General features: G+C 41.4%; 3 protein-coding genes across 3 annotated transcripts; 1 reads left to right on the forward strand and 2 right to left on the reverse strand.

The window, feature by feature from the left end:
• Positions 1–12,280: 12,280 nt before the first annotated feature.
• Positions 12,281–13,956, reverse strand: LOC122644027 (LOB domain-containing protein 41-like). Its single transcript, XM_043837657.1, has 3 exons — positions 13,952–13,956; positions 12,742–12,945; positions 12,281–12,666 (listed from the first exon to the last, which is right to left on the reverse strand). The coding sequence occupies exons 2-3, from the start codon at positions 12,929–12,931 to the stop codon at positions 12,281–12,283; spliced, it is 576 nt and encodes a 191-aa protein (XP_043693592.1). The 5' UTR covers positions 12,932–12,945; positions 13,952–13,956.
• Positions 13,957–20,170: 6,214 nt separating this feature from the next.
• Positions 20,171–20,935, reverse strand: LOC122660016 (ethylene-responsive transcription factor 1B-like). The gene has a single exon (XM_043855193.1). The coding sequence runs from the start codon at positions 20,874–20,876 to the stop codon at positions 20,196–20,198; it is 681 nt and encodes a 226-aa protein (XP_043711128.1). The 5' UTR covers positions 20,877–20,935; the 3' UTR covers positions 20,171–20,195.
• Positions 20,936–50,728: 29,793 nt separating this feature from the next.
• Positions 50,729–51,133, forward strand: LOC122644122 (ethylene-responsive transcription factor ERF098-like). Its single transcript, XM_043837765.1, has one exon. The coding sequence runs from the start codon at positions 50,750–50,752 to the stop codon at positions 51,131–51,133; it is 384 nt and encodes a 127-aa protein (XP_043693700.1). The 5' UTR covers positions 50,729–50,749.
• The last annotated feature ends 20,956 nt before the right edge of the window (positions 51,134–72,089 follow it).

Raw genomic sequence — 72,089 nt, forward strand, 5'->3', positions numbered from 1 at the left:
GAAAAGACCCATGCCCCTCTCATGCCTACATCCTCATTGATCCAACCGCCCACGTGCAAGTAAAAGGGCGGCGTGCCCATACCTTGCTCTACAAAATATTATTTTTAAGAATATTTTTTTATAATTGAATCGAATAATACAGTTTCTGAATGGATTTGAATAATTTACGGATACCATTTTTTTGAGTACAAATACCCCAAAATAGATACGAACACGAATCAAATACAGATTTCTGACCATCTATTTACATCCTTAATTCTCGTCAGAGATGAGATTGACTTCCAACAAACAATGAAGCATCACGAAACACGATAGGTGACAAAGGACCAAACACTTTCTACCACATGTCTACATGTGGCATCTATAATTTTTGAGAAAAAAATCCAAAAAAAATACAACAATAAATTGGAGAAGTACTGATTGTGTTCCACCAAGTCTGGAAATGGATGTTGAAGTGTCCGACATTCAAAAGCTGAAGTTTCGCCTCTACCATTATTGCCCATGGGGGATAAGCAACATAGAAAAAGTAGGCATATGCAAGTCTTTCCTGCGCAGGCTTGTGTCCAACAATCAGACCTTCTGAACTGTCCAAGACGATCAAAACATGGTTTTTCTTATTCTGTTAAGGACCGAGTTTTTCTTAAGCCAGGGTGAATGTTAGAATGTATTCATTCACCGCCGGGCTTTAGATGTGTGTGGGAGGGTATCAAGAGGGTATTTTGGACAACATACTAAAACCCTATAGGGGTTTCTGAACCCTAGGATGGTGTGGTGAAGGAAAACTTTCAACTTCTGTTTATATTTTTGCCCATTTTCTCCTTTATGAGCTTATGGCAATAAAGCTAAAGACATCTTATGAAAGTAGAACAGGCTTGGGTTTTTGGCCTAGCCCAATTACATATGATTTTGGGCTTTGCTTCCTCTGAAGGCCTTCCTATCTATTGCTTTGAAGAAGTAATCTCCCTATCTTAATGTATAACGATGGGCCTCCAGTTGGTCATCTAATTTGGTTACTAGTATATATACCATCTCATCACCTAGATTAGCCTCTGCTTGACAATTGAGGCATTTACATGGGCCTACCAAGATTTGGGCTTGTGGAGCTACAGCTCTGGGTTCGCCCGTTAGGGTTTTACCTAAGCTTTGGAGTAAGGTGAGAGTTTGCAAAAATGTTAATGTCCAAATGGTTTGTGTTATTGGTTATTTGGAAAGATTTTGGGCTGAGCTTCATCCTTTGGACCGACTATAACGACTGAACCTTCCTTGAGATGAACGCCCTCTTATGGCAGGAATATCCTCGAGCTCAGATAAACCCTTAGCCCCTTCAATATGAAATGCAATTCGTCATATTTTGCACTATTTAATTTTCATTGTATTTCTGCTCAAATGCTAGGTCACCATCGAGATAGAAGTTACCAAAGCAATTGATGAGTTGTTATTAAAGCAGATAGTCACCATTAAGAGTTCATACTAACTCAGCAATTGATGATTTGTTATTAATTCTAAGGGAGAGGATTCTCTGAACAAGCAACAAGCAACAAGCAATATAGAGGAATGCACCAATAAGGTGCAACAAAATGGTATTGTACATTAGAAGGCAGTAAGGTCATTTCATATGAGGTGGAGGAGAGAGATAGACACAAAAGTGCAAGTGCACCCTACCCTTGTAGCCATGGTTTTAATGCACGGTATCAGAACGAGTATCGATAATCTGCAAAACCAATATGATACTGATGTGATATCGATCTGGATCGGAAAAAATTACCCCTGAATCTCCTTAAAAATGAGTTTTCTGACCAATTTACCCTTTGTCCATACCATGCTACCGTTACAATATCAACACAGTATCAATATCGGTGACTAGCAAAACCGTTACATATCGCCTATACGATATCGATACTTAGAACCATGCTTGTGGCTCAAAGAACTTTTTTCCTAACTCTAATTATAGGATAAATTTTAAAAAATTATGAACAAATCACATGTCAAATTAGATGACCAATCTCAACCGCACCACTTACTATATATGGTGCTTTATCCTTATGTTTTAAAAACAGTCCTCACTAGTCAAACAATCCCAAATTCTTAACCAAGTTTGAAAGTCTTGTAATGATATGTGGAGAAGTTAGACTGGAATTTGAGACATAACTATGTAAATGCACGGACAACCCTTAAAATTTGACTAGTGACGTAGTTGCCATGTGGCAATTTGAGAGTTCCTTCAATAGGTGTGTAAGAACTCCCCTTAAAATAGGTGTGTAAGAGGCAAATCCCTGTCAAAATGACAAACAATTTTGAAAGCATTGTAATGACATGGGGAGATTAGAATGGAAGTTGAAACATAACTAGGTGAATGTAGACAACCTATTAACAAACATATGGATGAGAGTTCTCTCAATGTCTGTGTAAGAACTTCCAACCCAACCCCCCCCTCAAAAAAAACAAAAAATTTGTGTAAGAGGCAAATCCCCATCAAAATAACATAAATAATTAATTTCTTAATGCTTTGTTTCCAAGTAAAAAATGTGTTGCAAGTTAGATATTGTTTATGTGGCATTGAAAGGCATTTTGAACAAAGCTTTTGAGGAAATTTTTTTTTTCTTGCCCAATTTGTATGGAAATTTTAGTTAACTCAAAATCTCGAAAATAAATAGGCCCTACATAAAATTTTCCACCATATGTCTTTTTAATATAAGAAAAAATAATAAATTTAAAAACAAATTTTACAATGACAGTTTCATTTTAAATTATTATACATAGAAACATATGGAACTTGATTACTTTAATAAGAATTGGGAAGAGGGTTTGAATTGGGACCAGTACTAGGGCTTTTATTTATGAGGTCCAAATTAATTTGGTATGAATATGATAATTTAAAGTCCATGTAGAAATATATATATATATATATATATATTTTTTTTTGGTAAAAGAGAATTCATTCAAGAGGAGACCGTGAACAACAAGTTCATGAAGCAAAGAAACATTTTAATTTAGTTATGTATCTTTATTATATTGTCACAACAAATATTTTCAGATCATTTATTCAATTAAGACTTTTATATATTGACCACGAGGGCAATTATGCTTAGTATACAAGGTCATATAACTTGCTCTGAACATGATATTTTTTTTTTTGGTAACTGAACATGATAATTTTGAAGTCAATAGGAACGTGCCCATGGCAGTTTTAAACCATTTTTGTATCATTATTATTATGAGAATCAAATTCTCATATCTTGGTCATGGGTTTGAGTCTAAAAACAACATTTCTACAAAAGTAGGGATAAGGTTGCATACATTATGACCCTCTCCCGACCCCGCAGTGGCGGGAGTCTCATGCATTGGGTACGCTCATTTATGATCCCATATCATAATTTCTTTAAAAATATCATTCAGTCAAGACACAGGCTGTACCCAAACACGTATGAGTGGACAAATATATATAATTAGCAGTCAATGCTGACTAAGTTTATCGTCATGCACTTAGGTTACGTACTTCAAATGAGACCGTATCCCATTTTGGAATTCCAAAGTATTATAAGCAAGCAAGAGGCATGCTTCAAAAATAGATGGATCGATTGATACACTACGTACCCAGATGCTCTTGAGGAATATCCATTTCTATATTGATCATGTAATTTGGTTTGCTCTCCACTTATCTAATCTCATCTTGGAATTCCATAATTTTATTATGAGAGAGGGTTAGGTATGCCGTCAGCTTTTGAAAAGTTAGCGGAATACATCAAACTAATGGGTCTTTTCCAAAAGCAGAGGAGAAAAGATGACACACCCAATCATTTTTTTTTTACTAGGAATTCTCTAGTATTTGAAGGCAAGAGGCATGCTACGAGATGTTGCTATCATTTTTACTCCCTCTCTCTCTCTCTCAAAGATGACACACCCAATCATTTTTTTTTTACTAGGAATTCTCTAGTATTTGAAGGCAAGAGGCATGCTACGAGATGTTGCAATCATTTTTACTCTCTCTCTCTCTCTCTCTCTCTCTCTCTAGGTTTATTGGTATACGGTTGATACGCATTAATACCAATACTAACTAGTATAGATCGATTATTATAGTGTAGATGTGAGTTATTATTGATAGACCTATTTTAGCATGTGCTTACTTGTGTAAGGCAATGTTATAAGCCCAACAATCTTTATTATTGTAAGAGGTATTCAGTGGGTGCTGAATACTGGGAGTGAGTGCCCCCTGATAGTGGGTGTTATCCTTGTATTGGTATTTTTAATGCTCTTTCAATTCTATGCTTAGTAAACCTGGGTTTAACTACTCCCCGTTGTAGGTGCAGCGAAAGTTAAGTATTGAGCAAATACGAAGCCCCCAATGGCATTGCTCCGTGGACGTATGTAGGCAACTTGCTTAATCACGTATAATTTATGTTGTGAGTGTAGATTTTTGCATTATATTTGTATCAACATTTGAAGTGTGTGGGCAGTAGGATGAGTGTACACACTTGGTAGAGCCTTTGACAGTCAGACTGGGGTGTGTACGACTGTATAACATCAGTTAGACTCCAACAGAAAAATTGAAAGAAATTCAATCACTGATTCACCCCCTCTCAATGACAGTCATCAAACAACAATATTAATTAAACAATGTCGAATATGGTTCTGATACCGTGAATTGAACCGAATACGATTCTGATACCATGAATTGAATCCCTACTCTCTTCCATTGAAATATCTCCATTTTCTCTTCATATGGCATCAGATTTTTTCTAGTTTATTAATATGATAATTTTAAAATTGTTCAAGAAATTAACACGCGAGGAATATCTAGACGTTAAGATTGCGACGTTGTAGTCAGTAGGCAAAAATCATGAATAAATTTGTTCATTTCAACTTTGACTAAAGCAGTAAGACTGAGCCCAACTTAATGTATTTGCACATCAATAAGCACGGTGAATAGATAAATTGAAAGAAATTCAATCACTGATTCACCCCCTCTCAATGACAGTCATCAAACAATAATATTAATTAAACAATGTCGAATACGGTTCTGATACCGTGAATTGAATCCCTACTCTCTTCCATTGAAATATCTCCATTTTCTCTTCATATGGCATCAGATTTTTTCTAGTTTATTAATATGATAATTTTAAAATTGTTCAAGAAATTAACACGCGAGGAATATCTAGACGTTAAGATTGCGACGTTGTAGTCAGTAGGCAAAAATCATGAATAAATTTGTTCATTTCAACTTTGACTAAAGTAGTAAGACTGAGCCCAACTTAATGTATTTGCACATCAATAAGCACGGTGAATAGATAAATTTTGGACAAGATTGAATAGTCTTGAAAAAGGTTAATATTTGGCAAATTGTATGTTTTGAGTTTGACTTTGAAATTTGACTAATTATCAGTCTAATGGTCCCAATCTGAGCCCCCCAACCCAAACCCCACATCTATTAAAGAGCTAGATTTTCACATAAGCCCTCAATTTGTTCAGGGATATTTAAGAAAAAAAAATCGAGTTTTAGCCAAAAAAAAATTGAAGGGAGAAATAGTCCAAAAGGTTCTATTTTTATTCAATGGCTAGATTAGCCATATCAGCCCTGGCCCAGTAAAGTTCAATTGGAAAGAACAAATGGATCGGTCTTGCGCTCAAAGCTTCAAACCACATGGTTCCATCCATATATTGCGAGTTTTTTTATTCATTCTCATAACCTTGATGTCTTGATTCTTTGGTGGAAATGATGCCAAATAAATTGAGAAGTGAGAATTTATTTTATAATGAATTAATTAGCAATTGAAATAATGGCAATTATGTATTGAATCTCTCTATCTCTATCCCTATCTCTTTAAAGCAATATGGGTTATTGTGAATCAACTTCCAAGAGGGAACAATCCCTTAGGCCTTCTAATAGTTGGTTTTTTTTTTTTTTTTGGGTAAAGGCCTTCTAATAATTGTTGCGCTCACCTAATCACGTCAAAACACACTTATGTTATACTCAATAACAAAAGGAATAGATCTCACAAAAAAGTCAAAACAATATTAACAAAAGAGAGAGAGAGAGAGAGAATCATATATTTGTAGTATTAAGGAAATCTTCTATTTATAGAGAATAGGTATCCCTTGGAAACACATGGCTAAGAGGGTTCAAATGATGCATCTCTTGGAAAGAGAACACACATAAAAATTAGCCATTATCGTCTAACAAATTTTGAACAATGCGCAACAAAACATCATCGACATGAATGTTAATTTTTAATCGATGTCATTAAAACTTCCTTGCATATCAGCCAAAATTTAAAATGAAAAAGAGTTCTCTGAACAAGCAAGGTACTCTAAACCCTCTCACATTTATATTCATTTTTTTTTTTCACTTAAAAAAATAATATAATAACACATGTGAGGAGGTGCACGTAGTGTACACCTTAGACTATCTCAAATTTGTTTTATAAGATCATAGTTCTCTCTTCTCATAAAAAAGAAAAAAAAAAAAAAAAACTCTCAGACAGCTGTTCCTTTATAATGAAAAGCTATAATTGTTTTTTCTTGATTCTGTATTTGGTGGATATTATTTTGTACCATAGTTAGCCCCTTCTTTCTTCTAACCTTCTCAATAAAATCTTTAAAAACTAAATTTTTTTTGGATTAATTTAAAAAATAAATTCAAAGACCACATTTTTTGTGGCGTCTCTCTCTCTCTCTCTCTCTCACTCTCAGACCATAAACTGATGGAAATTTTTAAAGAATGGGGTCCAAAGTCTTGTCACCGCCTTTAATTGTGATTAAAAAGTGGTAATCCCGTATTCGTCGGGTAACTGTCTGCATCAAATCCTCTATCACCCATAACAGCTAGGCTTAAATGTCGCAATGCGTGCGGAAGAATAACTTCACAGCACGTTGGATCGTTTTTATCCGATGATTTAACTATGCTAAATCTCAGCCGTTAAACATGTTTTATCTCATACCTGAGACCGTGACAGCAGGTCACTGAAGTTACTATCTTCTCCACCTCATCCTTCTGTGAAACCGTTCTGTTTTCACCCGAAACTAGGGGTGTCAATACCCAATCCGAGCCGATGAAACCGGCCCGAACTAGCCCGAACGAGCCCGGACCACACTGGATCGAACTCTTAATGGTTCGGTTTGATTTGTGGATCCAGAAAGGCAAACGGTTTGGTTTGGTTTGGACTAGTTCGATGGTGCACCGGTAGCCCAAACCGTTAGGCCCGGACCCAAACCGAACCGACCTAACTCGATAAATGAGTAAATCAATAAATGCCTAATGCCCCATTGCCCCCTAAATGTGTTGTGATAGTTTCTCACTTTATCTCATATCCTTTGTCAGTGATTACCCAACCAATTGTATCCATAGGCCATAGGACATAGGATACGAAGATGCATTGTATTTGAAATATTTTATCTACTTAAAAGAGAAAGAGAAGAAAAATTAGCACTAACCGGACCTTACTAGTTATATAAAACCGGTACCAAACCGAATCCAAACCGATATCAACCCGTTATCATAAATCGAAACCGACACGAAACCAAACCGCACCGAAACCGAATATTTCTTAATGTTTTGGTTTCGGTTTCTATAAAAGTCACACCGAAATCGAAAAACCCGAACCAAAATCGACCCGAACCGGCCTGTTGACACCCCTACCCGAAACTATCAAAATGCCATCCTCTCACACCCAATCTCTCTACGGAAGCGTTCTTTTTCAATCGAACCATTTTTTTTTTTTTTTTAAAAATCTCTTCATGATAGGAAGAATTAGGGAAAACCTATTCTAGCAAAACTCCACCATCCCTTTAGTTTGCCCCATTTAACAAATTCTCCAGAACATTAATTGAAAAACTTGTAAATCGTTCTTGATAATCAGAGTCCAAATCTCTAAACATAAATACGGGACCAAAGCTTTAGATAAGGGAAGAAGGAAAAACACGAAGATAGCAGGATGATCTACTAATTGTAGCAAAGATAAAATAAATCTAAATTGTATATCTGAACATTTACATGAGAAAAATTCTCTCTGCCTCAAAAACCCATTCCTCCTCTGCCTACCTAGATATCTAAGTACAAAACCCTCCAAATCCTCGTCTTTCCCGGTTTCACCTTCACCTTTCCCTCTCCGGAATATACCACCTTGAATGAGTTCAATCTTGGTGTTAAGTTTCCGTATCCGTTCATCATTGTTCTCGTCCTCGCACCAACTGCAATCTTGGAGTCTCTCTTACCTTCACTTCTACCTTTTCTTCTTCTGACTCATGGAAAGCACAGACCAAAGCGGTGGTGCCCTCTCTCTCGGCTGAGACAAGAAGAGTTGCTGCTCGGCTCAAATTTCCGATGGAAAAAGCACAGGCCACTTAATCTAAAAACTTTTGACCAAAAAAAATATTATCTAGAAATTGAACCCACTTCATAGAAACTGTCACAGCCAGTAATAGGTGACCAGATGTACATTCATTGAACGGTTGAGATTAATGTTGTAGTTAATCAACGATTAATATTTACATACGTGGAAATAAGTTTGCAGAACGTACGTCCTGCTACCACCTACCCTAAAAGCTATCTCAATAAGCATTTAATATATGAAAACGTAATAAGACAATAATAGTAAAAAAAAAAAAAAAACTGTAGAATAAGATTAGGGTAAAGGTTTTGTACACGTCCGTGTAAACCGTATACGAAACTTTTCCCCCCTTTACTTTTTTTTTAATTTATGAAAACCCCCCCTCCTCTTTCTTCTCCATTTCCTTCCACCATTCTTCTCGGTCACCGGCTCCCATCGCCCTCCAGCTCCCTCTTCCCTCCCCTCCCTCTCTCTCTCTCTTCCACATACGGCTCCTACCCTCCTACCCCCTCATCTTCCACAACCCTCCATGCCAGGATTAGATGTACGGAGCTCTGTTAACATTGCACAGAATGTAGAGGGTTCATGTTTTGCACTCGACAAGCTCAATTGTCAATTTGAGAATCAAACAAGTGAAGCAACTAGATTTGGACACCTAGATCATGTTTCCAAAGTTAGTTTGTCAAATGATATTGGCATTCAAGCAAAGAAGGATGATGCAAATATTTCTGAAAAGAATCAAACTGAGAGATTTGAGTATGAATTTGGCAAGCTTCTTCTATCCTTGCATAAACTGCATGAAAATTCATCTAGCACTGGTGGAGGAGCTTCATCCGTCCAAAAGATGAAATTAAAGGATGTTTCTGAATATGTGATCAGTGCGGCACAAGACCCAGAATTTGCCCAGAAACTTCATGCTGTCTTTCTGGAGAGCGGTGCATCTCCTCCAGTAGATTTATTTTCTGATCTAACTCCCCAGTTCTTGAAAGGACATACCTTGCTTGGTCAAAGCCAGTCTGTGGATTTGAATAAGATTGATAATGGGGAAGAATTTTGTCATGATAAGTTTTGCTTCAACATGGACCCAGTAACTCAAGATAGACAACAAACTTCAACAGGGGAGATGACAGGAAAAAAGAAACAGAATGCATCTGATTCAGCTAATTTTAAAGATGAGAAACCAATTTTGAATTCAATCACAGATAAACCAGGTTTTACTTTTGCCGGCTCAGATCTTCATAATGTTGTTGGCAAAACCACTATCAGCCATGGTGTTTATTCACCTCCCATGGCTTGAGGTGAGGGGTTTATGTTGGTTAATGATGAAAGTAATGACATGGCCCAGGATGGTTCCACAGTTGTAGGCTTGCTTTTGTTCTTGTTTCATCTCTGGTTAGAACTGCATGTGAAGAAAAAATTCAGAAGTTTCCAGCACCATGTGCAGTTGGCTCTTATCCAAAGCAACTTGAAAATGTTTTTTCTGGGGGTGAGATGAGTTATCAAGGAAATGCAGGAGTCGGAAATAATGTGGAAACTGGACGAATCAATTCTTTGGAAGAGCGTCAATTAAGTGCCAAAGAATTAAATGAATCAACCAATGACAACCCACTTTTTATCAGTGGTTTTCAGAGAGAGAAAATTAATCCAATGCTTGATGAAGTAGCAGAGATTCCATGGGAGGATCTTCAAATTGGTGAACGAATTGGTCTTGGTTAGTAAGAAGCAGTAATTTACTGGCATGGAGGGTTGTGGAAGATGAGGGGACGGGAGGGTAGGAGCCGTATGTGGAAGAGAGAGAGAGAGGGAGGGAAGGGAAGAGGGAGCTGGAGCTGGAGGAGGAGGGGGATGGGAGCCGGTGACGGAGAAGAATGGTAGAAGGAAACGAAGAGAAAAGAGGAGGGGGGTTTTCATAAAAAAAAAAAGTAAAGCGGGGGGGAGTTTCGTACACGGTTTACACGACCGTGTACAAAACCTTTCCCCATAAGATTATGAATAACATTTTCATATCAAAAGAATAGGACCCACGAATCCATTAGGGGGATTAAGTGTGTGGAGCCAACGTTGCTTTTAGATTTCTCAGTACAAGGCATGTAATTTCAAGATCCCTTCTTGAATTTGACTTGGTCTCTCTCTTCACTCTTGACATAAAAAAATGGATTATCTTTTAATCATAAACGATTAATTAATTCATTCTGTAATAAGGCAATGGGGTCAAGTTTTTAGGACAACTCATCATGTTTCAAGTGAAAGGCAGACCTAAGTTCGATTAACCAGTTGAAAGTTTCACCTTTTTTTTGTTTTTGTTTTTTAATGATCCTAATTAATTCATCTGTTTAGTGTTAGGTGTTAACCTTAGCTACGCATCTGATAGATCACAAGGACTGTCCAACAAAGTGACTGGACTTGGTAACCCATAACAAGATAACATCAAAGTAGGACAGAAATAAGAGTTTCACCAATTACCTGAGTGAACTGACTCAAACGGTGGTTTTTTTTTTTTTTTTTTTGGGTAAACACTCAAACGGTGGTTAATAGGACCTTGATCTTCTATGGCACGCTGCCCGAAGCAGCCTGCACGATGCAAATTGTGTCGTGCATGCAATGACCACCTTATCCCTGCTCGGGCAAGGCACTAGGCAGGGGGTAAGGCAATCATTGTGCGTACAACACAGTCTGCGCCACGCAGACTACTCCGGGCAGCACGCCATGGAAGATCTCGATTGTGGTTAATAACCCATATAGAACACTCATGGTACGATTGGATTGGACTAATCGGACAGAAATAAGAGTTTCCTAGGGAAAAAGATCCTCTCCAATTCCAATTACTCATTCAATGGCAGGCGGACTTTGACACACATCCCCAAGTGTTGGGATGTGTGTCTAAGTCCTTTTAGTTGTTGGATGGGTGATTGAAAAGGACTTGGACACCCAAGTAATTGGAGAGGATCTAGATCCGTTTTGTGGGTGTTTTTTTTTGTTTTTGTTTTTAGAGAGGCAATAAACTAACCGACAACAACGATATAGGTTGCAAAATAGAGTATCACACAGGAGGGGCAATGTTGAATATTTTGACCTTTGATGTGTGTCTATCAAACCTAATTTAATGAAATAAAAATAATTAATAATTTTATTATGTGCTTAATTATTATAATTGTTATTTTGTGCAATTACCCAATCATAACGTTATTTGTTCTCAAGACAAACTTGAACATTTGTTTTAGGTTTGTCATACTATATACTTTTCCAATGGGGATTGGTTTGAAAATATAAATATGGGCACTACACTGTGGCGAACAATGATCCATAGAAATTCCTAAATGGTTCACTATCAATTGTGTTTGATAACAGGAATTTTCGATAGTCGTTATTCTTTGTATCTGAAGGGCGCTTACTATTGCATTTGTATTTTGTGCATGGTTGATGTTTACTAGACAGGATTGACTACATTCTAGCCGTTCGACGTACACGATATGAATGATAATCCGTTTAGGAAGAACATCCAAGTGAGAGAGTTGTTAAACTTTAACTGGTCAAAATCCGAGATCAGGTAATTGTTTTGTAAAGAATTTGTAAAATATGTTAAATTATTTATATTAAATTAATATTATTTAAAATGATTTTCAAATGTTTTTGGGTCTAGGTTTTGGTCTTGGCACTCTCATATTGGTGTCCAATGGAGTTAATTTCATGATAGTGATTTCAACCATGTTTCCGAAGTCCATTGTGGATATTAATAAAGGCCAAAAGGTAGCAGCGCTCGAGCACTGCCATTCTAAAATAGTACTAGCAGTGCAACATTTAATATCAGCCATTGATCTACATCAAGGCTAATCCTAATCGTTGATTACTTTACAAGCCTTGAGAGAGAGAAACAAAGAAAGAAGTGAAGAGTTTCTCTCCGACCGATCCAAATCTAACCTAAGTAATTTTTCCCAATCTTTACTCTTCACGAGGCACTACAAATTCCGGCGACGTTGCAGGTAGTGCAAGACCAAAAGGAAATTGAAGAGAGAGTGCAGACTTGAGGGCGAGAGAGAAAGGAGAAGAAGACGAAGGGAGGGAAGAGAACGCTTGAACCGGTTCCGGGTCTTGACCTTGTGAAGCTCTTGAGAAGCCGCAGATTTCTCATCCTTGGAGACATGCCGTATATCGGAAGCTTTCAAGGGAGGGCATGGGTTTACCGTAGGTTCAGAGGAGATTTGAACCACCGAAGCACCTTTCAGAACAGCTTCAACGGCGGATTGACAAAGTTGCCAGCTTCCAGACCATAGCAACCCAACTGAACCATAGATTGGATTCACTATTCTCCCACAAGCTTTGTAGAGAAGTGACCTGAATATCGCTGCAATTAATCAATGGCAAAACAGTTTAGCAAATCAAAATCGAAATCAGAGAAAAACAGAGAGGGGGTAGTTACCAGGATGGAGATGTTCAGGTCCGGCATTAATGAGATTCATGAGCCCAACACGGCCATAGAACTTGGCAAGGAAGACAGTGGCATGTGCTTGGGATTCTGGGTTTTTGATCCATTGCAAGCAAGGTCTGATGCTGTAGTTCTCGCTGCAACCTTTGCGGAGAACTCGACATCCATTACAACTCATCCTCATCTTTGTTGCTTCTGCTTTTGCAACTATTGCTAGAACTTATCTTTGCTGACTTCGATCGATTGAGAAATGGAGAAGAAAGAAAGAGATTTGAATGAGAAAGGAGAAGAAGACGAAGAGAGTTCATTCTGCTTTGACCTGCACACATTTGCGAGAGAAAGAAAAAGTTTCACCGTAACAGCCGGTTATAGGTTAATGGTAGAAAAACAATGGACGGCTTAGGTTAATCTATATTCATCAAAGGTTAAGATTAATATATGAATAGCAGTGCTCGCAATGCTCAAGCGCTGCTACCACTCACCCATTAATAAAAGTATGCTGAAAGTTTATACCACTGATGATTTTCTGGTTATGCTTTTTGTAGTATCGTTCTTTAGTATAATTAAGGATAATTTAAAGATTACCATTTAGGATCACACCCATTTGGCATGACCCAATTAGCCTCCCAAAAAAAAAAATAATAATAATAATACTCGATGAGTTTCACATGATTCAAACAAAAACACCGAATCAATAACAACTCGAACTGACCAGATTTCATCTTTTATTTATTGACTCTCCGAAATTAAAAACTAATTTTTTACCTATGATTAAGACTTGCATCAATTTATTACCGATAAGAAAAACATCTGAGTCAGTTTATTCCCTATTGGAGGCTGAATTGGGAAAAAAATTTCACAGTATTCAGCTTACCTCCTTTAATGGTCAAAGCCATTCATCTTTCCAAGAGATGCTGTGGGCAACTCAGATTAATATCTGAATTTCTACCCCCAAAAAAAAAAAATTTAATGTCTAAATGGAATTGAGGCATCAAATGCATGACGACTTTAAGAGTGTCTCTTATAGGGAGCTTTGACAGGTAAACACATTCGAAAATAACATTCAGGTTTTTTTAGTATTTCATTTTCATTAAAATATGACCAAAAAATTTTTTCATTAAAATATTTTCTTTAAAAAAAGATCTGAAAAATATTTTCTTTGTTTCAAATTATTATATAATTTTGTATTGATTTTCAATAAAACCTGATAGAAAAGCATAAACTAGAAGAATCCGTTGATGTGTGAATTATATCACTTGAGTTATTTCCGTAGTTATTGTGTAAAATATATATAGAGAATACAAATGGAGAAAATCTCTCCAAGATAAAATCTCAAAAACAATCTTCCTATAATGGGGAAGGGAGATATGAAGGAAAGAATAAATTAGAGGGAGGATTAGTGGGAGAGAATCCGTGGAGGATATACAAGGGAAGATTTTCTTGGTGGGGTTGGTGAGATGAGCTGGGCGTGCTGGATGTGCGCCAATAAAACCTGAAAAAAAATTTATAACAAAATAATTGTAACGTTCAAATATAAAAAAATAAATATTATATATATATCATTTAGAATTGAGTCTTATCCCCTAGATCTAACCTTGCCCCATAAGTTGAAATATGACTCCTTTCTCTTTCTGTTTGTTTTTTATTTTTTTGTTTTTGTTTTTCTATCGTTGTTTGTTGTTGGAGCTAAAAGAGGATATGTATGATTACTTATGAAACTACAAAACACAAATCTTGTGTTCAAATCACCTTTTATTTTTTTTTACCTTTCAAGTTAGTTATTTTTCATCTTAAGATGCTTTTTCCTGTCTTGTGAATAAGGATGTAAACGAATCAGATACGGATATTTTCTGCTCAAATACAGCTATCCCTAAAAGGATATGGATGTGAATAAAAACCCTCTATATCATTAGCTGGATATCTATTTAGATCGAATAATTTTTTTTCTAGATTATTTGAATAAAAATTCTAATACACCTAAACAAATATGGATGCGAATCAAATTTAACTTTTGGTACCTATTTACATCCCTGATTGTGAATGATGGGAACATAGAATAGCATGACCACAGAAAGGCATAGGAATCAAACCGAGCTGTTATCCCCTAAGTAGCTTCCAAGGAAGAATACGTACAAAATGTTGTGCAACAATAAAAAATAATGTTCATTTTTAAGTTAAAATAAAAGGATCGGAGAAAGTTGAAAACTTGGTCAAAAATATAATGTCCATTTGATATGCATGAGAGGAATTAAGTTTTGTCTCCAGAGTTCTGTATTCCCGTATTTGGTTATGAAACCCCTCCATGGCCACATAAACGCTGCCCTGTTCACCTACTGTACAAATTACAAAACCTCTTAATAGCATCTACAGGTCCCTCTTTGCAGGCATGGTTAAGGCTGAAACTTACGGATAAAATTTTGCTGCTGCCTGGTACGTGGTGTGTGCCCATTGACGGAAAGGTAACTCAAATAAAAAAAAAACCAAAGAGAGAGAGAGAGACAAAGGAGAGGTAGCCTCTTAATAGCATCTTGAGCCTTGTAATCCTGTTGCCACGAACTCTGCTCCTGCTTTTCAATGAAATTTCACTTATTAAAAAAAAAAAAATACTCAAATACGTGCCGCCGGTTACCTGTCCTTCCCTTTGTCTCTTTCTTTAATTTTATCCTTTTTTTTAATTGGAAAAAGTTTCCCTCCCCTTGTAGAGGATGTTTCTCTCACCATCTATTGGATTGTTTTTCAAAACATCCTCGTGATCCCCTCTCCCACCCATCCCACACACGGTGAATGAGAGGGGTGACGAAAAACTTGATCTGTTTTTGTTTTTTGGTTTCACTCTAATCACTCATATCTCTCTCTCTGTCTCTCTCTCTCTCTCTCTCTCTCATACACACACACACACACATACCATTTGGTATCGACAATTTTGGTATTGAACCAATATCGTGAGTAGTATTATTAGTGTAAAGAAAAATCGGTATTAGGTTGGTATTGTTCCCAGTCGAATCACCATATAGCTAAATTGTTACAATGATGCCATATTGTCATATCTCCATATCCCCAAATTGTTGTCATGGCATCATATATCCTCAAATCATGGACATGGCGCGCCAAATCATTATATTGTCAAATCGTTAAATCTTCATATCGCCATCATGATGTCATAGTGTCAAATCATTGTAATGGTGTCATATCGTACTATGTTAATTGTCATGCATTGGTATCGGATCGTTTGTGGGCGATGCTATTCGATATCAATTTTTTATATTTAATTAATTTTAATCTTTATTCGTATCGATTGAGACTGATACGTAAAACCATTGTGTCAAAATGAGATTAAAGTAAAAAAACTTTGAATATTTTTTTTAAATTTAAAAATATGAAAATAAATAAAAATATAGGACAATGTGAGACTATATAATTAATGATATAATAAAAAAAAAGAAAGAAAAAGAATTAGTAAACCCCAAGAGAGACAGAACCCTTATTTAGGTTAGCTCAGCATAGGGATGTCAATTGGTTCGGTTCTGGGCTATCGGTCTGATTTTTTAACGTTTCTAGTCCTAAGGAGTCAGGACCAAAACCTGACCAATAAGTTAATCAGTTCCAAACTTGAGATTCAAGACCATTAATTAATGAGTGGGCCAGTTCTGGTTCCTATACGGTTGCAAGTAGTCCAATCAAAATAAAAAAAAAAAAAAAAAAAATCCCTAACACATGCTACATATATTTAATAATATTATAATAAGACACTAATTTCAATCACTTGAGATATGATTCATTTTTTTTTCTCAAATCACATAACTAGTCTATATTACCTCTTGTTTAGCATTAATTAATGAGTAGGAACACCATCACTCTCACAAGTTAGGATTGTTTTAATCCATATTCTTAAGTTAGCATTCCTAAATGGACCTTAAAAATTTATAGTCAAATCTTTGGCAAAATAGTATATGAGACAAGTGGCACCAGCCAAAATTGAAAAATTAAAAAAATAAAAGGGTTTGATTTTAGCTCTCATGACCTTGAGTTTTAAGATTTAAGGTTAGGATGTGAATTTATTCTTTTCTAATTGGTAGATTTGAAACCGGACCAATAACTTATTGGTAGATCTGGAACCAAACCAATAAGCTATTGAATGGGTAGATTTTGGTTCCTAATAGGCCAATTTTGGTCTAGTTATCGGTTCTAGTCCAAAATTGACAACCCTACCTCAGCGGAAAATTTTTATCCGAAACTTACCTCACGTAGGTGATGTCTGAACAATCCAGCTCGTTAGAGTGGTAAAGGTCGCACAGCTTATTAATAGGGTTAAATACACGTACACCCTTAAAATGCACCCAATATTCCTCGTAACCCCCTAAGATTCTGATAAGTCCACGTACCACCCCTACTTTATCCCCTAAAGCCATTTAAGTCCACATCAAGTGTTAAATGCTAGAAAATGACCAAACTATCCTTTCTTCTATCTCTTCTAAAATTTAAAAAAACCTAATTATCCTAACCTATTTGCTAAAATTTGAAAATTACAAAATACCCTCAGTTTCTCCAAATCCTCATAATCTTTTACATTCCCAATACTACCACCGCTACCATTCACCATTGACACTATCACCACCGTGAAGCCCCACCTCCAGCACCACCTCCAACTCTACCTTTACCGATTCCACCACTGTGAAGCTTCGGTCTCTTCCCCCACCCCTCTCCCAATCTCCCTTCTTCCTCTGGAACGCCACCAGAAAGAGAAAAAGGAAAGAGCGAGCGTCAGAGAGAGTAGGGAGTAGCGAGGGAGAGGAAAGCTGAAAAAAAAAAAAACAGGACATCTGAGTTGTAACTGAGGGACCACACATACGGATGCCGCCATTTTCATCGTTCTTCGGTTTTATTTGAGCATATTATAGGGGAAAAGTTTGCTTTGACAACTGGTTATGTTAATCCTTGTTCGTTTGTTCCATTCTTTTCAAGTACGAAAGAGAAACAACGAAGAAGTATAAAGTTCCAAAATAAACTATGAGAAAAAGAAAACAATTTTATGCAATTACAGTCTCAAAGAAGGAGAAAAATTGATTTTGTTTCTTGGGTTCTTCTAGAAATGGTTGTTCAGATGTTCAGATTTGATGCTCTGTTGTTTTGAACGTTAGGCTGTGTATTTTCTGTTTACGTTAGGCGTTGGGTAACCCCCCCCCCCCCCCCCCCCCCCCCCCCCCCCCCCCCCCCCCCCCCCCCCCCCCCCCCCCCCCCCCCCCCCCCCCGGCCCGCTCGACCAGGCCTTCTTTCTGTCCTTTCCTTTTTGTTCAGATTTTTAACAGTTAGGCTGTTGGGTATTTCTTTGAATCGATAATATTACTCGTTGATAATAGAGGAAAAGATAGAGGGAGTCAATGAGATCTCAATTTATGACGCTGTTGAGATGATGGAAAGCTTGGGTCCAATTCCTGTTTGGGAAAAAGCCTCTGAGAGAGATAGATAATATTCACCTTCTGGGTTGGCGTGGTTTTGTATCCCGGAGATGGTTAATTAGTAAATTAACGAATCAACTATGGAATGATTGAGTTATTTCGATAACTAATAGACATGGTTGGTCTTGGTGTTCCTTGTTGAAGGAGTTGGAGGTGGGACTTCACAGTGGTGCTGGTGGTGGTAATATTAGGTAAGTAAAAGAAGATAATGATTTGGGAAAGATGAGGGCATTTTGGTTTTTTTAAATTAGCAAAAAAGGTCAATGAAGTTTTTTCAAATTTTAAAAATGATAGAAAAAGGATAGTTTGGTCATTTTATAGCATTTAACACATGGTGTGGACTTAAATGGCTTTAGAGGTATATAGTAGGGGTGATATGTGGAATTTTCAGGGGTGGTACGTAGACTTCTCAGAACCGTAGGGGGTATGAGGAATATTGGATGCATTTTAGGGGGTATGCGTATTTAATCCTTATTAATATACATACCTAGCTTGAATATCCTTCTTCCAAACTTATTTTTATATCTTTTTACATTAAAGAATTAAGGTAAGAAAAAGAATTGGATGACGTTTCAGTCATCTATTAAGGCCTCATTCAGTACGTCCATGGAGTGAGTGAGTGACGGAGGTTGAGGCAATCCAATGAAGAGAGAAAGAATGCAAAAGGTTTTATAAATGAGGGGTTCACTTATTTTGCCACGTGAAAAAAAATGCAAAAGGATTTATAAATGAGGGGTTCACTTATTTTGCCACGTGAAAGGTTAATATATCCATTTGGACCATTGGATACCTAGTAAAGTTCTACCAAAAAAAAAAAAAAACCTAGTAAAGGATTTGGATTACTTACCCAAAAAAAAAAGGATTTGGATTGACTAACTGTTTAAGTTAAAGCTAATCATTTGCCGATTTTGCGTATTGGTTGTATTCCCTTGGAAATCTATACATCTTCTTAGGTTATATTTGGTATGATTTCTATTTCAATTTTTGGAGTTGATTTTTATTTTGAAAATTGTTTGGTTTGATTTATATATTTTATTTAAGTGAAATAGAAATAAAATGGAATTGAATTTTCAACTAGTTGAAGAACTGATTCAAAATTTTTATTTCATTCAATTTCACTCTCTTAGTCTCTTTAATGAGCACATGGTTACTTTGATGGAAAAAATAGTAATGTCATGTTAAAAATTAAACACCTCCCTTCTTTTTCTCCTAATGGTCTCACCACCACCATACCACCACCACTTCCATGCTACCACCACCACCACCACCACTACCCCACCCCACCGCCACCACCACCACCATCACTGCCACCACCACTATTTCGCTGCCACCACCCTCTCCAAAGAAGCATAGAAAATCTAAGAAATTGAACTATCAAATGGTTTTTTTTTTTATCTTTGAAATATTTCATATTGATACAATCAAAACAATTTCAATTTTTGATCAAAAATGTATTTATGGACTATTTCATAAAATCAACCCAAAATTGAAATAGAAATCATACCAAATCTGGCCTATTATCTCTTAATAATTTTGGATTTTTCAATACTATATTTTGCCACGTGTTCAACTTTATTTAAATTAAAACTTGAAATGTAAACAGAAAGCCCAAGGGGTACTGAATGAGGCCTTAATAGATCACAAGAAGCTGTGAACTTTTAAGGTGGTCCTCATAATTTATTGTTAGAGCATGAGGACAATTGAGTCTCCATCTCCACATCTTTTCAACTTTACAATTGGACGAGAAAAGATGATTTGAAACTTCAACGTTGGATCTCTACCATGTTTAATAAAAACTAAAAAGAAAGAGAAGCATCTACAAATGAACAAGATTGATTGGATTACTCCAAGATTGAGAGATTAACAGCTAAACAACCAGAGAGATTATAATAAAAAATAAATAAAAAAATAAAAAAAAAATAAAAACATGACATTAATAGATTAAGGATCAAGACAAGAGATGTCTAAGCTAATTAGACTCGCTTGATTAATTCACCAAGGATTAGAACCCACACAAGAACTCAATAATTGTTCCAAGTAATCTTCCCCTAAATCTTCCAATTCCACCACCACATTCTCTATCCTCATCTCTCTAATCCCTTTACTCTTATTCCCACCCATGGATTTCTTTCTCATGGAGTGTCTCTTTTTAAGTGCAACCACAGGTGAGCACCCTTCCTCGAAACCATACTTGATTTCACGCAAAGATTCAATCACCTTCTCTACTGGGAAATTCAAGACTGCAAGTGATCCACGCATCGAAAAAGCTGCTTGATCATATGCAAGAGCCGCCGCCTCTGCGCTGTCGAAAGTCCCCAACCAAACACGAATCCCACGTCGAGTAGAGTCTCTTATCTCCGCCGCGAATTTCCCCCACGGTCGTCTTCGGACACCTCTATAGGACTTCTCCTTTGCTTTGCCCTCTTCCTTCAGTTCCTTGGAACTCACCTCTTCGTCTTGAATTCTGGTGGAGCAGAGAGTTTCCGGTAATTCTCGAGCAGCCTCGGTGAGAACATCCAACAGGAGCATCTCCTCTGAATCATTCTCATTGAAGGGAAGGGGAAGGGGATCTTCTTTGAAACTGAGCCCATCCCATGAGAAACAATCTGATGACCCGAAAGAAGATTCCGGCGAGAAGTCGGAGTTTTGGGATTGAAAGAGAGAAGAATCCATCTCTGATGCGTCTACAGAACACTTGTTTATCAGTAGCCGATAGATGCTGCTTTGAAGTTTTGAAGAAAATATTTGAAGCCCACCACCCCTTTAAATACAAAGAGAAGAAGAACCCATCAGCCATTCAGGTGGGGAACTTCTGAAAGCCCCAAAAAATGGAGTAAAGGGAGAGTAATTGGCAAAGGAGTATGTTTTGGTATATTTTATTATGAAACATCGTATTCAGAGAAAAAAAAAAAACGTAGCCCTACCTCTATAGGATTAATTAGCACGTGGGTCAAATAACTCATGGCGGCCAGGTCTTATTAAAAAAAAAAAAAATAATTTCTTGCTGATGAGTGACATCAAGGTGATGATCTCATGTTTTTGGACCTACCCACTTGGCATCCTAGTAGGAGAATTACGGACCCTATGATGTTGCTCTGTTATTAAAGTCGGGTTACAGATCAACTCGGCAGTTGGAATGGTAGTTGAACTGTTAATTATTTTAACTGTCCCGGTGCCTTCTTACTTAGATAGGAAGCACAAGCAAGAGCGAAAAACACAAGAATAAATGTCCTTAAGTAATAATCTTGATTAGGTCTAAATTGTAATACTAAGAAAGAAATTTAGGACAAATGAAAAAGGGGAAGAAATAAGCTGTCCAGTAAGGCTATAGCCCTATGGTAGCCTGATACACTTAAGTGTGATCAGCCAATGGTAACACGACACATGGCACTCACTATGTGCGGTCCGATGGATATGCCTGTCTGGTCAAACCCACATAACACCCATCTCACCCAAAGCGGGAGATACAATTATAAAAGGATACCATTCCCATGGGGAAGGATATCTATCCAAATCCTAATATATATACCACAATCAGTTAGCAGTGCACTCCTGCAAGGAAACCATATCCCCCTAGGAGCGGCAATATGAAAAATCCTAAAATTAAGGGAAGTGCTTTCCCAGGAAGAGTCTAACTAGGGCTGCAATAGGGTCGGGTTGGGTCGGGCTTTATAGAACCCTAGCCCAACCCTAAGTCCCCTTAGCTGGGCCCTGGCCCGACCCGACCCTGACTCAGGGTCAGAAAAATCCAACCCTAACCCGCTCTCAGGGTCGGGCCGGGTTGACCCTGATTGGCCCTGATCATGGGGAAGGGGAAAGAAATGCATGGGTTGGAATGGGCCGGAGAGAACATTATCAAATTTACATAAAATAACACTATAATAAAAAGTATTATATCACTTATTGTCTTCATATATAATATATTATATAAAAAAATGTAGGTGACATTTAAAGTTTATAATGTATATATTATATCAATATATATTTTATAGTATAACTCAAATCAGGGTCGGGCAAGGTCGGGACAAGCTTAGCTTGAGGCCTCAACCCTAACTAGACCCGACCCTGACTCAGGGTCAGAAATTTTCAGCCCTAACCCGCCCTCAGGGCCAAATATCTCAACCCAGACCCTGTTCGGGCTCAGGGCGGGCCAGGGCGGGTTCGGGCCGACAGGGCCAAACTTGCACCCCTAAGTCTAACACACGATTTCATTCCATACATCAAAGACTTGTCATAATGAGACTCTCCACCACCGCCTCAACTGATAAGATCACACTATATATACTCAGGTATAGACCATAACACAACTATATTGAATTTGGGTATTCTATTTGTTGCTGAAGATATTTGACTTAGGCATCGGAGAGTCATTCGCCCAAAAAATAATCAGCTCGCCCTTGTTTAATTACTCGGTTCCGTTGTGTAGGCAACTTCATTGGAGGATCCCTCTGACGGTTTCTTGACGCAACATCCCCATTCACAACATACAAGAAATATCAGAATTGTTTCCAGGAAAGTGCTTAATTAGAGATAAACTATCAATGACGTAAAAATAAGGAACTAATAGAAATTAGAAGTAAATTTTCTAACATAGAAACAGGTAGGAGCGAGCCCGGGTTCTTGTGAAAAGGGATTTGATAAAGTAATACATAAAGTGGTCATAAGGGTGACAAAGTAAGTTCTCTGCTCCCATCTATTTCAACTTTGTCAATGGAAGATGATAATGACTCAGTTTTGTTAATGGTAAACCTTAGGCCGGCCGGGTTATTATTAATTATCTACAGTAGTTGTTGATGTTATTGTAACCTCACGTACAATCTTTTTTACTTTCTCAAGACAAGACTAAGGAAATTGTGAAAAAATTTAATATGGGTAGGTGTGAAGTACTTTGATGAAATAGTCCAGATGCAGGTCCCCTAATAAGAGCCTGCCTAGCTACAATGGAAGCAATATATCTATTCAAGGTCCTCATAACTTGGAGAAATGGGGGTTAAATATTGAAGGTGGCTAGCTATAAATAAAAGAATAAAAGTCGTCGATCCCAGAAAGGAATGGTCTGGTCTGGTCTGGTCTGGTCTGGTCCAGCTTAGTGACCTGACAAAGACATACTATTCATTTCGAGTAAATTAAAGAGGCCGGAATGGTCATATCCATCTCGTAATATTTTGGAAGTTTTTGGAAGACAATTTCATCCGATGATTAAGGTGATCGATCCATTCATCATTATTAATCATTCATTCATGGTTTCATATTAAAACTGAAGTTCAGTCTCAGTTCTAAGAAGCTATAATATATGCCTTCGATCCGTTGGTCATTGAATTCGATCAAGAATCCTCCAAATTAAGTAGTATTACTGCTACTTAATTAGACTGAGCAAAACATCAAATTAAGTTGCATGAGCCGATAAAACAGTGTCGAATCCAACCAAATTCTCAAACAATGATAAAAATCGACCGTCACTTAAGTATACCGTAGTTATTGTTCCATGTTGTATATATAGCCATATATTCTGTCTACACATGAGAAGAAGCTATTGGGAATAATCTTATAGTCCCTCCACCTAATAATTCAAACTTTAAGATTCAAAGGCAACTTCGTATCTCCACCTAACAGTCTACGCTTTTGGGTTGCACCGTCTATCATAGTATCAATGCCCATGGTTCTTGTTCCTTTCTAATGTGTTTTACCACATGTTGTGGTGTAGTCTCATTCCACCAACACGTGAGAGAGAGAGAGAGACAGAAAGAGAGAGAGATTTATGGGAAAAGGCTGGGTAGTGGACACGCCGCCAAAGTGCTTAACATGTGTCATCCTCTCTCCTCCTCCTTTGGAAAAGACCCCTCGCCTCCTGTGTCCAATCCTGTGGATGGTGTATGTCGCTAATTTACCGAAAGCTGACAACCCCAATCCTCTCTCTTGTTACAATGGATTTGTGAACCGATCCAATTTATCTGATCCATTTGGAAAAAAGCCCTTGAATGCCACTGTTCTAGTCGATTAATAATGGAATGAGACTCAAAATCGGATTTCGACCTTAATTCCAATTACCAAAACCCTCGATCTAGATCCTCTCCAATGAAGGCATCACCCAATAAATACCCAATGAAGCATCCAACGGCTGGGCTGGCTAGCACATATCCCGATGCACATCCAGTGCGCGAGCCCAACCAACCCAGCTGTTGGATGCTCATTGGGTTATGCCCCCATTCAAAACACTCATCCTAATACTATTCCAAGTACTTCAAATTCAATGTCGATGGAGCTAGTCATGGGAACCCCGGGCTGGTAGGAATTGATGGTGTTTGCAGATCGTCTTCCTCCTTCATTGGATGCTTCACCATTGGAGTTGGAATCACACATGCCCTGGTTGTGGAAGCTCTGGCCATTTGACAAGCCCTTTCCTTCGCTATTGTGAAGAACTTCTCACATATCATTATTGAAAGCGATAACTTAGGGCTGATTGAGATTCTTAATCACAGGATCAGCTCAATACCTTGGAGAATACTCCCCATCGTTAAAGATTGTTGGAACCTCCTTCTCCATACTCAAGACACTATCTTCACTCACACCTTGAGTCTTGAGAGAAGGCAATGCCACTGCGGATGTTCTGGCCTCCTATGGAGCTTCCTCCCAACCCCCTGCTCTATGGCTCTCACAGCCCCCTTCTTGTATTCCGTTATCCTTGTATTCGGACTTTGTTAGAACATTGTTTCTTCGTCAATGAATTGCTATTTTACGAAAAGAAAAAAAAAAAAATGTACTTATTACTATGGTACATTGACTTACATTTTGGATATGGTCGGATCGGGCCTTAGGGCCCGACACTAACCACTAACATGCTGTATCTGGATCAGAATTAAATGTCAGAAAAAGCACAGGGCATAAAAGCGCCGGGGAAAGAAAATTAAATTTCGCAACAGACCGCTGGATCCTTGTTTGGTGGCCCACATTTTTTGTTTTTGTTTTTTAGTAAATGGTGGCCCCATATCCCAATCAATCAACATGTTTTTTTTTTGGTGAAAGGAAATTTATTGAGGGCAAGTAGAAGCCAAGGTCTCCTGATAACACAGATTTAAGAGCAAGGAGTGGAATTAGGCCAGGTGATCCAACTTGCAACGGATAAGACCTTCCGGGCTAGGGATTGGGCAATATCATTAAACTCCCTAAGAATACATATAAAATGACAAGCTGAAAAGTACGTGGACAAAACACGAATATCCTGAATAACGCCCTATACTGCAAAAGGGTAGGCCGATGTGTCTCCATTGAGGATGGTAATGAGAGTTGCATTGTCTGATTCCACCTCGATTCAACCAACATGTTTTATATACAAATGGCAGTGCATATTTGAATAAATACATATAAAATAAGGATGTCAATTTTGGACAAGAACTGTGAACCAACCTGTAAATTGTCACGTGAAGAGAGCGAGGGTCCGGTGACTCCAGTGGGCCTAAGCCTCATTACCGAAAAAAAAAAAGTGGGCCTAAGTCCCAAAAGGGTAATTGCAAAGGGGGATCCCTCATCGACAGCGTTTAGACTGAGGTGGAAATGGTATTGCTGGGCCCCATCGTAAGGAGACGTCTCGCTTTCTCGTTAGGCAGTGCCAGTGTCGTGCCACTGTGACAGGGGAAGCGGGCTGATGCTTACTGCTATCAGATTCAGAGAACTTAGTCCAGTCTCGAGTCAGATTCCTTCATCTTCCCCCAGGGACCCACGGCTTCAAACCTTATTACTTCACTTCACCGGTATCGCCTTTCATTTCAAAAAAAAAAAAAATAATAATAAATAAAAATATCGCCAATCTCTGTGGGTCCCACCGCAGCGTTCCAGTTCCCAAAAAGGGGCTAAAAACAAAACAAAAGGCAACTCCGATTTAGAAATTTGTTGTTTGAACCGGCCGGCGACGCCACACCAGCAGGGATGAAACGTTGGCGAAGCACTCGCCAGTCGCCACAGTCGTCAAATTTGGGCAAAATACTTTACTGTAGGGTCGCACTAATGTGGTGATTTTATTTAACCACGTGTACATTTAAGGAACCACAAAAATGGTTCCAGTTGGAGTGTTCATGGCGGGCAACCAGAGAGAATGCTACGCTTTGCCTTACTTGATTCTGATGGGAAAGGCAAGGATACCTCTTTATGTTGAGGAATATTGAGGTCGTACTCAAATTTCTGGCCCGGCCCAACTTAATTAACTAACTGAAACCTTAAATTATGAGGTTTTCACTCCGACCAAAATGTGGCCCGGTTTCGATCATCTGGTCTACCAACAATTACCAAGTTAAACTACATTATCTTTGATCAGCTGGTGTCTTTGCATGTTCTAATTTTAAACACACTTACTTGTTGGATTAATGGACCCTAAACACCACTTAAACAACTTTATTTATGTATATTTATCCATTTTGTTTCTGTACTGTATAGTTAGAAAGATGCCTCAGATATAAAAATATGATTTATATACATCCCCGTACACCACATTTCAATTATCTTAATCCTACAAAATCTTAACGTTAATATTAATTTATTGGTATTATCACGAGCAAGTAATAACAGATCGAAAGGGAAAAGGGTTTACCGGAGAAGAAAAAGAGGAAAAGGAAGGATGGATGAATCTAAGTAGGATAGGAGAGAGAGGGATGGGGGGTTGCTTTGCTTAACCCTTTTTGGGGATGGTGCATGAACCTGTACACTTCAATAAACAAAGATGGATCACTGTTGAAGGGTCAAAATCAGTCCATCCTCTCAATCTCACCGACTGTTCTCATGCACTTTCAATGCTGTATAATTGCAAATTAGGTGCCCACATTTTTTTGGTGGAGTTCTCTAATGGGATCAAAATCTTATAATCAAATCATGGTTAATTTGGTGGTGTCTCTTGAAAATCTCATTCCCAATTTGATAAGCTTATTATGGTTCATAGTAGCTCAATAACTTTACCCCCCCCCCCCTATCCTACCCATCCCAAACCCAAAAAAATAAAATAAAATAAAATAAATCTTAGTTCAAGCACTATATAAAATTAGGATCGAGTTTTGAGTTTCTCTTCACTTACGATTAAGATTGTATTTCATTATACATCAATTTTTATGGTTGGATCAGACTCCAAAAACAGTTAAAAAAAAAAACATTTCAGATATTCATTCAATACAATAAAATAATTGTAGAACAACGAAAATCCTCACATCGCTTGGAGAGATGTCATAGAATGCGCATATATGTTATGACTTCTTTTACAAATCATACAATCTACCGATCAAAGCGAACAATATCGTGCCATCGATGAAACCAGATACCAGATACTTCTATAATAACGAGATCTAGGGGTAAAAAAGAATTTAGAAAATATAATTAAGAATATTTTGTTATTTCCTCATCTTGTAATTAACCTATAAGTAAAAAGGCACTCCATTTGATCCAAGTTTTACATGTTCTTAGAACAATGGGTTCATGAACTTGTTCGAAAAGGAAAGCTATAAAAAGTGAAGACTAAAATGAAGTTCGTGACACTAATATTTTTTAGATGATGGAGGAGAGATCAGACCACAAAATGGTAAGTAAAAAATGGTAAGGTCATCTTAGTCCACAAACGAATATTACTTTTCAGTCTAACACGATTTGACTTGCAATTAAAATATGATTATTGCCAGTATTAAACGATCACTGACAGGAAAAGCACAAAATCAGCACAACGGTTCATGTATTAGAGAGTTTAGTTCGTTGATGCAACGTTTATTCGTTAAGTATGAAGAAACCTTTAAATGTGATCATGTAATTTTGTGACCAAATATCTAAAGAACAAATTGCTGATCAGGAACAATGAATGTTCCCGCATGCAATTCTTAATTGTTTTTTCTATAGGGGGTCAATAAATTAGTTTTCTAATGAGATTATCTTAAGAATAATAAATGGGAGAAAAAACGATAACTGGCTGGGTGACATAGGGCATACGAAATGATTGTCGTGCTCCCAAAATATTCTGTTTTATGAGGACTTGACGATCATTTCGTACACCCCTATGTTGGGCTCCTCTATAATGCGACAGGGAGTATAGCGCACATCCAACGGCCCAGTGTTTTAGCATGTAATCCAACACCTTGCCTGTGTGTTGGGCTGCGTGTCCGAGCACTGCGGGCCATTGGATGGTACGCTATAAACCCTATCGCGATATAAAAGATCCAAATCCCCACGTGCCTAGGCACAGAGCAGCGCACCGCACAAGTCTAATAACCTTCTCTTTCCCATAATAAATATCGCAGATTCGTTTAGAATTTGTGCATATTAGATGAGGATTTATTTGTTTTTTCGTAAAGATGGGGACTTTTTTTTTTTTTCTAAAAAATTGACCATTATAACTGATACATCCAATATTCACCGGGCCAATCAACGACCGCCACGTGTCACGACGACCCGCTCCATAGCTAAGGGGAACGAACCAGGGGTCCTCGCACCACTCGGGCGTGGCCCGCATCGGCGCGGCCTCCTCCTCCCGCGCGGCCTCACCCTGAGCACGGCCTCCTCACCCGTGGCGCGGCCTCACCCAGCGCGGCCTCCTCACCCCAGCGAGGCCTCACCCAGCGCGGCCTCCTCACCCGGGCGCGGCCTCACCCAAGCGGCCTCCTCACCCAGCGCGTCCTCACCCGAGGCCGCGGCCTCCTCACCAGGGCGCGGCCACCACTTGGGCGCGGCCTCACCTAGGCGCAGCCACACATCCAGGCGCAGCCTCACCCAGGCGCGGCCTGCACCCAGGCACAACATCGTGGGCACGTGAGGTGGGGGCCACCCATCTACGATCCGATCTAAGACTCATGTCACTACCAGGACTCTAGACCGCCGCTTAGAGGTCACGTCATCCAGACGGATTCAAACACCAAGGACGTTATCACCACACGCGGGTATCTACCCACCAAGGATCCTGATGCCACCAGGACACTCCCTCCCACGGGGAGATGGCCAATCAGGATAGAGCCCCGTTACCCAGGGCCTCTATCCACTCAACAGCACAATCGTCAATCAAACGGGGACTCTCCACACCGCCATATGCTACTATAAAAGGCAAAGGTACACAACCCCATAAGGGACATCTAAACTCATACTGAATAATCACTATTCATCTGTTTGCGCCAGGAGATCTAACTTTGGCATCGGAGAGCCCTAGGCCGGGACCACACCGGTCTCTCCGATTGACCCCTTTGGTCCACTTGCGGTGTGACGGCACTCGCAGGACCGCTCGACGATTTCTTGACGCAACAGATTGGCGCCGTCGCCGGGAACGACGCTAGCCATTACATGACTACTAGCTCGCTTCCATACTCATTCAATGGCACGAAGGAAGACTACCACCACCAACAACGGAGCAAGGAATGGATCACCACCCCGCAGTGCTCTCGCCGCAGAGCCAACGACCAGGACCATGTCCCTCCGGAGGAGGAGATCCCCTTAATGACCGTTCGTGATCGCCGAGCCCAACAATGACGAGGCCAACGATGTGGTGGTGGAGGTGACACCGACCCCAATGCTCCAGCCATCGTGGGTCGGATCAACGACTGCAACGACAGATCCTCGATGAACAACGACTCTTTCGAGAATACCGACGCGTGCGACATCTCACCGTCGGAGGACTTCACCAGCAGCAAGGGTGGAGTCCATACCTCAACAAGAGCCAAACCCTAGGAGATCATCTCCCGGGGCGCGAGATCGAGAGACTTGCACGACAGCAACCCCCACTCCGCATGGGGAGCCTTCCCAAGATCCCAGGAGAACAAGAGACCTCTCACCACGGTCGAACGTGGGAGGACGCCAACACCCAAGGCGAGGGTGTCTAGCCCGCAGAGATCGGTCCGGAGGTCCATGTTTGACGGACGACTGGAAGAAAGTCACATACCACGATGAAGTCGGACCTACAGAGAAGAAAGCCCCTCACCTTCACGACAGGGTTCATCACGGCATGACCATTCACCATCCCGCCAACACTCAAGGCGGGAGGGGACATCCAGGAGAGAGCGTGAACGGGGTCGCAGCGAACGTCCGGCTAGGCGTGGGGGGCAGACAAGGGACGAGGAGCTCGATCAAAGACTCCGCGACCTGGATGAGAAGCTGGAAGGGTTGAAGAAGCAGACCAAAGGCGAGACACATTCCATACCTGGACAACACCCCTTCTCGGCAGAGATCATGTCAGCCACACTACCTTCCAGGTTTCGACTACCCACCTTTGAACTCTACAGTGGTACCACTGACCCTAATGACCACATCAACTACTTTAATGGCATGATGACGCTGTATGGGGGGTCGGACGTGGTATCTTGTCGAGCATTCCCTGCGTCCCTCAAGGGAGCAGCCACATCATGGTTCTCCAGGCTACGACCGAGATCTATATGCTCGTTCGCAGAGCTATGCGAACAGTTCGTCACCCGTTTCCAAAGCAGCGTCAAGCAGAAGAAGACCACCGTCAATCTACTGAACGTGGTACAGAACCCTGGGGAATCTCTCAGGGAATACGTTACCAGGTTCACCAAGGAGTCCCTGGAGGTTCGAGACTTGGATGACCAGACACAGCATGCAGCCCTAGCAGGAGGTATTAGGGACCTGGACTTGATCAAGGACCTGGCACGTCACGAGACCAGGACTATGAAAGAACTCCTGGAGCGGTGCAACGAGTTTGCAAATATGGCCGAGGTACTACAAGCTAGAACAAAAATAATCGAGGCCAAGCCACAGGACAACAAGAGGTCAGCACCTGATGACCGCAACGAGAGTAAGAGGTCGAGGACAGAGCGCCGACAAGAGAAGAGCGACCGCCCATCTAGGAGGACAGATCGCCGCCCAGAGAGAAGCGAGAGGGCAAGCACCCCTGAGTTCACACCACTGAACACCACCAGGTCCCAGATACTCATGCAGATCCAGGACCGTGACCTACTCCATTGGCCACGACCCATGCTAGCGGCGCCGAGAAGCGAAACCCTAACAAATATTGTCTCTTCCACAAAGAGAAGGGGCACGACACGAGGAGTGCTATCAATTGAAGAGAGAGATAGAACAACCGGTAAAAGCAGGAAGCTTGAACAAGTATGTGAAGGGGAGACGTGAGAACCGCTCAGGCCAAGGAGATAGAGGTCGCGACGGAGACAGAGTGGAGCCGAGACGAGAAGAAAGAAAAACAGATCGAGAGAGAGACCGCCCAGAAGAGCGGAGAGATGCCACAGAACCTAGTGGCACCAAGGGACCTCCTATCCTCACCATACTTGGAGGACCAGGGCAAGAGTCCACCAGAAAAGCTAAAGCTCATGCCAGGTTCGTGGGAGTGGCAGAGAAGCCCAGCAAGATAGCCAAGACTGAGGCGGTGATCTCCTTCTCGGATGAAGACCTGGAAGGACTAAACTTCCCGCATGAAGATGCCCTGGTAGTACAGGTGGAGGTAGCCAATCGACCTGTACACAGGGTACTGATAGACACAGGGGCGTCCGTTGACGTACTCTCCTTGGACGCCTATCGACAATTCAGGTTCGGGGACGACCAGCTCAAACCAGAGCCCACTTATCTCCATGGATTCTCAGGTGCCACCGCCTCCATCAGAGGTACCATAGAGCTACCCGTCACCTTCGGGGTACACCCTCAACAAGTAACCATCATGGTAAATTTCATGGTAGTCAAGTCCGTGGTGTCCTTCAACGGCCTCTTAGGGTGACCATCACTGACAGCCCTTAGAGGAGTCATATCACCACTTCACCGAAGATGAAGTTCCCCACCGAGAAGGGGTAGGCGAAGTCCGAGGAGATCGAAGAAAGCAAGGAGTGCTACGCCACCTTCATGAAAAAGAATAATGGCAACACCCGTGGAATGGCACTCGCCTAGAGAGCATGATCGGTGACCGGAGAGATGAACTGACAGAGAGAAGGGGAAAGCCCGGTGGAAGACCTCATCCCATGGCCCCTCGGCCAGACGACCCCTCCAAGGTCGTTCAGTCGGCTCTTGCTAAGCAAGGAGCAGAAAGAAGGGCTTGGACACCTCCTCCAAGCGAACATGGATGTCTTCGCATGGTCGACCTCCCGACATGCCAGGAATACCACGTTCCATAGCGGAACACCAACTACATGTCGACCCTACCAGGAAGCCCGTTCAACAGAAGCGGCGTAACTTCGCCCTCGACCGACAAGTAGCAATCAAGGAGGAGGTCGAGAAGTTAAGCCGATCAGGGTTCATCAGAAAGGAGAAGTTCCCAACCTGGCTCGCCAACGTGGTCATGGTACCAAAGCCAAGTGGGAAGTGGAGGATGTGTGTCGACTACACCGACCTGAACAAGGCATGCCCAAAAGATGAGTACCATCGCCCCGGATCGACCCATCGATCGATGCCACCGCCGCCATGAGATGCCGAGTTTCATGGACGCCTACTCCGGATACAATCAGATCCTCATGTATGAGGATGATGAGTCTTACACCGCATTCGGACGGACAAAGAGAACTCGCTACAACGTCATGCCGTTCGGGTTAAAGAATGCAGGGGCCACCTACCGGAGAATGGTCAACAAGATGTTCGAGGAGCAGATCGGGCGCAACATGGAGGTATATGTGGATGACATGCTCGTGAAAAGCGTCCACACCAACCAACACCTGACCGACCTAGAGGAAGCATTCACGATCGAGGAGGAACCGGATGAAGCTAAACCCTGCAAAGTGCGCCTTCGGTGTAACGTCAGGAAAATTCCTGGGGTTCATGGTCTCAGTTCGTGGAATAGAAGCCAACCCATCCAAGATCAAGGCCATCCAAGAGATGGCACCTCCTCGAACGGTCAGGGAAGTGCAGAGGTTGAATGGAAGGGTTGCCGCCCTTTCCAGGTTCGTGTCACGATCAGGTGATAAGTGCTTACCATTCTTCAAAACAATGAAGAACCTCCAAAGCCCTAAGGACTTCACATGGACGGAAGAGTGCCAAAAGGCTTTTGGAGAATTGAAGGAGTACCTAGAGAGCCCACCCCTGCTTGGGCGACCGGAACCTAACGAAGAGTTGCGCTCTACCCGGCCGCCACCCCTGTCGCGGTCGGGCAAGATCTTCTTGAAGGAAGTGGACAAAGTCCAGAGGCCCATCTACTACGCCAGCCATGTCCTGATCGATGCAGAGACCAGGTACACTAGGATCGAGAAGGTAGCCTATGCATTGGTAATGGCAGCCAGGAAGCTACGACCATACTTCCAAGCCCATACCATCATAGTCCTCACAGACCTACCCCTGAAGAAGATACTGCACAAGCCGGACGTCTCCGGGAGATTGATAGCATGGGCGGTGGAGTTAAGTGAGCATGACATCAGGTTCCAACCTAGGACTGCCATCAAAGGCCAAGCCTTGGCAGACTTCGTCGTTGAATGCACCTTACCAGAGACAGAGCCAGAAAAAAAAAAAAAAAAAAAAAAAAAAGGAAGAGAGAGAGGCCAAGTGGCTACAGCCAAGAGGCCATGGCCAAAAGACCACGACCAAGAGGCCACGGCCAAAGGGCTATGGTCGTCACCTATCAAGAGAAAAAAAAAAATAAAATTTTTGGGTGCCATCCGTCAAAGGCCGCTGCCCAAAAGTAAAGAAGAAAAGAGAGAAGAAAGAAAAATAAAAACGGGGTCTTTGGCCATGGCCAAGGGCCACAATCGACAAACCATGGTAGAAGTTCAAGGTTCGAGGTTCGAGGTTCGAGGTCCGAGGTCAGGAAGTTCGAGATGGTTCGAGTTCTAAGGATCGAGAATGCAACTGTTGATGCACTGTCCAGGCTAGCCAATGATGAACTCAGAAACCTGGCCAATGCAGTGTACGTGGAAATATTACATGAGCTAACATGCCGGGAGAAGCAAGTTAATGAGATTGAGGAGGGGCCTAGCTAGATGGACCCTATACTCAACTACCTACAAACAAGGCCGAGGCAAGGAAGATCAGGATGAGAGCTGCAAAGTACACCGTCCTAGACGGGGTACTGTACAAGCGGGGGGCAACAGCACCACTACTCCGGTGCCTAGGACCCAAGGGGGCAGAGTACGCCCTAGCCGAAGTCCATGAGGGGATATGTGGAAGCCACATGGGGGGACGAGCCCTAGCCTACAAAATCCTCCGCCAGGGACTATACTGGCCACGAATGCAAGAGGAGGCCATCCAATATGCCAAGAAGTGCGAGCAATGTCAGTTGTTCGCCCCAGTACCCCATCTACCCGCCACCAAGCTGACATCAATCCTCAACCCCATACCTTTTGCCATGTGGGGACTAGACATCTTAGGCAACTTCACCGCAGCACCAGGAAACAGAAAGTACCTGGTCGTCGCGATCGACTACTTCACCAAGTGGGTTGAAGCTAAACCCTTGGCCAAGATAACAAAGACAGAGATGGAGAAGTTCGTCCGCGATGACGTCATCTACAGGTTCGGGGTGCCACGGATCCTCGTCTCAGATAATGGAAAACAATTCAACAACCCTAAATTCCAAGCATTCTCGTCACGCTACAACATCGACTATCGGCCTGTGTCGGTAGCATACCCACGTGCCAATGGTCGGTGGAGGTCACCAATGTAACGCCATCGGAAGGAGTCAAGAAAAGGCTAGAAGGAGCCAAAGGCAAGTGGGTAGAAGAGCTACCAAGCCCTGTGGGCATACCGAACTACAAGACGGACGCCCACAGAGAGAGCCCATTCCGCCTAGCATATGGCATCAAGCATTGGCGCCAGTAGAGGTCTCGCTATGTCCCATAGGGTTCTCGCACTTTAATGAACGCACCTATGTCGACGGATGCGGGCGAACCTAGACTTTATAGATGAGGTCCGCGAAAGAGCACTACTAAGGAACGTCGCCTACCAAAACAGCATCGCCAGGTACTATAATGCCAGGGTCAAGGAAAGGCTATTCCACCAGGGAGATTTAGTACTACGGAGGGCAAGTGCATCACGACCACAAAAGGCGGAAAGGTCACCCAACCGGAAGGACCCTACATAGTCTCAAGCGATACGCCGGGGCCTACCGCTGAAGACTCCGGGGGCAAGAAGGTAGACCGTACTGAACTCACTATACTTGAAGAAGTACTATCGCCAGAAGTAACAACAGAGTTTGGCACCACCAACAGAGTGAGTAGATGGCATTACGTTTCAAAGATGAATTGAAAAAAATTCGGGAATACTCGGCTTCTTCTACTACTCAACTGAGGCTTCAGGCCTGAGGCGTCATGCCACCACTGAGGCTTCATGCCTAAGGCGATATGCCAACACTGAGGCTTCGTGCCTAAGGCGATATGCCAACATCGAGGCTTCGTGCCTAAGGCGATATGCCAACACTGAGGCTTTATGCCTAAGGCGATATGCCAACACTGAGGCTTCATGCCTAAGGCGATATGCCAACACTGAGGCTTCGTGCCTAAGGCGACATGCCAACACTGAGGCTTCGTGCCTAAGGCGACATGCCAATATCGAGGCTTCGTGCCTAAGGCGATATGCCAACAGCGAGGCTTCGTGCCTAAGGCGACATGCCAATATTGAGGCTTCGTGCCTAAGGCGATATGCCAACACTGAGGCTTTATGCCTAAGGCGATATGCCAACACTGAGGCTTCGTGCCTAAGGCGACATGCCAATATTGAGGCTTCGTGCCTAAGGCGATATGCCAACACTGAGGCTTCGTGCCTAAGGCGATATGCCAACATCGAGGCTTCGTACCTAAGGCGATATGCCAACACTGAGGCTTTATGCCTAAGGCGACATGCCAACACTGAGGCTTCGTGCCTAAGGCGACATGCCAACACTGAGGCTTCGTGCCTAAGGCGATATGCCAACACTGAGGCTTCATGCCTAAGGCGACATGCCAACACTGAGGCTTTATGCCTAAGGCAACATGCCAACACTGAGGCTTCATGCCTAAGGCGACATGCCAACACCAAGGCTTCATGCCTAAGGCGACGTGCCACCACTGAGGCTGTATGCCTAAGGCGTCATGCCAACACTGAGGCTCTATGCCTAAGGCGTTAACCCACCAAGGTCCAAGGATCACCAAGGCACGACGCCACTACCAAAATCCTATGACTATCAAGGGTCAGAAAGCATCAACGCGCAAACGATCACCAGGAGACAATGCAATCAATAGCAAAGCGACAAGGATCAAATCATATCAACATCTAAAGAAAGAGTCAAGTACATACAAAAGCAAGCATCACAATCCAAAAGTTATCATCAAAAAGGTCAACATCCGAAAGAACATTTATAAAATCGGGGGCATCTAGTGGAGGAGCAGCCTCGATCCGAAGGAGACATCATATCAGCCTCAGCCGGACAAGCAACACTCTCCTCTGGTAAGACCGCACCCTCCTCTGTCACCACAACATCATCCTCAGGAGAGACACGAGCCACTATAGCAGTCTCAGGTAGCAGCGTAGTGACCTCAGGGAACCTTGAGAAGTCATAATCACGGGTCTTCTCCAGGATGCGAACCGCCAAGTCCGAAGAAGTCAAGACGCTAGGAATGAAAGCCAACTTACTCCTAAGGTCACCAACAGAAATAGAAGCTCTGGAGGCCCTACGACCCCTACTAGGGGTGGAATCTCCAGAAACCTCCTCCTCCCCTTCACTACCAATAGGGGAAGGCAAAGAAGAAAAAGTATCCGCGGGAAGAAGACTCCTCAAGGGATCCAACCACGACGCATGATCGGATCGAGTCATTAGGTGATGACATGGATAAAATAATGAAGCGACTAGCTACTTGCTCGAGCAACAATCTCCCGACAAGAAGCCAGCAAGAAAAATGAAATGAAGACCACCTGCAAAGTATAAACAGCAGATCCATCACAGACAAGAAGAAGGGGAGTGGACAAGCATGAGGGTCCATCACACCCACGCCGTGGCCACCATAGGCGCGGCCTCACACCCACAGGCACAGCCATCCCAGCGCAGCCTCACACCCGCAGGCGGCGGCCACCCAGGCGCTGCCTCACGCAGGCGCGGTGACCCAGCGGCCTCACGCCCGCAGGTGCGGCCACCCCAGGCGCGGCCTCAAGCCCCACAAGCGCGGCCTCACGCCCCACAGGCGCGGCCTCGCTCCCGCAGGCGCGGCCTCACCTAGGCGCAGCCCTGCATAAAGAAAAAAAAAGAAAAAAGAAAGAGAAGGGGTCCGAACTTACCTCAAGGGGAAGGCGATCGCACTGGGAGGCAGGCACACGACGACGCGGCCACACCATGGGGCACGATCAAGTAACAGAGATCACAAGAGGGAAGGCACTCAAGCCAAGCACCACTCAAGCTTTCCAAGCAAACCAAGGCACCAAGAAAACACAACCCCAACACAAGGACCCAAAATCAAGCAAAATGGATACTAGTGGAGGTGACCCAAAAACAAGCACATGGTGGGCACCAAAGAGAAGACAAAAGACAAAAAGGGGGAATTAAAGGAGAGCAAAAGGGGAGACAAAAAGTAAGAAAGAGAAATGAGAAGTGAAAGAAGAAGGGAGAGGAAGGAACATATACCTACAAAAAACAAAAAGAAAAAGTGTAGGAGGTAAGGTTTGAACCCCCAACCTCTCCTACCTCATTAGTGGATTTACAGGCAAACCCCACAGGAAAGTCTATTCGCAGCGGACCCCTCACTATGCAAAGACACCTACTCTCTTGGACATCCTATCCCAAGAGAGTGGGGGGCAAATGATACATCCAATATTCACCGGGCCAATCAACGACCGCCACGTGTCACAGACGACCCGCTCCATAGCTAAGGGGAACGAACCGGGGTCCCAGCACCACTCGGGCGCGGCCACCACTCGGCGCGGCCCCGCATCGGGCGCGGCCTCCTCACCCGAGCGCGGCCTCACCCGAGGCACGGCCTCCTCACCAGGGCGCGGCCTCACCCAGGCGCGGCCTCCTCACCCAGGCGCGGCCTCACCCAGGCCTCACCCAGGCGCGGCCTCCTCACCAAGGTGCGGCCTCCTCACCCAGGCGCGGCCTCCTCACCAGGGCGCGGCCTCACCCAGGCGCGGCCTCCTCACCAGGGAGCGGCCTCCTCACCAGGGCGCGACCACCACTTGGGCGCGGCCTCACCTAGGCGCAGCCACACATCCAGGCGCAGCCTCACCCAGGCGCGGCCTGCACCCAGGCACAACATCGTGGGCACGTGAGGTGGGGGCCACCCATCTACGATCCGATCTAAGACTCATGTCACTACCAGGACTCTAGACCGCCGCTTAGAGGTCACGTCATCCAGACGGATTCAAACACCAAGGACGTTATCACCACACGCGGGTATCTACCCACCAAGGATCCTGATGCCACCAGGACACTCCCTCCCACGGGGAGATGGCCAATCAGGATAGAGCCCCGTTACCCAGGGCCTCTATCCACTCAACGGCACAATCGTCAATCAAACGGGGACTCTCCACACCGCCATATGCTACTATAAAAGGCAAAGGTACACAACCCCATAAGGGACATCTAAACTCATACTGAATAATCACTATTCATCTGTTTGCGCCAGGAGATCTAACTTTGGCATCGGAGAGCCCTAGGCCGGGACCACACCGGTTCTCTCTGATTGACCCCTTTGGTCCACTTGCAGGTGACGGCACTCGCAGGACCGCTCGACGATTTCTTGACGCAACAATAACTTTCGACAAATACTTTTATTTTTTTCGTTGTTTCACATATGAATCTCATGGTAAGTTGAAACCATTTAAATGCTCGTCAAAAGCTTGGCGACTAGGATCTATCAAAGAAAAAGAGACTACCTTTAATCCCTTCTTTTTCATCCTTTTTTTCCCCTCTTTTTGGCCATTATGAATTGACTTGGTTGCAAGTTTGAACTGACGAACTCACCCTGAGCATGATAGGATTTGGACAAAGCTTTTTAACTGGACCAGGCCAATTAAGGATGTAATTTTCGGGCTTTGGGGTCTGGTTGGGTCGGATTTGAATTAAAGCCTCATTCTGAGTTGGGGGGGATTTTCTTACTGATATCCTTAAGGCTCTTTTTGATTGGAAAGGAAATTGAAAGGAACAATACTTTTATAATCATTATTCTACATGATTATGTCTTTTTTTTCATTTTTTGTAGAACACATGATTGTGTCACTAATTCCAAATCATTCTCCTAAGCCAAGTGGATGTAATTTATCTCTGGTTTCAGAATTGATCGATCAGCATAATAGAACCCAGAAGCTGGATTTGCTGGACTTATTCTTTCATCCATCAGATAATTAAGGAACAGAGATATTGAAGATTAAGTTGAGTATATTGCCGAGGGAGGATAGATTGGTCTGGTGTAGGGCTAAAAATGGGAAGTTTTCTATCTTTAAGGCTGCCTATCACCTCTTATCAAACCAACGTGATCAGCTGATGAGCTCTCAAACTCCTACATCTAATCGCCATGAGTGGGAGGAGTTTCTCACTGATACTTGGAAAAGAATTTGGAGCTACAAGTCGTTGCCAAAAATCAAGACTAGCTTTCTTATGGAGAGTGTGTACTCAGGGGATCGCTACTGGGACCAACCTAGCCAAGAGACAATTGCTGATTGATCCAAGGTCGCAGGTGTGGTTGCGAACTTGAATCGGCAGATCACATGTTACTTGAATGCCCTTTCGCCAAAGCTACATTGGTTTGGAAGGCATCTTGCATACATGCATGGTGCCGCAGGCTGAATCCCCAAAGATCTCTCTCTGGCTAGATAATTGGAACCGCTTCCCTTTCCCTAACAAAGAGAGTAGTAGAGTGGAGAGTTTGAGTCTAAGCACATTCATCTGTTGGCAAATGTGGATTGCTAGAAATGACTCTGTTTTTGGGAGAAGGGATTGGTCTCCAATGGAGGTGATCAATGCAGCCCAACATGAATTTGATGAATTCTGGTCCTTGTCCAAGTCTCAAGCTTCGTCTATTGGCTCTACATGTACAGTTGATCAGCAAGTGTTGCAAAGATGGACAAAACCGCCTCTAAACATCTTGAAGATCAATTGTGACGCAGCCTTTACTTTGGACCCCCCCCCCCTCTTCCCCCTAGAGGAGGCTTGGGTGTGGTGATTCGCGATTCCCTTGGTCAGATGATAGCGGCCATCTCTGAGCCGTGCTCCTTATCCAATGCTCTAGAAGGAGAAGTGGCTGTAGTTCATCGGGGTTTACTTGAGGCTAAGGCAAAGGATATCCCTTTCATCCCGGTCGAATCAGATAACTCTACTCTTATCCATGCCTTGAACAATCCTACGAGCAACACACCTCTCTGCATTGCTGGAATTATGTCAAATATCTTTCAACTGGTTCCTCAATTTAGAGAATGTTACTTTGCTCTTATTTCTAGGGATGCAAACTCTGTGGCGCATTCCCTAGCCCCGAAGGTTATGTCATACTGGCCTATTTCAATTCATTGGCTTCAGGATCTTTGTAATCAGGAATCTTTGTGCTCCTCATACCCGGCTATTCAATGAATTATCCTCTTACCCCTCAAAACAAAAAAAATTCCATATTTGGTTATTAAATTTCATTCTACCTTGAATCTAAATCCCTTGGATTTGAAAAGTAAAATAAAAAATACATCTAAAAAGTATCATTACTAAATATGGTTAGATTAGTATTTGTTTTAAAATAACTCACTTTTATTTTAGTAAGGATAAATCTTCGCATTTCACATGTGTACTCAAAAAATGCAAAACACAATGACAATTTTTCACAATTGACATATTGATAAGTCACTTTCAACAAATTTTTTTGAAAATCTATTTTTACCCAGAATTTAGAAAACTTCCAAGAATAAAACAAGCAGTAATTGAAAGAAGGTGCCAACTTTTAAGGGAGAGTGTTCTCTGTGCGGGAACACAAAGGCCACGAGTGCACGACAACCAATAAGAGCTCACATTGTCATCTCAGGGGGCAGAATTTCCACCTTTGCATAGAGGGCGGGGCGATCATTTCACCCCCAACAAAGAACATTTTCCAAAGTTTTTTAATCACACCTATAGAGGTATCAATTAGACAGCCCCAAATATAATATATAACTATACATAATTACATCATACGAAGCGACTGCCATGGTTAATCAGGGCCAGCCAAGCCCAACCCAACCATGGTCAATTACGGGTCGGGCTGACCTGGGCCAAGCCTGATAGGTCTGTGCCTGTATTGAAATATCCAAGCCCGACCTCAGGTTGGGCTTGGGCTTGGGCTTGGGCTTGGGGCTTGGTTGAGGTAAGAAGATCAAGGGTTGGGCTGGGGTTTAAAAAAACTCGGGCCAGTACAGCCCGGTTGCACGCCTAGGACTATTAACCATTGAATGGATCAAGTATTGGTATCACAAAAGCCATCAGTATTAACCATTGAATGGATAAAGATGATCAATAAGTAGATAATATGTTTTTAATTTCTGTTTACATAACAAGGTTGCATATAGCAAATAGTTTAAAACCAGACTGGATGACTGTAACCGGGCATATTTTTTATCCGGTCCTACAATGGAACCACCTACAACATTAAACCCCATCAAACCATTCACTTTGATGGTTTTCTACTAACAATCGCAAAAAAAAAATATGTCCAATGAAAAGCTTGATGGTTATTTTTCTAAATATTATTTAGATTACAAGATAGCCCAAATAGACTAAACCCCTCGAAAATGAATATCAATTTGAAAAATTAATGTTCTCAACATTTTTTTTATTTAAATTAGAAGATCACCAAAATTGAGTATATCCCTCCAAATGAAACGCTAGCTACAAATGTTGTTCAAAAAGTTTCCAATTTTTCCAAATTTTTTTTTTATGAATGATTTCTAATGTATTACTCCTTAATTCTTTTTTATTTTTTATTTTTTTTGTAAATTGTGACTCGACTTTTAAAACCGGTCAAATTAGAACCTCTAGATGCAAGTTTGAATTTTAAAACCATGTATGTGCTGCACGAATAGGAGGATGGTATTCAAATAGCACCAAAAAGAACATATATAGTAAGATCGAGAAAGTTTTCCCCAACCGTGGGTGAAGGAAAAATACACCATCTAAGGTTATTATTACTCCCCATATTGTGTGGAGAAGATTATACCTCCCCAACATTGTTGCTGATGTCCATCCTAATTCATAGTTGGTAAAGGATATTGTATCTTAGTAAGAATTTAATCAAGGTTTAATGTATCAGTATCATATCGGAAAAGTGATTTTAAGAGACCTATCATATTATATTGGAGAGACGAAAGATACACTAAATACACATATAGAAGTGATTAAGAAAATAAGGAAATGCTTAGGATATATGCAGTTTTGAGGAATAAAATACAACAAATAAATAGTCAAATAGACCATCACATAGAATGATTACCAAGTGATCATTCTTTGTGATTCTGTGGACATTAATTGAAGGTTGGATTTAGATGGAGTTAATAGGTTCGGGACTCAAAGAATACCCATTAGAACATCATTTATTTTCTTCTACAGAAATCAATTACACATTTTAGGGACAGCCTACGAGAGAGTAACATAACATGTGATACAGAGTTCCACACCATCATGCTCATGCATGCACAGTAGAACATGGATATCCAATTCATAGACTCCACAGAGAGAAGAATATAGAGACGGAGACGGAGAGGGCGAGGATATTTTTGAGGTTAGGAGATTAAGAAAAGGTATATTTTGAAGTAAATAGGAAATTTAAAGGATAGTTGGGGTGAAACAAACAGTTTATAAATGGGTTTTACATCGGTCGATAAATGTGTCGGGTTAAGTTAGACTTTGGCCCCTTGCACCGTGAACAATGCGCTTACTATTGGGTCAGTTCAATAGCCCGGCATGTTAATAACATGTTGGGCTTGGGCCAGCCTAGATTTTTTATGATCAAATTCAGTTGGGCTAAGCAGTGCGGGTTTAAAATTGACACTCCTAGATAACTACCTTTATTGACTAAATCGTCCTTGACAACCTGATGGAGAAGGAAAGGGTAAGAAGAGCTTACTTGTTTAATAAATAGGGAGGATAAAAGATATACGGATTTTACTGAGCCTGGATCCACCTCCCTTGCGGTTAATCATCCCATCCCTTCTCACACCGTTATGGGATGTGGTCTACACCCCATAGATGGTGTGAGATGGGGGTGGAGTGGTTAATTACCTGCAAGGGGGAGAGGAACCTGATTCCATTTAACCTGCCTAGTAAAAATGTAAGATGAGAAAAAGATTTGGGGGCAGTTTTCTTCACCCATATATGATGAATTCTAAGGATGAATTTATTCACTGTAGGCATTAATTAATGAGATGGATGGAGATCATAATGAGGGTAAGGGAATTTTGAACTTTCACCCTATATATAAGAGGGAAGTCTTAATAACAGTCAGATCTTAGGTTTTCTTTATCTCACGATGAAGTAAGATTTATTGAGCAACTATTCTTAACTATTGCCACCCTTTGGTCATTCTTACCTATAAATTGTAATAACAAAGGCATGGGAAGCAAAGCAAATACATGATAACGAAATTGGTGACCTTCGTACAAATGGATTTGGCATTGGTGTAAGCTTTACGTATAGTTAGGTGATGACGTGTGTTCTTTTGTTTCTATAAATTAATGACCCTCCATGTAATGACAGCATGGAAAAATATTTATAGAACCAAACAGACACATGCCATCGGCCCATCGTCATCTAACCATACATGAAGCGTGTGAACGTACATGCATGTAGGTGATCTAGACTTGATTTTAAACAGTCTCTCCTCAGTCCTGAAGAAATGGAACCCACATTCATGAAATGGGTCCACATCCATGAAGCCTAAACTCCTACTGAATGGATCTCACCCTCATAAGGATGGCCCCGAATGGTATGGGCCCCATCGAGGTCCACTTGATGAGCCAAGAGTCCATGGGTCATTCATTTTTTTTATTTATGGAAAGTGGTCCATGGGCCATTGATAAGTCCTTGTTGAAACATATCGTTACATAAGACCCAGATTGATATTTTATTCCATTACAGACCTTCCTTTTCTTGCCCTGTATGAAGCCAATTTATGGCATATCGCAACATCTCCCTCCATCTCATCCTTTTATCAGAGAAATCAGCAATCAAGCACTCTGTAATAAGATGCATAGGCTGTGTTTGATAATATTTCTATTCTGGAATTGTATTCTTTTTATGTTTGGTAGCGTTTGGTAAACCTGTTTCAGAACTAGTTTTTTAACACAAAAAGAACAACAATGGCGTTCAGTAAAATCTATTCTGGAACAGGTTCTTAATACTGTTACTAATAATCATAGAAATGTCATTACCGTTAAAATTAACCCAAATTATTACATAAATGCCAATGCCACCAAGCCAAAATATCCAAAATTATGAAAATGCCATTATAATTAAATCAACTACACATGCAAAGCAAGTTCTAAACATTCATTACAATTAAAAAAAATCCATCTTCAAAAACTGTTATTAATTGTCAACTTTTGTTCAAGTTAAGCTTACTAATAGCATTTAGGACGTATCTAAACATTCTTGTATAATTTTTCGACCCTCTAATTGCTCCTTCCAAGTTTCCTTTGATAAAATCTGATGAGGGTGGAGGAGGGGCAAATGTACGTAGAGGTCTTTGGACCATTAGATGAATGTACCCGCCTGTTGGTTAAAAGAGCAAGGTCTTCCATCTTCTACCTATTGGAACATTCCACACCCATGATTGTTAAAATTTTGGAAATTTAAGTGAATACACAAGTATATTAAAAACAAAACAATATTTACAACAAAGCCAAGTAAAAGAAATCATTAGAAAATGGAAATTCAGTATATACATAAGTATATTAACGCATCTGTCATAAATAAATTTACAACTGTTAGAACAATCAATGGAATCCGTTCCCATTCAAATATCTAGAATACGATTGAATAAAAAAGAGCAGGGAAACAAAGTGTACCTGGCACTCACGTATGTTGATGAAGAATAAATAAGAACGCACCCAATAGCAACAACGATCCGTCAGATAATGAATGCAAGTCCTCGAATAATCTCGGACAACCGCGATGGGGATCTTCTATAGTCTCCTAGACTCTCCCACTAAGTTCCCTTTCTTGTAGAGAAAAGAGAAAAGAGAATAGTGACTGCAGGGACCCCTCATCATTAGTATTTATAATACTCTCCAAAATCCTAACTCACTTCCACAATGGGCCAGGCCGGTCCGGTCCATCTCAATAAATAGTAGCAAGCCACGTCAGTCCTTGTATTTCTTGATCTCCATCAATGATTGACCCGATAATTAATTAAGTCCACTAGTCGCAATTTGGAAAAATTCCTAACAATCTCCCACTTGGGCTAGATTAATTATAAAGTCATCATTATCAGATGTGGTCATGGAATCTCAATACAACAATAATGCTACTAAACCGTGATCCAGTTAGCAAATACATCAATGTCTAGCAACAGCAGAAAATACACCTCAACATACGACATATCACTTTCTGTCAGCTACAAACAAGGATTTACTTACTAACATGAACCGCCTTGAGATAATTTTGTACAAGGAATGTCGTACACGTCTGTGATCACATAAATATCATCATTATTCCTTGTATGTCCTCGAATGTATCATGAGCATCGTACGACTCATGGATTATCTTTGAACATCGTCATATTCGTTGGTAATCGATCGACTTGATTTATCACCAATCGAATATCCATGACTAGAAATAGCCAAATGACTTGGCTCGTCACCAATCGAACATCCTTAGACCAAAATGGCTTTCAACACATCAATCATATGCATGCATGCAAATGTTATTCATCACATCAAACAGAAGTATTATAATTGAAACGAAACATATATCTTTAAGTTCTCCCACTCAACAAGCATATCAATGAAACAAGAAGAAGTCCCAATCCACAAACAGATCAATCATGTAAAGAAGTACTCCCACTGGTCAAGAGAATCGAACAAACCGAATCAACCAAGTTTGAAAATAAAGATTCAAACCACAAATTCCGCATCAAGCAAACAAAACTATCAAACTACACGAACTGATTACTTCTTTTGTTCTCAGTCAAGTCACCATTTTCAATATTCTTTCTTTCTTTCGTCTGCATAATTAGATATCAATTCCTTCAAGGGTATAATCGTAGTTTGTTAAGTGCATCAATTTCTTCAATATGTTTTTCGTGATTTTATTCGGTCATTCATTCCTCTTATTATTTCTTGTTTTATTTTAGTGTTTGGCTTTATTATTCCATACTATTAATATATTTTCAATCTATGCTACCGATGTAGCTTCCGTCAAATGGCTCAAATCCGGTTATACCCCATAGGTTACAAATTAATTTTAACGCAATCTTTCATCATTTCAATTCTTATTGATGGATTATTTCGTTTATGATTCATTATGCACGTTGGTTAACCGTCAGTTACCATAATCATTTACTTATTATTTCATCTACCATAATAAGTTATCATTCGTCAACAACACAACTTTTCCATCAACATATAGAAACAAAACATCACAATATTAAAGGTTTCTATATCGCACAAATCAACATGTTCTTTAACCATCATGTGTCCATTCATCATACAAACATGTATCAACATATCATCATAAAATCAATGGTTCTATAAATTTATCATCAACACACCAAATACATGTATGCATACAATCTAGATGATAAATATCAAACAATACTTCTTCACAATATTGCATTCTTGCCCTTTCGGTTCAAAATGCACACGTCTTTATCGTACAGCAAGTACTGCGAGATAGCAACAACTTTCAAAAATCTCCCTCGACCTATGGATGATAGAGAAATCCTTAGGTTATGCACCTCAATTTCATAATGATTTATCGCATTGCAAATACCGTGAGATGTCGATGACTTTCAAAAATTTTCCTCCACCTTTGGACGGTAAGACAACCCCTAGGCCACGGATCCCAAATTCTTTGAGTACACTATCTTTGGATGGACACACTGCCTTTCCGTGAAAAGATCAGTAGTTTTCAGATATCCCAACACCTTTAGGCAACTGAAACCCTTAGACCACTATCCCTTCCAATCCATGTGCATATCACCTCGTCAAACTTTGGCAACATCGCCTTTGGGCTAATGTCACCTATTCCGCTGCCTTGACAGAACCATAAAAGGATTCAATGGGCCACTTTGGTGGATCACCATTTTACCCTCTCATAATTCTTCAACCTGATATGCAGCAATATATGTAGAAGTAAATACATTGATCGTCCATAATGTGTTGTGATATGCACATTCATCGTCTATGTGGTAATGGTCAACCCAAAATAGTTCAAATATGCTCAAAGTAGCATAATCGTCCAAAACAGGTCCCTAGAAGTATTAAACGTTCCAAAACTAGGTACCAGTAGGTAGGTATTGAAATTATGAATGAAACAAGACCAACCGAAACTCAATCGGATGCTCCACTCGCCCATATGTCACTCGAAGGTGACACAATCGTCATTAACAGGTCCCATAAATTCAACAAAAATATTCAAACAGGATACCCAAAACGTTGGCCTTGAAAAATACAAGTAAAATGGGGCATCCCAGGACAGAATCCAATCAAAACGAAGTTCCAAAACAGGAAAAACAGCTTCTGGAATAATAAAAACGTTCTAGAACAGTTATGAAGTATTAACAGTTGATTCTGTTCCCAAAACAATTGAAAAACGTAAAAACCATCAAAACCATAGCCTCTGTTTATCCAAGATATGCCGAATTACATATCAAAATGAAGAGCATGAAAAAATAGATTCCCCAGGAAAAACCGCGTCTCAAAATTCATCCAAACGAACCCACAAGATCCATTTGAAGTTTTCTGGTCATTTTCCCCCTTTTTTTTTTTGTTTTAAAGTCGAATAGAACCGGTTTGAACCAAGTCGAACCGAGGTGGAATGAACCAAATTGGACTGAACCCGGTTCGCATGAATCGGACCGCCTGTCCACCCAACCGGGTCCAAACTTGGGTCTCGGGTTGGGTCAGCAATCCAGGTCGGGTCAACGTTGACCGGGTCTGGGTCAACTTTGACCCGAGTCCGGTCCGCTCTGACCGGGTGAAACTTGACCCGCAAGTAACCGCTGTGCATGACGTTAGGCCCTATGACGTCAGAATCATTATGTTTTTTTTTTTTTGTTGAAATAACCGTCGTCGACGCGTGTATCTCACTTGGGCTTCGGCCCTCGTGCCGATGCATTCGGCCGCCGGCGGTGATGATCCACCCACCAAAATTCTTGTGTCTCCGAGCCCTTCGCACCCATATAAAAATATTTGATTTTCGTCGGTGGAAAAATCCGATAGCGGCCAAAACGTATGATTTTGCCAAAAATCCAATAAAAGATCCCTATTTCCGCCATCATAAACCTTGATTCATGTTCTTAAATTGACAATCAATCGATCTTAGGTTTGTATGGTCTGCTCTGATACCACTTGTTAGAACAATCAATGGAATCCATTCCCATACAAATATCTAGAACACTATTAAATAAAAAAGAGCAGGGAAACAAAGTGTACTTGGCACCCACGTATGTTGATGAAGAACAGATAAGAACACACCCAATAGCAGCAACAATTCGTCAGATAATGAATGCAAGTCCTCGAATAATCTCGGACAACCGCGATGGGGATCTTCTATAGTCTCCTAGACTCTCTCACTGAATTCCCTTTCTTGTGGAGAAAAGAGAAAAGAGAATATTGACTGCAGGGACCCCTCATCATTAGTATTTATAATACTCCCCAAAACCCTAACCCACTTCCACAATGGGCAAGGCCGGTCCGGTCCATCTCAATAAATAGTAGCAAACCACATCAGTCCTTGTATTTCTTGATCTCCATTAATGATCGACCCGATAATTAATTAAGCCCACTCGTCGCGATTTGAAAAAATTCCTAACAACAACATCATTTGAAGAGTACAAGATCATAAAATTTTAGTCATTTGTAAACATTACATGTAAATAGGAGATCAGTAGGCTCAACTGCTAAGAAACCGATAATAATGTAGGCCCTATTTATGGCTCGGTTTAAATATGGATCAGGCTTTCCTATAAGAATGGGTTGGACCTTGATTTTTGAGTTTTATTATTGTAATTGGCCTAATTTATAAGTCCAAAAGTGAGGGTTAGACCGAATATATGAAAGATTTTATTTTATGGGGCAATTTCCTATATCTATGAGGTAAGAAAAAGAACTACAAAATAAGTAAATTTACAAGACAAAGTAAGTATAAAACAATGTTAAATTAAAGTTACTAGTTTTATAATTAATTGTGTTAAATTGAAGATCTAGGCAATTTCCCATATTTTTATTTAGTAGATCCTATTATAAGGTTAGTTACTAAGGATCCGACTCCTCTACTTTTGCCTGCCCAGTAATGCCGTGCACCCCCACACACAAGCGCGGCGGAAAATACCACCTTACCCCCCGCTCAGGCAAGGCGCTCGACAGGGGTAAGGCGATACATTTCGCCTTGCTTGTGTGAGACGCACATGGCAATAGGGGCAGACGGAAGTAGAGGAGTCGAATTGTAGTTACTAAAGTCTTCCTTTAGTTTTCGTCATTAATAAAGTTACTTATTTTAGTGAAGACTACTAAAATATGGTTCTACATTGTGTAGCTAAACATGTAGCAGCCAGCCACAAGAAGTTCTTCTGTTTGGTATATGGCTCCTTGATTTATCTAGGACAATGTCTCTTGGGATGCTTAAGAAAGAGCTCCGTATTGCTTCGGTTGAGGCATTCAAAGGATATTAAATTTAAGCATATTAGGAAAGCGAGGGGAGGGGAGGGGAGGGGGGGGGAGGGGAGGGAGCAAGAAAGAAAATGCAAGAACAGAAGAGGAAAACGTCATCATTCAGCATGCATAAAAAAGTGATGTCAAACCATCGCAAAAGAAAAGAAAAGAAATGATTGGTAGAGACAAAAATAAGAGTCCATGTAAATTAAGATTCAATCAACCCTGGGGTTCTACCGTCTTTCTCGCGAGTTTCCTTTCCTCCAGAGATTACCCCATATGCTGACAGCTGACGGCTACAGTGGATGTAATTGGAACGTGTTCTATCTTTATTTATACCAAAAGGAACCACTAGGACTGTTCAAACAAAATTGCAGAAAAAAAAAACCAAGGATTTCGTTCCTTCAACGGGGTTGAAAGCCCATATTTTATTTGGGGGTATCCAAACAAAAAGGCTCCTGTCCTGCTGTGGCGGGAGCTGAAGCATCCAACCCAGCAAAATCACAACAAAAATAAGGGTGGGGAGATCATTTCACAGGTGGGTCCCAGGAATGCAAATGGATTTGATTGAAATTAATGTTGAATGTCAAAGTTTGAGTTGAGTATATGTTGGATATCGGATCTCCTTAAATACTCCATTTTTGGGCTATCGATGACTCAATCCATGCAACTTTTGCATTTGTTACCAAATTTGGAAGCAATAGAAAAATACTTGGAGCTTGGAAGCTTTTTAATTTGCTGCTGCAATTATTAAATTATCAAATAGTATCGACTAGGAGAGGATGGAGGAGGAGAAGAAGAAGGCTTCAGCAACTTCGAGTTCGAGTTCGAATTCGAAAGAGAAGCTGGGGAGTGAGGGAGACGCAAAGGACCAAAAAGAGATGAAAAGGGAAGAGGTTCGTTATAGAGGAGTACGTCGCCGTCCATGGGGTAAATATGCCGCAGAGATACGGGACCCTTCAAGGCGTGGTGGACGTCTATGGCTTGGAACGTTTGAAACCGCGGAGGATGCAGCACATGCTTATGATCGAGCGGCGTTCGCATTGAGGGGTCATCAAGCCATCCTTAACTTCCCAAATCAACACTTGTTTCATTCCTCTAATAACTCCTCTGCTTCTGCAATATCTGCATCTGGTAGTGGAGGACAGAGTTCATCAGCTGGAACCAGAGGAGAAAGAGATGTCATTGAGTTTGAGTATCTGGATGATAAGATTCTGGAGGAGCTTCTCGCAGTTGAAACAGTGGAGGACACCACTTGCAAGTAATACTGAAACACTTTTGTATTAAAATTTTTTGGAAAAACTTTCCCCGCCAGTCATTTGTGGTATGGGCTCACCTTACCCCCACGCGTCCTCCTCGTTCTACTTCTCACCTAAAACTTTTGTGTTGTTGTAATCTACATAATTATGCTCATTTGTTACATGTTCCTTTGCTTATGTCATTCTTGTTTTTTCTTAATTCTTAGGGTACGAGAAATGGAAAAAGATTGTTCAAATTCCAAACACTTGAGAGTTGAGTACGTTGAGAACCATTTGATTGGTTTCTAATGGTTAGCTGTCCAACATTTTTTTGTACGTCCACCCCCATTGTTTGAAACTTACTCGATCATTAAATGGTAATACTGATCGAGTGTTGCAGATTAATTGAGGACATAACTGGGACCCAACTACGTACCTCACCCGCCCAGCTGAATGAGTGGAAAAGGAATCTAGGGGGCACTTCTAGTAATAATACATAATTTGTATTTTCATAAGCATGTTACCAAAAAAATCCTAATCATAGTTTTTTATTTTTTATTTTTATTTTATTTATTTATTAATTTTGGTAAAAGGACATCTATAATCTATTCATGAAAATGAGCAAAGCTCTTTAGTTGCTCATCTAATTACAAGATTTTGTCAACCACATAGTGAAATTAAACCAAACCATCCTACTTATAACGGACAAGACCTTCCAAACTAGGAAATCAGCTATAGAATTGCATTCCGTAAAAATATACTGAAAACTATATTCCAGAAAGTATGAGAAAGTATGGAATATATCAATGGTTGAATGATAAGAGGGACCAAAGTAGTCCAATGGTGATATTGTAAGTGCACACCTCTTACAATCAATTTCCAGTACAAGGTGCTTGAACAATTTAGAGATTGCTTCTAGCATCCCACTACGCGGACAGTGAGCTTGGATAAGAACTCGGCGAGAACGGAGACGATGTTGAAGAAGACATTTTCTTGGAGGAGGATTGGTTTAAGGGATCCGGTTCGGAGAGCTTCTGGTGAGAGGTGGAGTCAAGGATGCGTAGCTTCACTACTAGATTATACATGTACTTCTCAATGTGAAAGTAACATATATACATGTACAACCCTAGCTAAGAGTTACAAATAGATTAGGAAGGTTATATCACATGTGATGTAGTTTCCTAATAGAAGAGGATTACAAGGGATTACATAAAATATGGAACAAGTTTCCTAGTTTGAGAAGATCTCAATATTATCCAATACACCCCCTCAAGATGAAGGGCCAGCAGAGCGGACCTTTAGCTTGTCCCGCAAGAATTGAAAACGAGCTGTAGACAGGGCCTTGGTAAGAACATCTGCAACCTGATCTGTAGTTGAAATAAACTGAACATGAAGTTGACGGTTGGCGACGCATTCCCGCACAAAGTGAAAGTCAATCTCTATGTGTTTTGTGCGAGCATGGAACACCGGATTGGCTGAAAGATACATAGCTCCAATATTGTCACACCATAAAATAGGGGAGCTACAGAGCGGGAAGCCCAATTCTCCAAACAAGGATTCCCACTAGATCAATTCAGCCGTTGCATCTGTGAGAGCCTTGTATTCGAACTCAGTGGATGATCGAGCAACGGTTTTTTGTTTCCGAGATTGCCAAGAGATCAAGTTGGGGCCAAGGAAAATTGCATAACCACCAGTTGAGCGTCGATCCGAGTTGTTACCTGCCCAATTGACATCAGAGAAGGCCTGAAGTGTGAGGTTTGGAGAGAGCTCAAGCAGCAAACCATGAGTGCTGGTGTGTTTAAGATAGCGCAATATCTGTTTGACCAAGGACCAATGATGCACTGTAGGAGAGTGCATAAACTGACACACCCTGTTAACTGCAAATTCCACATCAGGTCGTGTGAGTGTAATGTACTGTAGAGCCCCAACTATTGAGCGGTAGCGTTTGTGATCATCAAATAGTGCACCCCTTGAATCTGAAGAAGGGGAAGAGACTGCCATAAGGGTGAGAATTGGCTTGCACTCAGTCATACCAGCACGATTAAACAAGTCACAAACATAATGTGATTGAGATAAGAGAAGGCCCTTGGAATGCTGAACCGCCTCTATACTAAGAAAAAAATGAAGAGGACCCAGATCTTTAATAGTGAACTCATTTTCCAATTGCTGTAGCAGTGCTGTGACCTGGGAAGCAGTGTTACTGGTAACAATAATATCATCCACATAAATGAGCACATAAACAACCACCGAACTTGACCGATAAAGGAACAATGATGGATCGGTTTTGGAGGCTACAAAACCCAGGCGAACCAGGTACTGGGAGAGGCGTTGGAACCATGCCCGTGGGGCCTGCTCGAGGCCATATAGTGAACGGTGAAGCTTATTGTAAGTACCGTGGTCCTTGGGATGAGGGTTCCTCAGCCTCTTGGCGACAAGGATTATCTTAGATGAATAACGGCATATCGTTCTGATATATCATCATGGGGATTGGGATTATGCTTTATAAAGAAATGGAGTCGCCACCTAGGATTAAGGCCTAGGACCCAATGGGTGTAGCCCCATCCGGGGTTAACGGAAAGGGCTATGTGATTCCATATGGTCTGGTCAGAGATTTAGGGTAAGTAGTCAGGTTACGAGGGTGGGAAGGTGTTAGGCACCCACCTCGCCCGGATAAACCGGTCTTTCTACTAGATGCTGATTTTCGAATATTCTTCCTTAATAATATATCCTATACTAACATGTAAGGCTAAGTTATGATGCACTAATCATGACAAAGAAGGAAAAATCATTTACTATGTCCACTAAAACGAGTTACTTTAATTGTCTACATTATGCCAAAAATAATAAGAAGAAAAGAGACAGAGATACCTGTCAAGAAATACACGAAATAAATGAAAGCGCACCGAGCGCAAAATATGTGATGTCCCACGGCTTAGGCGGAGACGAACGATCGGCTTGTCTCTCTCTTGTCGGACAGAGTAAGGATTATATGAGATGGATTTCGCTACTCAGACTTCATGTAGAGTAACGACTGTATAAGGGGTTCTCGTTATTTGTATGCGGACAGAATAACGACTGTGAAGGGGATTTTTTGTTATCCGTACACTGACGGGATAACAAAGTTGAGGGATAAGAATCGCTCTTTACTCGAGTGGGTAATCGAAGGATCTACCCATACCTTTGGAGTCTTGCTCCAACAGACACTCAAGAGGGAGATAATCTGGGGGAAAGGGGTAAAAAAAAGAGCTGAGAGGGTCTCTCTACCCGAAAAACTGTGTTTTGGAGGGAGGGGGACCCTCCTATTTATAGGGGAGGGAGGACCCTCACCCTTGGCCAGATAAGTCCTCCACGACGTCGTGGGGGACTTTTCCACGGCGTCGTGGGTGACGTCAGCAGGCTGATGTCACACCCCTTCATGGCACTGTGAAAAAAGTACAGTGATGCCATGGTGGGCCCCACAGTACCATAGGGGCGCAGTGCCTATGGACCGCCGTGGTTGGGGAAGGTGAGCAGTACCTCCTTCAACATTTAGTAAAAGGGTCTTATAAGTCATTTTAGGAATGTTAGGGTGATTTGGTTTAGATGTAAGGACAAGAGTCCATCTTGAGAGAGATATCGATGTCTGTCCGTGTCCTGTTGTCATCATCGCCGGGGAGTGACAAAATTCAGTGTCTACAGTTTGCCCCTCTTTGGCCGAGGCTTGTGCCAACAGTCGAAGGGTAAGATAAAAGACCAACTAATTTTGTCACCAAGAGCATGTACTGCTGACGCTTTGCTCAAAGGCGATAGAGTTGCTAAAAATAAACGGTTAGTCATGAAGAAATCTTTCGATAAACCCCGGAAGAAAATCTCAGAAAGAACCAAATCTTTATTATGTGAGCATTGCTCGACTATGTTTAAGGGTGATAAGGCACCACTCGATCGAGAATTAAATTCTGAGAGTGATAGGGCACCCTTCGATCAAAAATTAAGCTTTGAGGGTGATAAGGCACCGCTTAACCGAGGATCAAGTTTGAGGGTGATAAGGCACCGCTCGACTGAGGTTCAGGTTTGAGGATGATAAGGCACCGCTCGACCGAGGTTCAGGTTTGAGGATGATAAGGCACCGCTCGACCGAGGTTCAGGTTTGAGGGTGATAAAGCACCACTCGATCGAGGATCACGTTTGAGGGTGATAAGGCACCGCTCGATCGAGGTTCAGGTTTGAGGGTGATAAGGCACCGCTCGACCGAGAATCAAGTTTGAGGGTGATAAGACACCACTCGACCGAGGTTCAGGTTTGAGGGTGATAAGGCACCTCTCGACCGAGGATCAAGTTTAAGGGTGATAAGGCACCGCTCGACCGAGGTTCAGGTTTGAGGGTGATAAGGCACCGCTCGACCGAGGATCAAGTTTGAGGGTGATAAGGCACCGCTCCACCGAGGTTCAGGTTCGAGGGTGATAAGGCACTGCTCGACCGAGGTTCAGGTTTGAGGGTGATAAGGCACCGCTCCACCGAGGATCAAGTTTGAGGGTGATAAGGCACCGCTAGATCAAGGTTCAGGTTTGAGGGTGATAAGGCACCGCTCGACCGAGGATCAAGTTTGAGGATTTCACTAGGGATAATGTTTTGAGGGTGATAAGGCACCGCTTGACCAAAAATCAGGTTTTGGCAACTCCATTAGGGATCATATTAGACGCACTTCCCATGGTGGGATGAAAACCATATTAGATGCACTTCCTTGGGGATATGGATAAATGATTGTCCTACAGTGGAATGAAAATCAGAGCAAATGCACTTTCCTGGGGATATGGATAAATGATTGTCCTACAGTGGAATGAAAATCAGATTAGATGCATGGGAGTGATTAAACTACACACTAGTATAGTGAAGATAAAAAATATTACTGATTAACCTACACACGAGTACAAGAAAAAATCAGATAATGGTTCAATCTTGTACATGAGTACAAAGAGGATCAGGATGATGGGCCAATCCATACATGAGTACAATGGAGATCAAAGATTCACGAGATGATCGAACTACACACGAGTATAGTGCAAATAAAAAAGTTCAATGATTAATTTGTACACGAGTACAAGGAGGATCAGATAATGGATCAATCTTGTACACGAGTACAATGAGGATCAAATGATGGGTCAATCTGTAGTCGAGTACAAGGGAGATCGAAAGATTTATGGGATGATCGAACTACCCACGAGTATAAAGAGGATCAGAAAGTTCTTGTACACGAGTACAAGGAGGATCAGATAATGGATCAATCTTGAGGGTCAAATGATGGGTCAATCTGTACATGAGTACAATAGAGACTAAAGATTCATGGGGTGACCAAACTTCTCACGAGTATGGTGTGGATCAGAAGAGTCAGTGATTAACTTGTACGCGAGTATAAGGAGAACTAGTTGATAGGCCAATCGGAGACCTAAAGATTCATGGGGGTGATCAAACTTCACACGAGTGTGATGAGTATTAGAATATCTGCTAAGCCGTCAAATTATACGCGAGTATAGTGGGATCAAAAGAATTAATGACTAATCAAGCTATACACGAGTGTAAGTAAGATCAAAATTGCACGAGAGTGCAGGGTTCATAAAAAGCCATGGTTGAATCTGGTATGACCGAAAGATCAAATCAATAGTGATCCAAAAAACCAAATGCTCATGAGTGCAGAAGTGATAAGGACTTGGTCATACTGCACTGGGGGCCAAATCATTGGAGATCGAGTTGTACATGAATTCAACAATGATCAGATAGTCCAATTGCATGTGAGTGCAGGAAGTACGAGGGTCCGATGGAACTGCGAGTGCAACAGAAATGAGAATTCAGATGGCATATGATCCAAGACATTGGTTAGGAAAATGCAATCCTATGCATGTGTAGCCATGATGAAAATGGAAAAGCAATCCAACATGTATACCATAAGATGCCAAGTAGTGCATGGGCACTATGATGATGGAAATAGGATAGTACATGAGTGATGTCAAGCCCCCATCCCGTTTGAGGAATAAACTAATGATAAAGGGGTGACTAGGACGATACGTGTCGTCCCATAAGACTACCAGAATCACGATTTGCAGTGTCCCAACGCACAGTCTTAGTCTAAAAGAACATACCATAAGATTCAGAGTACAAAAGGCAAGGAATATTCCATTTCCAACGATCATAAAATAAGCGGAAGCGTTTGTAGTAATTACCTCATGTTCATACGGTTAAAAGATACATAAATAGTTTGGATGGATATCCCGAATGACCATAGCATAACTACCCCAAAACAAGTATAGCAATAAATGTTTATACAAGGCACGCGGCCCCAAAAAGACAAAAGAAGGGAACACGTCCCATGTATCAATACGGCCCGTAGGCGCAGTCATCACAAGGACACCCATCACCGTGCTCCTCGGTCACGGCCTCAGGGTCCTCTGTACCGATATCATCGTACTCCGAGGCCTGAACCTCGAGTCCTGCAAAATAAGCATCTCCTGCAGCCTCACCTAAAAAGGTGTGCACAAGAGGGGTTAGCTCCACCGAGCCAGTGAGAGAGAAAAGGGGATGCACAATCACACAATCACAAATAGTCCATGGTGCATGCCATTATTAATTCATTTACCACCTAACACACAATGCTAAGTCAATGGGTATATGCTACTGCAATAATTCGGGAAGACACTGTGGATCCTTCCATTCTCACCACAATACAACCTCAATTATTACCATGGAGCCCGCGCCGATCGTAGTCATCACCACCCAGAGGCAGACCCCGATAACCATTACTACCCCTGGCCTGGCCTCTCTAACTCTCCACAGGCAGCAGGTGCTCTGGCTACCCAACACCTAAACCCCTGTTGGTAAGGGTCGTAGCATAGGGAACTGAGCCTAACCACAGATATACTACATGAATCCTATCGTGTTGAGAGGTACATCCGGGTGTGTCAACGTCCCATTCCATCTAACACCCGGGTACCAGCACAACACGGCGCATACAGACAAGAATGAGATGCAATATACAATTCCACGTAATTCGGGGGTTCCGGTGCCAGTACTTCCTGGCACTGTAACCCAACACAGATCCATATCATCCTAATCAATTATTATCATCATCAAATAAGAATAAATGCAAGTGTACAATCATGCTTGAATGATAATGTCATAATATAATTCATAAATGCATGAATAAACAATAGTAAACAAGCTCAAACAGTCCCCCAAACCCACTCACCGTTTACTTGAATTAGGAATTTGATTAAGTGTAACGATTTCCGCACGAGATCACCCCTAGCACAAGTGTTGGCACCTACGGAAGTGAATAAGAGTATGAGAGAGTGTAGGAGAGGCCTCAATGAAAAGCCTCGCAGTTTGCATAAGTTATAGGCCTTGAAAACCATGTCGGAGGCAACGTCGGACTCAGCAGGCTTGCCTCCGACCTTGCCTCCGACCTTTTCTGCAGGCTCAGACCACATCGGAGGCAACATCGGAGGCACACAGACTTGCCTCCGATGCAACCCAAGTGCGATTTCAAGGTCTTAAAAGCCCAGGGTTGTCCCATTAGGTTCTCTAAGCCTCAAGGGACTAGGGAGGGGGGTGTCTTGGAGTCTATTTGGGTCTTAGAAACACCCAACACCTAAAGATCTAAGGGGGGTTTAAAGGAGCCAACAACTCCGAGTCCAGATTTGGGGTTCCTAGGTGGTTGGAACCTTAGGTCGAGAGACCCAGTTGGAGATCCCAAGGGATGTAGGGAAAGTAGGATAGCATCCTACAAGGGGAAACCAAACATGGTTCAAGCTACCCCTTTGGGTTTCAAAAGGAAAAAAAACCCCCAACTTGGGGCTGCAACCAACGAACCACCCAAGCTCAAACGAGCAAGGGGGAGGAGAGAAAAAAAGGGGGAAAAGGGCACTTGGCTCACCTGGTTTGAGGTACACTCGAGGTGCCCTCTTTAAAGCTCCAAACTCAGCAGCCGTTTCCTTCTTCTTCTTCCCTTCCTTCTCCTTGCTAGCCCTCTCTCCTCATAACTCCCTTCTCAAGCACGGTTAGGTTAGGTTAGGTAGAAATGAGCCAAGACTAATGAATAGTCCTACCCACCTCTCTCTTATAGAAAACCACTATTAATGGTCTATAAGGATAAGGCCTCATAAGTGCACCCTAGGGTCTATTTGGGTAGGGTCAAACATGGCAGGGCACCAATAGCACCTTAGCCACAGGGTCTCACTCACAAGGGTCCTTGTCAGTAGCATTGGATGCAAGGTCGGAGGTAGCCAGTAACCTTGCATCCGATGCGAGTAGGAAGGTGGTTCCCACCATAAGGGGTCAGGGCCTTTGGGCCACACTTCGAGGGCTTTGAGGGGGCAGTAAACACACAACAAAAATTTGGTCAACCACTTACCCCTGTCACGTCAAGGTGCAACCTCTGTGATCCCGAAGAGTTTTCCCACCGCGACGCTAAGTTCGTCACCAAGTGAAGTGTCTAAGTAGGGCGATACGGGGTGTGCTGCCCGATACTCCTCACTCTTGGGACTGGTACTTGGAGGGTAGTCGATGAAGTCACCGTCGATGAATTTTCCCCACTCCCGATTGAGGAATCTTTTCTCGACTGGCAAACCCGTGTCGAAGTCAACAATCTTGTAGCTTGGTTTGACCACCATTGTGAACAGCTCACCGGCAGACATGGCAGCACCCTCTACACGTCACAAGGATAAAAGAAAGAAAAATATTAGGGTACCGGGTGCGGGTATAACAAGTGATGTCATGATCAGAGTACTGGAATGCTTAATGCAATCTTATGCACACGGATCCATGATGACAATGGCAAAGAAGTCTATCATTAAAACTCAGGTAGTTTGCATTATGATCCAAAATGCAACAAAAAGAACAATCTTATGTAAGCAATCTTTTATTATCTTTTTTTTTTTAATTATTTTTTATTATTATGTCATACAAAAAGGAAAACACAACCCTATGTAAGTAATCAATACAAGCAAGTGAAAAGTAATCACATACAAACATAGACACTTACCAGATATTCTCCATTGTTGTGTTGCACAACACTTGTCCTTCACAAAAGCTTAGTGCACAATTATACGTTACCAAAAACCTTGATAGAGAAATCTGAGATTCATTCAAATATTTTTTTTTTTAAGAAACAACTTTATTTGTGAGAGAAATTTATTTTGAAAACTTATGATTATTCACATTCTAACCCAGTAATGCACAATTCCACATAGGCATATTATTCACATCTCCGTTACATGCGTAGGCTCGACGAACATTGATTGGCCAACATCGAACAGGTGTTGAATGAACTTTTGACAAAACAAGTCAAAGGATAAATTGAGGGAACGTGTACGAACAAGATGGGTGGATAGGTCACTCTTCTCTTCCTTCATGGAGAGTTATGGCATTTTATCCCAGACAGTATCATCCTTCTCTGCTTGTACGGTCATTTCGTCTTTTACGCTGAGAGTCGATCCTCATGGACGGCATGCCCCTTTAATTTCACATGCTCTTGCCTGGTGGATTGTCCCAAGGAAACAAATCCTTTTTCCTTATGCTCCTTTGTCCTTATCTTGGATAGAGATTGCCCCAGCGACAAGTTTATTTTTCTAGTCATCTTACTGGTTGAGAAGGTGAGTACAATGCTGCTGGCATTTAATCCCCTAATCATTTCTTCATAAATCTTCATGATCTTGGTAGACATGCTTCTCTTTCTTCACATCATCAGATCGCATCAAAGAGAGAGGGATACTAGTGGGAAAGGGGAAAAAGTAGAAATATGATGCAAGTGAGCAAAAATGAAAAGTTGTACATGGACGAATGGGAAACTGTACATGTGGGAGGACCAAACTTGATTATTACTTCATTAAGTTGCTTATGTACCCCAAATAGGCATCAGGTGGAACGTAGTTCAAGACAAAGATGCCTTAACGTCAAAGCCTTGATGATTAAGTTCCCTCATAGCCGGGTGAGCTCGAAACTGTGGACGAGAGTCTCATCACCATTTGGCCCGGGAGGACTTTACTAGGTTGTAATGGGGCTTAGGACTGGGTGCCAAAGGATGGTAGAAGCTCAAATGTGCCCCTAGGGTCTAACCATGACTCGACACTTCTGCTCCCAAAACTTTATCAAGATTCTGGTAACTGAACTTGTTGGGGAATTTTTTCTTTTTAATAATGTAATCAAGAAGTTTGGCAATCCCTCTCGTATCTCAATGGAAGACTTTGGTAATTTTAACCTTGATAATTTTGACAATATTGTCTCCGAAGGAAAAGTGGCTATTTTTGCCCCATGGTTCAAGTGCTCCCAATTATCTGTTATGTCTTGAGCCACTACATCCTCTCTTCTCTTTTTTTTTTTTTTTTTTTTTTTTTTTTTTTTAAACTCTCATTCTTTTTCTTTTTGAGATTGGCCCAATTTTGATTGTGGAGATGGAGCTACCTTTTTTTTTAAATCCTTCGGAGGCGTATTGCCCTTCTGACATCTTACTTCACCGAGAGACCTCTTCCGGTTAGACCCTAGAAGCAAATGGGACATTTTGATGAGCAAGAAGATCTATGGATAATGAGGTGTAGGTGGGCCAAAGTGAGGTTTTTTTTTTTTTTAAGGGAAAGGCTAAGGCACAACTGGGGGACTAGCGGATTTTATTATCTCAGGGTTTATTTGAGATGACTAGCGGCCAAAGGGGGCCTCCCTTAACAGGCTTTATGAGATGAAATGTTCATCTAGGCTTCCGGCTCGTTGGAATGGGATCAGATGTATGGAAAGCTCCAGATCTTTGACCACCAAGACTTTGACATTGGAAAAATGAGTAGTAGGTTTTTTTTTTTAATTTTATTTTAATTATCAGTCACGAGATCATCATAAGCTATTATTTGGATGAAAGAGAAAAGAAAGAAAGTAGATGGACGAGAAAACATATTCATCGATGGCTAATGGAAAATACATGATGGATGAGTTTATAGAAGAAAATTTGGCTGGGGAAGGTGAGCAGTACCTCCTTCAACGTTTAGTAAAAGGGTCTTATAAGTCATTTTAGGGATGTTAGGGTGATTTGGTTTAGATGTAGGGACAAGAGTCCTTCTTGAGAGAGATATCGATGTCTGTCCGTGTTCTATTGTCATCATCGCCGGGGGGTGACAAAATTCAGTGTCGACACCTGCAGACATAGTCTGGATGGGCAGGATCTTCAAAACCTAGGGGTTGGGCCATGTAAGCTTCCTCTAAGAGCATCCTATGCAGGAATGCATTTTGCACATCCAATTGGCGAAGGGATCAACCCTGTGATACAGCAAGAGTAAGAATAGACCGAATGGTTGTGGGCTTTACAACAGGGCTGAACGTTTCAGAGTAGTCAATGCCCTCCCTGTTGATGAAAGCCCTTCGCAACCAATCGGGCCTTATAGCATTCCAGACTGCCATCCGCTTTGCGCTTGATCCTGTAAACCCACTTGCAACCAACAAGGTCTATATGGGGGGAGGGGGGAACCAGTGACCATGTACCATTTTTGAGAAGGACATTAAATTCTTCTGACATGGCATGATGCCACTCAGGAAACTTTCATGCTTGGGAAAAGTAGGTGGGTTCTTCGGTGGGAGGGGTGGCAGCAGTCAAGGCATGAGGTTGGGATTTGGAACTTGGGCAATTTCAAAGGATCATTTTATGGGTGTGGTGAGGAGGTGGATAAGGTGGGGCTGGGGAAGGTGGGTTTACCAGAGGTAAATGTGTGTAAAAGTCAAGTACAGGCCGGGTAGGGCGAGGGGTAGATAAGGAAGGGGACCGGTCAGATGTGGGAGACCTGGCTGATGGTGAAGCCGCGGGTGTAGGAGAGTTATTAAGGGGTGGTGATGGGGGGGGAGATGGGATCGACAATGGTAAGGGTGGGGCTGGGGGAGGGGTAACCCGTGTAGGAATGGAACCCCATGGGGAAAAAGGGGGAACAGAGGTAGGGGTGGGGGAGGATTTTGCAATAGCCGTCGCAAATGGAAAGGAGCTCTCATCAAACCGAACATGGCGCGCTATATACAGATGATCACAAGAAGTATCTAGACACCGATAACCGACATGAGAAGGACTGTAGCCAAGAAAGACACAAGGAGTAGAAAGAAAGTCCATTTTGTAACGATTGAATGGGTGGAGATACGAAAAACAGAGGCAACCAAAAATGCGTAAAAAAGAATAATCAGGAGATTTATGATGAAGAAGTTGATATGGGGTAACCCTGTTTAAAGTTTTGGAAGGCATGCAGTTAATTAAGAATTCCGCAGTGTCAAAGGCAAAATTTCAATAGTGCATGGGTACCGAAGAGTGGGCAAGAAGAGAGAGGCCAGTCTCAATAATGTGACGATGGCGCCTCTCAACAAACCCTTGCTATTCGTGGGTATGAGGACATGAAATCCGATTGGCAATGCCAAGGCGTTGAAAGTATTGAGGGAGAGAACAGTATTCCCCACCCCAATCTATTTGAATGGATTTTATTTTGTAGGAGAATTGCCTTTCCACTAGAGATTGGAAATTTTGAAAAGCAGTAAACACTTCAGATTTATTCAAAAGAGGATAAAACCAAATGAAATTAGTGCTATCATCAACAAAGATTACAAAATACTAGTGACCTTGAAATGACACTGTAGGAGCAGGTCCCCATACATCACTATGAATAAAATCTAAAGGAAAAATACTGCAAGAATGAGTTTCACGTAGCGACAAACGACTAGACTTTCCTAACTGACAAGTAGGACAAACAGACTGCAACCGTGTAGACTGACATGGGAGATTATTTTCTTTCAGAACAAAATGAAGAAGGGACTCATGAGGATGACCAAGTTGATGATGCCATCCGTCTATACAGGTGCATTCAGCACCAAGGACTTGAGGAGAGGAAGCAGAGCGTGATGACAATGTATATAGCCCACCATTACTCGGTCCGGAGAGTAGAGTTATCTTAGAGATGCGATCCTTGACAAGAAAATAACCAGGGTGAAATTTAAAAAATACATTATTATCATGTGTAAATTGTTGAACAGAGAGAAGGGATTTAGAAATATCAGGAACATGCAAAATATTGTTAAGAAGAAAAGAACGAGAAGAAGAAAAGTAGAGTAATGTAGAATGACCAATATGAGAAATGGAGAGGCCCTTACCATTGCCGACATGAAGCTGATCTGGACCGGTGTACTGGTCGTAAGAGGACAAGGACTGTAGATCTGGGGTCACATGATGGGTGGCTCCGGTATCCGGGTACCAGGTTAGGGCAGTGGACGGGTGGTATGTGGGAGGGTAAGATAGAGTAGGAAGGAGAAGTGGGTTGGCATAATGTGCTGTCGGTGTGGGGGAGGGTTGTGTGGGAAAGTATTGGGTTGTGGGCTGCGGGGAGGGTGAAGGTGTGGGGTTGCGGTAGAAGCAAAAAGGTGCAGTATGATTGGTGCGATGACAATAGGTATAGTACAAGTTCCCCCGTGGCTGATAAGGAAAACGTCCCCCACGGCTGTGGGTTCCACTACCACCGTGACCTCCACGGCCACCACGGCCACTGCCAAGGCCAGAAGGGACCGAAGCCGAGTCAGATTGGTTCACAGTGTTGGCAGAGGGCGAGCTAGGCACAATCACTTCGGTGAGGCGCAACTTCTGAAAGGTGTGAATGCTCTCATGGCTCAGTAAAAGGCCACTCAGTTCAGAGAAGGAAGGCGGTTCCAGGCGATTAAGAATAGGTGACACAACATCTTGCAGATTAGAGCGCAGGGAGCGCAGGACATATACATTAAAGTTTGCAGGGGCAAGGGGTTTCCCTACCGCAGCAAGTTCATCAGCAATAATCTTGGCACCTTGTAGGTATGCAGTGATACTCTCATTGGCCCCCTGTTGGAGATTTTGGAGACTCATATTGAGGGCCATAAGTCGTGTGGAAGAGGTAGATCCAAAGGCACTTTGCAAAGCAGTCCAAATATCAAGAGACATGTCCATGTCAAGGACGATAGGGTGAACCTCATCAAAGAGAGAGGCAAGGAGAAGACTGGTGACGACAGCATCTTGCGCAATCCAATGGGAAGCCGCTTCAAGATCAGAGGGACAAGGGTTGGAGCCGTCAACGTAAGCGAGCAGTCACTGCCTTGTTAGATAGGCAGTGATTTGTTTTTGCCAAGAGAGATAATTTTGTGGGGTTAGTTTGAGAGAACAAAGTGATGGGCGTGGGAAAGAGAGGTGGTGGAGGAAGAAGAGAGAGAGAGGGGGAGGTGGCGGCTATGGTGCCATCACCAGTTGCCATTGCAAAAAGAAGAAGAGGTGAAACGAAGAAGGTAATGCTAGGGCCGAAAAAAAAAATTAGAAGAAGGAGAAGAGGAACTCGTGGGAGGTTGTGGCTCTTGATACCATGTTAGGAATGGTGTTAGGAATGGTGAATTTCATTGATTGTATCTCTCAATGTGAGAGTAAAATATATACATGTACAGCCCTAGCTACGAGTTACAAATAGATTAGGAAGGTTATATCACCTGTGATGTAGTTTCCTAATAGAAGAGGATTACAAGGGATTACATAAAATATGGAACAGGTTTCCTAGTTTGAGAAGATCTCAATATTATCCAATATGCTATAGTTCAATAATTCTATTATCAGGGAGGGTGCATGAGTGGTAATTGGGTCTAGCAACTTCTATGGATTTGATCGAGGTTTGGTGGCTACTACTTAGTAGTGGTGAGGGGTCTCCATGCATCCTATAGAGCCTTATAGAATTTATTGGATGCATTCAACCTTTGTCTCCTTTTTCTCCAAATCAGCATGGGATGCTATTGGGGATCACCACGTACCCCATTGTTGGTTGGACGAAAGCAATTTGGTTCGGTCATATCGGCCAGTCTTTATAGCATGGAGAAATGACCACCGTGTCCCCTTGGAAAGCCAGAAAACTCTAGGGGTGTAATGTTCATTAGAAAAATCCTCTGTAGTGCTTTAATCTTGCAGTGCCTTGCAGTTTGGGCTCGAGAGCTCGACATGCGGAAGATGCGGCATTTAACGGTACCGAGCTCAAGAAGAAAGAAAATTTTTGGGTCGATCGAACTCACACAGTTGGAAGCCATCTTCCACGTGTTGAGGTCTCCGGCCCAAACTGCATGGCACTGCAAGATTAAGACATTGTAGAGGATTTTAAATTTTTAATCCATGATCATTCCGAATGCCACTGTGTCTGGGCGTAGGGGCAACGCACCACAGGTGCCCAGGTAGCGTTCTATTTCTCATTAATATATTACAGTAATTCAAAGTATGTTTGGGTATTTTAGTAACATGAAACCCAATTTTAGGTAATCTGATCATTTCCAATGAATTAACAAACCTCCCAAAGTGCCAAATCTATTTTTACCATGTTGTCAAATTCTGGACTTTGCTGAGTTGCTTGGTAACTCTTCTGAAGTCTTCTACATTTGTAAAGTGAAATGATGATGTTGGAAGGATGTCTTCCTGAGCTCAATGAAGGGAAGTATTAATATCTAGAAGTACCTCGATGTTGATTTCCATGCAATGGAAAGGATTTGATTGTCCCACGCATCAATCCCCACTAACTCTGATATCACAAGTTTCAAAACGATTGACATATACGTTAGGTTTTTTCAATGGAGATTCTACACTCCAAGTCCAAGGGAACGTGATGGAATCCCTAGCAATACACAAAGCCATCAAAGAGAGAGACAGGAGCTTGGCGGCTGTTGTGATCGTGTTTCACAAGCTGCCCCTTTCTCTCTATATGGAGAGAGGGAGGGACCACCAATTGACCCTTCCAAACCATAATGGCCATGGGCCTCACGTCAGCCCCAAGTGGGCCCTTATGTGGCCTAGGCCCAGGATTGCTAACAGGAAGAAATAATCGCTTGATAGTTACGTGCTTAATTCAATGAATCCAATGCATAGGTCCCAGTTTAATAAGAATTTATCTAAAGAAAAATCAAGGCATAATCAAACCTAATTGCATTTACCCTACAATAAAGCTACTATACTGTAGCTGTTTGAATTCTACAAAACCGGGTTTGTATACTCAACTTAATGATATTTAAATCTGAAACCACGACCATCCGTTAGATCTTTTCATATTAGCGAAGCGAAACTATCTACTTTTCTCCAGCAATGACTCCCATCTACCATCTCGGTAATTTCAGTCTTAAAACCATCAACCATCAACCAAGTAAAGAGAAATGTGAAACTGTGAAAGAGGCAAAATGCGATAGGTCTCCCTCTCAAGTCAAGGCGGACAATCGGCTTACCATCATAATTAACGTAAATTATTACGTAAATATCCTTACCACCCAAGTCAATATATTCAAAAAATTATGAAAATGCCATATCATTCTATTTTTCTAAAATAATTATAAAAATATCATTAAAATTAAACCAACTACACATGCAATTGGGAAGTTCTAAATAATCATTACAAAAAAAAAAAAAAAAAAAAAAAAAAAAAAAAAACACTTTACCTCCTTCGAAAACTGTCAACTTTTGTTCGAGTTAAGCTTAATAACAATGTTTAGGACGTCTCTCAACATCCTTGTATGATTCTCCGACACTATAATTGATCTTTGCTCTTTCCAATTATCCTATGATAATATCCGATGAAGGTGGAGGAACCGTAAATGTAGAGGTCTTTGGACCATCAGATGAATGACCTGCCTGCTGGTTAAAAGAGTAAAGTCTTTCATTCCTAAACATTACGTATTAACAGGAGATTAGTAGGCTCAAAACAGGAAATGATATAAACCTAACTACTAGGCATTACATGTATACAGGAAATTACTTAGTAATATAAACTTGATTAACTTGATTATATAATAATATGAATGCATTAATTTTTATAGGTGCAACATAATCATTCTGAAGTAACTCAAGAAGATCAAACTGAACAAAGTGAGGTGAGGCAATTGTAGCAAACTGAAGAATGGAATAAGATGATGTGCCCTGATTTTTTATTTTTTATTTTTTGTAACAACTCCCTTAAACAAAGTGCAATTAGATAAGAGCATGGAATGACTCCAGTCTGAACAGAAAAAAAAAAAAAGAAGAATTTTAAAAAGGTCTTTTGTGTTGTGATGTCTTCTATGACGACTCACTTTATTATACCAGATGCAACAAGAATGACATATAAATAGTAAACTTTGAACGACCCTATCTTGAGCTCCTAAATTATAAGTTAAGTGATTCCAAAGGCATTTTATCTTCAATTCCAAATACCTTTTCTTTGGTATGGAAATCAGGGATGGTTCTGATCAACAAGAACCGTCTCCAGTGCGAGTCCTGGCCACACAGCTAAAACAATATCTTCTTCCGATTAAGAGGCAAATGAGTTTATTTTCATACCAAATTTTAGTATAATAAAATATTACATTTTTTGGCGGATATTTGAATAAAATCTGAGGTTTATTAGCTACATTGCACCTGTGTTTAGCCTTCAAAGGGCATTTTGGTCATTTTATGCAAATGATTTCTCACATTGTCGAAAGTACAGGGAATCTCCTAGTTTTAAATATAGAACATTCCCTTGGTATGAAGAAGTATTCATTATCTTTCGGAATACCCTCCTCGGGTTGACAAAATGAGACGTCTACAACCACCCAGATTTTTTAGTGTGGCTTTGGCTCAAATCGAGCTATTTAACCAAGTTAAGCCATATGAATCAGTTGATCCAAATAAAAAATAAAATTACTAATTGTATTCTTAATTTCAAACTTCTCAAAAGACGGAGGCAAGAGGTAGAAAAAGTAGATTACAAAATCTATTATAACCAACTTGATTACACACAGATTTAACCACGAAGGGGTTGAGGGTTTTTTTCTACCAATTGGGGCCCTCCCTTCACCAACCCCATGGGGATGATCTATCGGGTTTATAACTAATCCTCTTACTACAACACACTTGCCAGGATACGGGATTCTAGCCTGATGGCTATTTCAAGTTAGGATTGTAAATCTATCTAAATATCTTTAAATTTTAATTCTCACATAGTATCTCTTCTACTCAAGGTTTTGGTATAGCAGCGTGCAGGATCAGGTATAGGAAGGCTGAACATATTACAAAAAGGTTTGAAAATGGTTGCACACTTGGTTCAAAGCAGGCTGGTCCTTCCATCCTATAGTAAATTTGAGACGACAAAATATGGAGATCCATGCTAAAATCGTCTGATATTGGACCTCATTTTTTGAGTTTTATTACAGTAATTGGCCTAATGTATAAGCCTAAAAGTAGGGGTTTAAAAGGGATACACGGAAATTTTTATTTTATTGGGGTAATTTCCTAGATCTACGAGGTAACAAAGAGAATTACAAAATAAGTAAATTTACATGAGAAAGTAAGTGCAAAACAATGTTAAATTAAAGTTACTAGTTTTGTAATTAATTTTGTTATTTTGTAAATCTAAGCAATTTCCCATATTTTATTTTAATGGGTCCTATAAGGTTAGTTACTAGTCTTCTTTTAGTTTTATTCATTGTAGACATCACATTTTGTCACCCCCGATTGGCCATAGACGATGATGAGTTCAAAATCTTTTTAAAATATGAAAGTGATCCTCACCTTATATCTCATAGAGTCCCCCTTGCCTTTGGCAGTGTTCTTAGTGCCCATGATAGAATAGATGCCTAAAATTAAACAGAAGATTTTTCAAAATAATGATTAATGGTTGTGACACACTTAGACAGACATAGGCTAACCCCAGAGACCAAGACCATAGCTGGGCTAACAACCCTAACAAAAACCCTCCCCTTGGTGCCTTTTTGGACCAGATTTATCACGGTAAAAATTAACACCAAATGTAGAAGAACCGACACCATTTTTCCTCATTAGATGTCGTCTAGCATTCATCCCATGTTGTTTTGGCCACTTTTTAGGGATTTTGTGAAACTCACCTCGAGATTCGATTTGACTTTGTATCCCGCGACCTTAGTTCCCCCGGCACATTTAAGGACCTAAAACACATCCAAGAAGACCCCAGAAACCTTCCTTTGGTAGGTAGAAATGATCTCCTTCCATCCAAGGCCAAGATATATTGACCTCTCTTCTTAAAGCAAGAATAATCCTTCCAAATGGCAGCTAAGAACCCATATATTGCACGATTTTGGGCCACTTAGGCTATAAACAGGTGCTCCCTTGCATGTTTTAGGGGGATTCCGTTGATTATACACTCTATGATACATATTATTGCGCTTTAAAACATTTTTGGAGTTTGAGTTCTTGTTCTGCTGCCTTAGTTCCGATTTGAAGTTTCTTTAACTAAATCTGTTTGATTAAGCGCTTACCAATCATCCTAAAGCCCAGACTTGTGAAGAAGGTGCAACTTTGTTTCCTTAAACAACGACCAACCAACGCATCGCAGTTCAAGCCGGGATTTGGGGTGGGGCCTTGAGCACCTTTTCTCTATAGTCGATACTAACCCTCAACAATCCCCCCCCCAAGGACACACGTTCCTGAGGAAACTCGAACCCGCAGCCACCTACTCTGATAGACTGATATCAATTGTTGGATCAAGCTTTTACCAGTGATCCAAAAACCCGTACTTGTGAAGAAGGCGCTACTTTATTTCCTTAAACAGCGATTGAGCAGCGCACATCGTGGTTCGAGCTGGGATCTGGAGTGGGACCTTGGGCACCTTCTTAGTATAGTCGATATTGGCCCTCAAAAAAATCTAAGTCGCTCAAACCACACTAGTCTCTTCATGAAAGTTGTAGAGATGTAAGTCTGCTTCCTTTTGGCTTTTATTTCGTTGATTTTATTCGTCTTCTACTGAGCACATGTCATGGAAGGCAGCGGTATTGTGCAGAGTTACATTATTTTTTGGTTGAGTTTTATGAAAAGCCCTTTTTGTACTGTATTTTTCCATTAGAATTCAAGTTTTTATCGGAGTTTTCTTGTACTTTTTACCGCTACCTTATAATTTTCTTATGATAGTCCTTTCTTTAACTAGCCAGTTTTCTAGCTGCTTTCCTTTGATTTTGATTGCCGTTTAAGAATTCTTTTTCTTTTTATAGGATTTATTATTAGGTTTTCCCCTTTCATTTAGATCAATTTAGGTATTCTATCGCTGTTTTGAACAATTTTCCCTTTTAGTTTTGGGAATTTATATCCATTCCCCACCCTTTTCTCATGTTTTCACCCTTTTAAGGTTAGATCAGCCACATGGGTATTTTTGTAATTTTCTTGTGCATGAATTTTTACTTAATTTTCTTCAATTTCTAATATGATATATATATATATATATATATATATATATATATATATATATATATATCCTTTGCCATGCTTAGATTATCTGATATATTTGTGTACTATGATTCTCATTATTCTCATGCTTTATGATGATTAATTCCATGCTTGAATGCCACATTTGAGATGAGTAGCGAATTTGTACTTTCCAACATGTATGATTTAAATTTCGGTATTCAAACATTGAAGGTAAACCTGGGTTATGGAATGACATCCCTCCTCACCTTTTATGAGTGTATATGAAATTTCAGCATGTTTGTTTTCTTTTATAATTGGTCCATTCATAACACATTAACATAGAGGGTAGAAGTCCAGTATTTATCGGGTGGACTAAGGTGCCTAATATTTTTTCGAATCATAACCTAATACGAACCCCAACCTTCGGAATAGATCAATTCAGAAGGAGTTCTTTTCTTTTGTTTTAATAAGGATCCTAGACCCTAATCTAGGTAACAACGCCTTGTCAAATGAGACCTTGAGGATGGTTTCCCCCTCCCCCAACCCCCAACCCCCAACCCCCAAAACCCTTTGTCCTTACATTGTTGCTAAGGTTATTTATTTTAGTGAAGACTACTAAAATATGGTTGTAGGCTCTTCAACTAAACATGTAGCAGACTCAAGAAGTTCTTCTGTTTGAGATGTCGGTCGATAATTTATTTCAGATGAGGTCTCTTGGGATGATTAAGGAAGACGTCAAAATGGCTTTGGTTGAGGTTTGTTTACTTTTCTATACGTAGTTAATATATATACAAGGATTCTTGG

This window comes from Telopea speciosissima, chromosome 1, assembly GCF_018873765.1.
Source record: "Telopea speciosissima isolate NSW1024214 ecotype Mountain lineage chromosome 1, Tspe_v1, whole genome shotgun sequence".
NCBI lineage: Eukaryota > Viridiplantae > Streptophyta > Magnoliopsida > Proteales > Proteaceae > Telopea > Telopea speciosissima.

Bases quoted from the DNA above. Each gene is read 5' to 3' on its own strand.
- LOC122644027 (XM_043837657.1), bottom strand. From the start codon at position 12,931: ATGAGGATGAGTTGTAATGGATGTCGAGTTCTCCGCAAAGGTTGCAGC. The intron at 12,667-12,741 runs GTAACTACCCCC...GATTAATTGCAG, and splicing joins ACCTGAACATCTCCATCCTG to CGATATTCAGGTCACTTCTC.
- LOC122660016 (XM_043855193.1), bottom strand. From the start codon at position 20,876: ATGGATTCTTCTCTCTTTCAATCCCAAAACTCCGACTTCTCGCCGGAA.
- LOC122644122 (XM_043837765.1), top strand. From the start codon at position 50,750: ATGAAAAGGGAAGAGGTTCGTTATAGAGGAGTACGTCGCCGTCCATGG.